Below are 72,089 nucleotides of genomic sequence, written 5' to 3'. Positions count from 1 at the left end.
CTTCTCTATACAAGCTCCAACCTGCCTGATTCTCCTAGAGTTTAAGGCTCTCCCAGCTAGCGGTTCCTTCAGTGGGGAAGGGAAGGCTCACAGATTCTACTCTGCCATTTGTAGAGCCATTTTCCTCACATGCTTCCCCTAGTGAACCTGGGGTCACGGCCTGTACCACGGAGAAGCCAAGTTCAACTATGCATCCTTACAACCACCAGTCTTCAAGAAGACAATGCAAATACTGAAGTTAATAGTAAGAAGCAAGAAAAGAAGTTTAATGTGCCGACATTGGGAAGAAGAGACATCCAGTTCCCTCCACTCCCCACGTATGTATGTGTTGCCCCCCCCCATGTGTGTGTGTGTTCCTCTCTGTGTGTTTCTCTGTCTCTGCCTCTCTCTGTCTCTCTGTCTCTCTATCTCTCTGTGTCTTTGTCTCTGTCTCTCTTTCTCTCTCTCTCTCTCTCTCTCTCACACACACACACACACACACAAACACACACACACACACACACAGCCCCCATCCATCTTTGAGGTCCTGAGGTGAGATTCAATTTTAAACAGAGAACCCAGGATATGAACATCTACGCAGTCCCAGTCAAGAGTGTGGTCCCACACACCACTGACCCATCGATCTCTGGGCTTCAGTCTCCCTGTAAGATGGTCTGACAAACTGTGAGTCCATTTGTGGGAGACCAGTTCCCCAGCTGGCTGGCTGGTTGGCTTGTTTTCCTTCTCTGGGCATGAGATTCCTGTGGGCATCCCCATCTCTTTGGAATCCATTGCTTCTGCAGTCTGAGGGTCATATTGAGAGACACAGTGTCCCTTTTGAATATGTCTACTTCCACCAAGTTGCTTGCACTTTTATCATGTTTCTCTAGGCTTAGGCCCTCGGGGTCTTTCTTCCACATATATCTTTATCCAAGAGTCTGCTCTATGCATGGCTTCCCATACCAGAGTAAGAAAACTGCAAGTTCTTTTTGTGATTCTGCTGCTTCAGAATGTTGTATGCTGTCCATCATGGATTGTCCTGACAACTTATTTTCCTTTAATGGCAAGCATGATGGGCATCTGATTCCACAGCATGTCTGCAAGGCAGGAAAACAATGTGAATTCCTACAGCCTGAAAGTTAATTCCTGGTAGGAAGGTACCATCTGCTGGATGTTTTTGAAATTGCTACACATGCTTTGTGTTGGGAAATCAACAGTTGGGGACAGCTTGCTTGTCAAAATACCACTGGAACAAGCAAGTTTTGTCTTTGTGTCTGGGTTGCCTCACTTTATATTTTATTTTCCATCCATTTCCCTGCAAAATTTCATGATTTCAATTTTCCTTACTGTTGTGTTTTATAAAAAGGATAAAGAAGCCAGGGGTATGTTTGGTGGAGGTGCGATATGATGTGGGGTAAGGGGTGCCTCTGTGGGTCCATTCTGAGGCATCCCTTCCCCCTGAGGTATCAGCCATAGGACGGTATAGTACAGAAAAGAGTTTATTTAGGGTATGGGGAGGGCAGTTGAGGAAGTAGAGACAGAGAAAGGCAGAGAGGGAGGTGGGGGCTGGCCATGAACATGTGGAGAGAGACGGGGAAGGGGAATGGGGAACAGAAGTGACAGGGAAGACGGGGAGGGAGTAGGAAGAGCAAGAGCAAGAGAGTGAGGAGGGAGCAAGCAGCCCCTTTTTTAGTGAGTCAGGCATACCTGGCTGTTGCCAGGTAACTGGGGTGGAGCCTAGACAAAATGCCAACAGTTAGAGCTAGATGAAGTTCCTTTGGTTGTATGTTCAACATCTTCACTATCCATTTATTGCTGATGGGCATCTAGGCTGGGTGAATTTCTTTGCTATTGTGCACACAATGAAGAAGAATATATAAGGATGGGCTGGAGAGATGGCTCAGCGGTTAAGAGCACTGGCTGCTCTTCCAGAGGTCCTGAGTTCAATTCCCAGCAACCACATGGTAGCTCACAGCCATCTGTAATGGGATCCGATGCCCTCTTCTGGTGTGTCTGAAGACAGCTACAGTGTATTCATATAAATAAAAGAATAAACAAAACTTTTTTTAAAGAAAGAATATATAAGGTTCTCATACAGGAGGATATGGAGTCTCATGATATATACCCCAGAGTGGTACAACTGAAACCTATCAAAGTTTTATTTTGTAGCTCTTGTTTCAAAATGCCACAATGAAGCCTAGCAGTGTGTATGCTAATTTAATTTTTCTAAGATGTGTTTTCTCTGTGTATGCATATATGTGTAACTGTGCATGGATATGCCACATATGTTCAGGGTACCTACAGAAGCCAGAAGAGAGTATTAGATCCCTCTGTAAGTCTGTAATGCAGGCTACAGGTGGCTGTGAGCCTCAGGATGAGTGCTGGAAACAGAATCCTGATTCTCTAAAAGTGCATTGAGCTTTCTTAACTATTCACTCTCCTTCACCGCCCCTACCCACCTCCAACACACATTTGTAAAAAATTTATTTCAAGAAATAAACAACCACTTTCAAATTGTAAATTTATTTTGACAAGATAAGGTTTTATCATGGAGCCCTTACAAGCCCGGAACCCACTACGTAGACTAGGCTGCCCTTGAACTCGTAGAGATTCACTTGGCTTCTGGCTTGTAAGTGCTGAGGCTAAAGGTGTGCTCCACCCGCATGTACCACCACACTTGCCTCTCATTTTTTTTAAATAAAAGAAGAAGAGTGACAACAAAAATGTCACTTACCACTACAGAAGAGCTCAGTCCTCAGGGCCAGGCAGATTCCCTATTTCCTCCCTCATTTAATTTGTTTGTGCTTTTTTTCAATCAAATCTTTTTGATCAAGTGACTGTTAATAATTACTTTCTCACTGCTGTGTTGAAATTCTTGACAAAACCAACTTAAGAGAGGAATTATTCTGGTTTAAAGAGTTTAAGATACAGTTCACCATGAGAATGGGGGCTGAAGGTCATGGTAGCAGGAGCCCAAGGCAGCTGGTAGCATTGTGTCGAGTCAGGAACCAGAGAGAGATGACTGCTGGGGCTAGGCTGGCTTTCTCCAGTTGATTCTTTCCAGTAGTCCAGTCCATGGCACAGTGCAGCTGTGGAGGCTGGGTCTACCTGAAAATCCTAAAGGGTTCTCTTATGCTGATAACATTGGGACTCCAGGTTAATGCCCAATGCCTCCCTAATAAGTCACGGTTCCTGCAGGGCTCTAACTCCTGTCCACTGCTATTTGTCCTTGAATTGGGCAGCAAGGGAGCAAGGAGATACTTCACTTTCTTAACAAAGGGACTTGCATGAATTAGACGATATGTTTGGTATGTCTTCCGTGTCCAGGACAGACCAGAGGAGAAATGAAGCGAAGATCCCTGACAGAACGCCATCTAAATTCAGCTGTGACAAGCATCTGGGGCTAAGCTGGGATGAAGATGAGTCAGTAGCACTGGACTGGAATAATTAGATAATAATCATTTATTGTAAAATATGAATTACTGTTTTCTGTAATTAAGCAGCGTTTATCTGTTTCTCGTTGTTGAAGAATAGGAATGCTTGATTTGAACAAAAAGGGACTAGAAAGAGGGTTCGAATAAGAAAAACGAGGGAGAGGAAATAAAGGTGTACCCAGGGAGGTGTTCCCATCTCTGGATTTTCAGTCTCATTAAGTAGGGAGTTTAAGAGCAGACTAAACTCAGGGATAGTTTTGTTAAGAGTTTGAGAGAAAAACACCAGGCTAGCTGAAAATCCTGGTGGTGCCAGGCAGAGGGAGATGAAGATGAAAGAGGGAAATTCATGTCTTCGGAGTCCAGCAAGCTGTCATGAAAGTGCATGAGTGTGTACTTGAGTGTGTGTGTGCTTGTGTATGTGCGTGTGCACCCGAGCATGCATGTTCATGTGTGTGTGTGTGTGTGCGTGTGCGCGCGCGCGTGCGCATGTATGCATGTGTGCACATGCGCCCCTGTAGAAGAAGGGATGTCATTCAGAGAAACGGTGAAGAAGCACCCCACACTGTTAAGGAAGAGATGAGGGTTTGAATTAAAACACCCCCCATAGGCCCATATGTTTGAGTATTTGGCCCCCAAAAAGGGGAACTGCTTGAGAATGATTAGAAGGTGTGGCCTTGTTGGAGGAAATGTGTCATGGGGAAGGGCTTTGAGGTTTTAAAGGATTTACACCATTCTCACTGGCTAGGGCTCTCCCTATGTTCTCTCTCTCTCTCTCTCTCTCTCTCTCTCTCTCTCTCTCTCTCTCTCTCTGTGTGTGTGTGTGTGTGTGTGTGTGTGTCTGTCTGTCTCTCTGTCTCTGTCTCTGTCTGTCTCTGTCTCTGTCTCTCTCTCTGTCTCTCTCTCTCTCTCTCTCTCTCTCTCTCTCTCTTCCCCCCTCCTTCCTGCAATATGATCAGTCAGCTTCCTACTCCTGCTGCCATGTCTTCTCTTCCAGTTGCCATATTTCTCACCCACGATGGACTCTTTTCCTCTGAAACTGCAAGCTAAAGTAAACTTTTACTTCCTTAAGTTGTGTGGTGGTTTGAATTAGAATGGCCGCCAGAGGCTCATATTTGAATGCTTGGTTATCAGGGAGTTGAACTACTTGAGAAGGATTAGGAAGTGTGGCCTTCTTGAAGTAGGGGTGGTCTTGTTGGAGGAAATAATACACCTCCACAAAGGGAGTAGGCTTCTGGTTTCAAACTCTCAAGCCAGGCCCGGTGTCTGTTTCTCTCTCTCTCTCTTCCCACTGCTTGCAGATCTGAATGTAGAGCTCCCAGCTACTTCTCCAGTACCATGTCTCTCTGTGTGCTGCCATGCTTCCTGTCATGGTGAATGAAAAGGGACTAAACCTCAGAAACATGGAGTCTCTCCAAAGAAGTAGGACAGTGACTAAGACGACCTCCTTCTGGTCATGGTGATTTGTCCACAGCCATGCAAAAGTGACTGTCATGGGACACCTTGAACAAAGCCTTGCCCACCAAACTCTACTTTGAGTCTTCTGCCTCAGCTTCCCCATTTGTCAGATGGAATGAAAACACCATGCTGTGAACATGGGACTGTGGGAAGTGAACACTCCTAGTGTCTCAGCAGCGAGCCGAATAAGGGCTGGATCTTCTCTCCTCCTAGGAACTATTCATCCTAGTACCTGCCTGACACCTGGATAAGCTTCACCATAGACAACATGGGCTTCAGTCTCAGCTTGTTATCTTTGCTTTTTGTTTCCTTAATCATTTTGAGACAGGCTCTCTTGTATCTCAGGAGAGTCTTGAACTCACTATGCAGCCAAGGATGACCTTGATTAATTGAATTTATTTATTATTATTATTAGTGCGTGTGTTTGTAGGTTGAGAGAATGTACACATGCCACAGAGCACAAAAAAGTCAGAAGACACTTTATGGGAATCTGTTCTCTCCTTCTGCTGTGTCCCAGAGAGCAAACTCAGGCATGCACAGAAAGTGCCTTTATCTGCTGAGCCATCTTGCCAGCCTAAGGATAAGGTCTAACCCCTGGTCCTCCTGCCTCCACCCATCAAGTGATGGACTTACAGGTACATACCATCACGTCCAGTTGATGAGGCACAAGAGATGAAATCCATGGCTTCATGTATGCTAGGAAAGCAAATTTCATCTTCACATGAAGGGACTGGGCAGTAAAAGACACTTGTCACCAAGCCTAGAAAACTGAATTCAGTTCCTGGGGATCCACATGCTAAAGGGAGAGAACTGACTCCCATGAGTTGTCTTCTAACTTCCACATGTGTGTTGTGGTATGCACATACCTAACACACATGCACACACACACACACATACACATACACACCACCACACCATAAACACACATACACCACACACAAACAAATACATAAATATAAATAAATAAATATTCTTAATTGGGTGACACATATCTTTAATCCCAATACGCTGAAGGCAAAAGCAAGCAGATCTATGAGATTTCTACGATAGTCTTGTCTACAAAGCAAAGTTTCAGGCTAGCCAGGGCTTCACATTGAGACTCTCTCTCAAAACTTTTTACAACAGAGCATGGGCAGTTAAATGGCACCATGGATAAAGGTACCTGTCGCTAAGCCTGGTGACTTGAGTTCAATCCCTGAGACCCACTCGATGGAAGGAAGAACTAACTCCTCAAGTCATCTTCTGACCTTATACACACAGACACACACACACACACACACACACACATCATATAAAAATAAAGGTTCAGTAATGTGAATGGGTAACCCAAAGCAGCCCCAGGGTCCTCACCCATCCCGGGTTTCTGCCCCCCTATCTATATCATGCCACTTAAGGCCATTCATTCCCACACATCCCAACACCATGGAAAGACAGTATAACTAGGAGATCATCCTCAGATAAGCCTTTGTCCCACTCCTGCCCAGCCTAAAGCTGACCCTGGCCACCCTCACACTATTAGTCTCCTTGATATAAGATAGGTCACCTTTCTTTAAATGTCACCTTCAGGGTCTGGAGGTTCTTCTACATAGGTGTTCTGGAAGTGTTTGCTGGTGTGTGGAGGGCTACCTTCCACCTCCCTATCTTCCTCTCTGAAGGAACTCCTGTAGCACAGGTCCTGGAAACCCTCTGATTTTTTCAATTGCCAGTTTAATTTGCCACCATCTGTCATTCTGTTTGCAGTTCTTAGAGACTCGGCATGTGACTCCTCCCAAGAGCTCAGCAATGGACCGGTCCAACTGTAGCCAGATGCAATCACATATTAGCGCCCGCAAGGAAAAGGAAGGCTGAAGGTGGGAGGCCAGCAGAGGACCTCCAGTATGCTCCATTTGTACTGATGAAATTTCAGAAACATATCTGTGAACATTTAGAAAAATTAGTAGCTTCCAGTGCAGCAAGCTCCTGGGAAGAAAATAGTCTCTAAGACAGGCAAGACAGCTAAGAGCTAAAGATGCTTGCTGACAAACTTGAGAGCCTGAGTTAGATCCCTGGGTCCCACCATGGAAAGGAAGAACTGATCCCTAAAAGTTGTCTGTTGACCTTCATACCTATGCCAACAAACACACACACACACACGCACACGCACACGCACACGCACACGCACACACACGAGTGTGCACATGCAATAAAGCTTCCTAAATACTCTGTGTATTCTTTTGTATGATAATATGTAGTACACCCACAAGTGTCTTTTGTTTTGCTAAAAGAAGAAGCAAGCACTAAAATCCTTAAGATCAGCTCTGGAGAGATGGTTCAGTAGTTAAGAGGCTGGCTGCTCTTCTAGGGGAGCTGGGTTTGCTTCCTAACATCCACATGGCAACTCACAACCGTCCATAACTCCAATTCCAGGGGATCCAGTACCAGGAAATCCTATGCTCTCTTCTAACATCCACAGGAGCTAGGCATGCACATGGCACACAGACATGCATTCAGGTAAAACAATCATACACATAAACAACTATTTTTTTATTCTTAAGACCTACAGAATTGTGGGAGGTGCTAAGTGCTTCCCTTTTCCCTAAAAACATCAATGATTAAGTCAGTAAAATCATGTAAAGAAACTACCACATTGGGCTCAGAGTTGAGTTGGCAGAGTTCAGTGGGTAGAGTACAAGCTTAGCATGCTGGAAGCCCTGGGTTCTATTCCCAGCACCACATGGTGATACACACCTGTAAAGCTAGCACACGGGAAATAAAGACAGAAAGATAGAGAGTTCAAGGCCACCCCCACTACACAATGATTTCAAAGCCAGTTTGAGATACATGAGGCTCCATCCAAAAGAAAACCCCAAATCTAAGCCAAAACAACAACAAAAACTACTTGCCTCTACCACATTGTGAGGGAGTAGAGAAGTCTCAGACCAATGCATTCTGCCTAAAGCATCAACAAACACATTCAGGTATCTATATTCCATATGCATAGATCTAGGTCTGTTGCACTAAGAATAGCGAGAACAGCTGCGAATGTTTTCAAGGACTGCATTGTCTCTTTAAGAGCTATGCAGACATCCATGTCTAGTTGTTAATTACCAGCACAAGACTAAGCCAACAAGACCGGTCATTATTCCATCAGGCAGTACTTACGTGGATTCAGGGATTATCAGAAAATTTAAAAAGGAGTGGACACAGAGGTGAGGATGGGGGTGCTTTTCGGGGAGGAATACCAGAATGGTAGAGGGAGCTGAAGACGTATATGTTTAAAATAACTTGTATATTGACATGAAATTGCCAAAAATAAATAAAAGATAAAAGAGACACAGAGAGAGAGACAGAGGGAGAGGGAGTAGGGATTTATTTCTAGTAATTCCAACCATCCTGAACACCACTAGATCCTTGGAATACAGGCAATAAAAACACCCCAGTTCCAGTGCCTCCCAGCTGTTATGCCTCCAAAAGTCATGGCCTAATTCTAGCATGGTATGCTTGCAAGCATCCCGCTGACCGTGAAGCCAATGTGATCTGCTGGGAGCTCCTTCTGCACTAAAGATTAATTCTGAAAATGAATGCGAACAAGAACACGGCTGGATTCAAAGCCTGGCATTTCCCAGTCTCTCCTTCCCAAGCAACCCAGCCAATGCTGGTCTTAATTGTTAATGCCTTGTTCGGTCCCAAATTAATCTGATCAAAGGACATGTTCCCAGTGTCTCTTATTAGCATGGCTTAGTTTGCTTCCTAACCGGGGGCTTGCTGCCAGTTGCTACAAAAGCAGTGTCATGGTTACAGGTTGACTTCTGGATTCAAGATAGCCTTTGGTTGGGGGTGGGAGGGACAGAAGCACAACCTCATGCTGTCACCCACAGTAGCTTAAGGGATTCCTTCATCATTTTTAAAGTATATTTTTGTTTATTTTTATGTGCATGTGTATCTCAGGGAGTGAGTAGGGGCCAGAGGATAACTTTGCAGGAGTCAGTTCACTCCTTCTGCCTGGGTCTCAGGAATAGGAAACAGGTGGTCAGTCGTTGTGTTAGTTGGGGTTCTCTAGAGTGACAAAAGTTATAAAATATATATGTATATTTATGGAATATGTTATTATATCAGGCAGAACTTAATTGTATATAACACTTATATATAATTATATATCATATATTGATATATATATGAGAGATGATATACATTATATATGTGACACATTATAGATGGATGGATAGATAGATAGATGATAGATAGATAGATAGATAGATAGATAGATGATAGATAGACTATCTCTCCATCTTTCTTTGGATCTTTAGTTTTGACAGAAAAACAAATTACATTACACACACACACACACACATAGAGCTTTATTAGAATGACTTACAGGCTATGGTCCAGCTAGTCCAACAATAACTATCTATGAATGGCAAGTCCAAGAATCTAGTAGTTGTTCAGTCTATGAGGCTGGATGTCTCAGTTGGTATTCAGTATATGCTGGAATCTCAAAGAAGCAGGCTCTAATGTCGGGAGAGTAATGAACTTGCTAGTGAGGGCAAGCAGACAAAGAACTAGGCTTCCTTCTTCTCCATCTTTATATAGGTCCATCAGAAGGTATGGCCCAGGTTGAATGTCTGTCTTCCAGTCTCGAAAGATTTGGACTAAAGGTGTGTCTTCTCACTACAAAAATCCAGGTTAGAGGTGGGTCTTCCCACTTCAAATGATTTAATTAAGCAAAAATCCCTCAAAGGTGTGCCCAACTATTTTGGGGCTTTCCTTCCCTCCAGATGTATTCAAGTTGACAGCTAAAATAGCGATCACAGGCTTAGTAGCAAGCACCCTTACCCACTGAGCCATCCCACGAGCCAATTTTTTTTAACAGTTATTATTATTGCAGAGGAGCATCAGGACCTACGCTACAGTGTGCGTGTGGAATTAGAGGACATCTTTATGGAGTCAGTTATCTCCTTCCACCTTTACATAGGTTCCAGGGGTCAAACTGAAAGGCTTGTGAGGCATGGTGGTTTGAATGAATACCCCCACAGTCATAGGAACTTAAATATTTGATCTCCAGTTCTCCAGTTGGTGGCGCTGTTTGAGAAGGCTTTAGGGCGTGGCCTTGATGGAGAAATTACATCACCGAGGGCAATCTTTTTTTTTTATTTTATTTATTTATTTACTTTATATCCCAATACCCTCCTCCCAAGACCCCCTCACGCAAATTCTCTTCCCCAATCTCTTGAGGAGGGAAAGCGACCCTCTGGGTATTACCTCCACCCCACTAACATCCCCTTCCCGCAATCCAGTCCCTGAGGGAATAAAGGCATCCTCTACTGAGAGCCATTTCTAGTTCACTTTCTGTGGTTAGGATATGAACTCTTAGCTACCTGCTCCTGCCACCATGCCTTCACCTTCCCCCCACCCCCATCACGGACTCTAAGGCTCTGGAACAGTAAATACAAAATAAACTTTTTCTTCTATAAGCTGCTTTGGTCACAGTGTTTTATCACAGGAACAGGAAGTAACTAATACCATGAGGACTGAGAAGGCAGCTGGGGGCTTGGCTGGCCTACTATTCTAGCCAAAATGGTGAGCCCTGGTACAAGAGCCTCTACCTCAAAAATTATGGTGGACTTACTTGTGATGGTGCTGGTAGAGTATGCTGAAGAGGTGGAGGCAGGGGGATCACAAGTTTAAGGCCAGCCTGGGGTACATTTTTACTAAGCATTGGTATGCAAGTCTTTAATCCTAACACTCAAGAGACAGAAGTAAGAGGCCAGCCTGGTTAACATAACAAGTTTCAGGCCAGCTACATAGGCTACATAGGGAGACCCTGGCTTTGAAAATAATTCAAGGTAGAGAGCAGAGTTACTTTAATTGGCTCTTGACCTCCACATTCAAGCACAGGTAAACACACACACACACACACACACACACACATATATATATATATCATGCACAAAACTTTTAAAACGGTACAGCCTCAGCAGAATTTCTTCCAGGTTGGGCTGGAGTATTTCTTCCTTGGATGTCATTTTTAGGCATGTCTGCAGGTTGGGGATGGGCTGCCAGCCTTAGTAATTCAAACAAGTACAAAGTATGTATGTCCTTCCTACTGAAGGGGGTTTCCGCATGGGCCTCTACTTTATAATAATATTATCATTTATTTATGTATTTACATAACCAATTATAAAATAAGTGTCAATAGTTATTGTTATCATTATTATTACATTTACTTTGCTTACTGGGAGAGGGGTGCATCGGTGGAGATCAGAGGACAACTTGTAGGAATCAGTATTTGCCTTCCACCCTGTGGATCCCAGGGATTGAATTTAGGTTGCCAACTTTGGTCATCAGGTTTGATGGTAAGCACCTTTGCAGGCTGAGCCATCTCACTGGCCCTGGGTGGGATCCACTTTCTAGTGGAATCCCCCAATCAGGCACTGACTGCCACCCAGTTAACATTTGTCTCTTATGTTTTGTGTATTGGGCTTTTTGTAGGTCCTGATCTCTTTGTGCCCCAGAGTATGGACGGCCTGCTTACTTGTGTTCACCTTTGCCCTAGGCAGCCTTTCTGCTGCTGCTGAATTGGTGATGTTTCTGTTCTGTTTTGTTTTGTCACTAATTTTTTGCTCACAGTTCTGTCCACAGTCCCTCACCCAGGCAGCAGTGGGTGGCTGTTTCCCTGGCTGTTCTCTCCAGGATGCTGGTGACTATTCAAACCTTATTCCTGGTTCATCTGCATAGCCTGCCCTGGTCCACCTGTCTCTCCAACCACAGTGCAAGTGGAAAATTTTAAATGTTTCCCTTGGGCTAAGCTCAGTGGGTAAAGACATTTGCCCCAAAGCCTGGTAACCTGCTATGCTAGAGTTGGGACATGTATGCCACAGTGCACATGTGGAGGTCATGTGGAGGTCAGAGGGCAGCCTTTTTGTGGGTTTAAAGATTAAATATAAGTCTTCAAGCTTGTTCAGAATGGAACTTTACCTGCTGAGACATCTTGCCGGTACTTTTTTTTTTTTTGGTTTTTCAAGACAGGGTTTCTCTGTATAGCCCTGGCTGTCCTGGAACTCACTCTGTAGACCAGGCTGGCCTGGAACTCAGAAATCTGCTTGCCTCTGCCTCCCAAGTGCTGTGATTAAAGGCGTGTGCCACCACTGCCTGGCTTTTTTTTTTTTTTAAACAAGATCTCTCATTGAATCTGAAGTTCACTGGCTACACTAGCTGACCAGCAAACCCTTGGAGTCATCCTGTCTCTGCCTCCCCCAAGCTGGGGTTACAAGCATGTATTGCAGTGCCCAGCTTTAACCTGTGTACTGAGGATCAAAGTTGGGTCTTCAGACTTGCATGGCAAGGACTTTACCTACCTACTGAGCCCGCCCCCGAAACCTTGTTAATTGATAATCAATGGGTTTGTTTGTTTTTTTTTTCACACTGAAAACCAAATGTAAACATGCAGAAGTTTGGAAAACAAATTGAGATAAATGATGGCTTATTCACTTCTGTACATTTTCAACTGGCGATGACACCCTGTGTTTCCTTGGGGTGTAAGCTGATAGTTTACAGCCTCCTGTAACTCAAATTCATCTATGAGGATGCTACCCATGGTGACTCGTAAGCGCTTAGCACATATTGGGATGAATGTATCTATCCATCGACATTCTGGTGACTGCAGACAGCGGGGCTATAAAATGCTTGGAATTGTACAGGGCCTCGTTGACTAAAGGTGATGTGTGCTTTAGCAGAGATGGGATTTCAATCAAAAGGGTACTTACCACACAGCATCTGTTACCATCCAAGCTTGGAGACAGTGCCATGGAAATAACTAAAGCAAATGCTTCTTGGGGCCAAATAGGAAGTATTTATTCAACCTCTGCCTGCCCTACGGCCAATGCTGGCCAAGACCAAGACAAAATTAAGAGGCAGGTATTCTTTTGCAGGAAAAAAGTGCCTACACACAAAACCAATCAAAGTGGAAAATTATAGGATAGGGAAAGCAAACGTGTGTGTGTGTGTGTGTGTGTGTGATGAGATGCTACATATATATACACACCAGTATATTTAACGTTAAATTCAGAAGTACCAAAATAGGGGGGAAAACATGTTTATTGATCTCACATGTGCAATTATTAAATATTTTTTAAAAATAGTGGCTATTAATGCGAATGACTCTTTGAAGTATCTCTGCAGGTTTAGTTAAGGGACTGGAAAGATGACTCAGCAATGAAGAGCTCCTTCTGCTCTTTTAGTGGGACTGAGAGCCTGAACCTAATTACAAGAAAGAAGTAACAATGTTTCAATGGCTTCAAAGCAAGTACATCACACCCAGGAAACTCAAGGTTAGAGAGCTGCCACAAGGCCTCCCTATGCCAGATGAAGGCAGAGTTGTTTCCCCAGCTGAAACTACCGTTCACCAGGCTTACATTAGGAATTCATTCAGCAGAGTCATTCCTCATACAAAGGTGAATTTTCTTTTTATTTTTTTAAAAATTACGTATTGCATATGTAGAGAACTCTAGGGGCTTAGTTCTTGCCTTCTGCCTGGTTATGAGGGAGGGTGTCTCTTGCTAACGTACCTTTGCCACGTCCTCCAGGCTGGTTGACCTATGCTCTGCTCCTGTCTTGATTCGGGGAGCTGAGTGGACAGACACACCCCACAAGCAGCTGCTTCTTGTTAATTTGGGTTCTGGAGATCAAATTAAGATCATCACGCCTTCACACACACAACCACTGAGCCTTTTCAGCCCTGACAAGGGTGATTTTTTTAAACCTCCCCCTCCCCAAAGAAAACAGAGAGCTACACATGTGGCTTTCTCTGTAAATCCCATTTATGGAAAAGAACACTTTCAAACCAGCATCCTTCCGATTTTGTCTCTGTGTGTATGAGGATAATGAGGGCCTTTTCTGTCTCGTTCTATTATAAGCATATTTTTTTATTTCCTACTCAATATTTTTTATTGCTTAAATGTGTATTCAGACATTTCAGCTCTAATATGTCAGCATTAAACAATCACAGTCACTATAGAAAACAAAAAGAAAGTGTTGTGAGGGAGCGCTGTGCTTAACCCCACAGTGCCCCCTTAAGCAAAGGCCCTTTGTATCTCTGAACAAACAAAACGTTTTAATATTAACACACTGCAAGGGGTTGTTTGTGTTGGTCTGGAGGGGTCTAAACCAGAACAGAGAGCACAAGAGACAGCTATTCACACAACTCAGGCACAACACTGTAATGTGTACTTCATAATTCTGGGTACGATAGGATTTTGTGAGCAGAGTATATAGTACTTATCAAACGTTAGATGAAAACATTCTTCTAAAAATTATGTGTATGTTTGAGCCACAGTGTACATGAAGTCAGAGGACCACTTACACAAGTTGGTTGTCTTCTTCAAACTAGGGCCTAAAATTTAGGTCACCAGGCTTGACACCAAAACCCTTTAATAGCTGAGCCATCTTGATAGTCACAAGTAGAAAATGTGTTTGGCCTGGAGAGATGGCTCAGCAGTTAAAATGCACAGGTCTTACAGAGAAGCAGTCTGGTTCCTAGCACTATGTCATACAACTTAAAAGCCACCTTTAACACCAGCCACAGGGGCTTTGACACCTCTTCTGGCTTTCATAGGCACACACACACAAATAAAGTATATATACATACACACACACACACAATCACACACACAACCATACTCACATACACACACACACACACAAAAGGGAGAACATTCTTAACAGTCTTTAAATTGCAGATGGAAATTTTAAATTGCAGATGGACATTGCTTTGTTCACTGTTGTGTGTCCAGCATCTGGAAAAGTGTTTATCACCTTAGACATTCCAAATGCCAACCAATAAATCTCACTGCGTATGATAAGAGCCTAAGGAACACTTCCATTTTCCCTGAAGTTATATATTCTTCAGATAAGAAGAGGTATTATTCTGGTAACTGTGATTTCACTTGCTTTGGGTTTGCAGCATAGGGAACAGCAGCAGCTGGCAGACGGGAGGACTAAGCCCAGCAGCTGGCAGGACTAAGCTCAGCAGCTGGCAGAGGGAGGGGCTAAGCTCAGCAGCTGGCAGAGGGAGGGACTAAGCCCAACAGCTGGAAGATGGGAGGACTAAGCCCAGCAGCTGGCAGAGGGAGGGACTAAGCTCAGCAGCTGGCAGATGGGAGGACTAAGCCCAGCAGTTGGCAGATGGGAGGACTAAGCTCAGCAGCTGGCAGAGGGAGGGACTAAGCTCAGCAGTTGGCAGAGGGAGGGACTAAGCCCAGCAGCTGGCAGATGGGAGGACTAAGCCCAGCAGCTGGCAGAGGGAGGGACTAAGCTCAGCAGCTGGGAGGACTAAGCTCAACAGCTGGCTGAGGGAGGGGTTAAGCTCAGCAGCTGGCAGAGGGAGGGACTAAGCTCAGCAGCTGGCAGAGGGAGGGACTAAGCCCAGCAGCTGGCAGAGGGAGGGACTAAGCTCAGCAGCTGGCAGGGGAAAGGACTAAGCCCAGCTGCTGGCAGATGGGAGGACTAAGCTTAGTAGCTGGCAGAGGGAGGGACTAAGCTCAGCAGCTGGCAGATGGGAGGACTAAGCCCAGCAGCTGGCAGATGGGAGGACTAAATCCAGCAGCTGGCAGATGGGAGGACTAAGCTCAGCAGCTATAGCTGCCAGTCCTACCTCCTGGCACACATTGTGGAAAAAGTAATTTCTTGTGAAATGGGTTGAAGACAAGTACCTACCCCATTGTGAAAAACAAAATCCAAGCCACAGAGACAATGCAGTAGGTAAGGGTGTTTGCCATCAAACTCAAGGACAAGTTTGAATCCCTAGAGCACATAAAGCCAGATGCAGTAATATCAGTACCATTAACACTCATTTGGAGTGGTGAGAAACAAGAAACAGAAGAGTCCCTGGAAAAAGCTCTTGAACTAGCCCGGAGTGGCAAGCATAAAACCGTCTCAAACAAGGTGAAGTGTGAGGACTAACATCTGAGGTTGTTCCCTGACCTCCATGATGCACACACACAGACCCTTCCTTGCACAGGCACCCCCAGACTCATGTACACACACAAGCATGTATACATTATATATATACACAAAGACGAAAAATAGAGTGCCAGAATCCTAACGGTTGGATGAAAAAGCAATGGGCTTACCAAGTAATTTCCTATATAGGTAAGACAAAAGCATTTAAATACATTTACTCATGCTTCCAGTGCCTCCAAGCAAGACCATCTTCTATTTTGTGGGAAGTAAGTACAGAAAGAGAGTGCTGCTCAGACCAAATGTAAACGAAAGAGCTGTGGTGGTTCAGTGTTCGCCACCATGATACAATTCAGAATCGCCGGCGCTACAACCTATGAAGCACGCATGCGTGAGCACATGCCTTCAGTTCTCCTGACTGGACAGGATGTGGCCAACTTCTTCAGGTTCCTGCCTTCCACCTTGACATCCCTGCAACAGAGCCATGGAACTGTGAGCCAAACACACCCTCCTTCTATTTTCCAGGGTATTTTATGACTGTAACAGGAAATGGAATGAAGACAAGAGCTGATCTGTTTTCACCTGATAGTCTTGAAAAGGGATAAATTTTATGGGGGATTTTTAAGTATATAAAGTACCAAATACGTGACCTATTTAAGAACAGATATAACCTAGAGAATTTAAAAAAAAAAAGCTCAAAAGTGATACATCAGAGATAACTTTTGAACAGGACTGTTCTACTATAGCCTCTCAACAGAAGTCAAAATGCTTCCTAGTATTCATGCACAAAGCTTGGACCAAAGTAGGGAGTCAAAATACATCTGTGGGAGCTGGTAAGAAGATTTGGAAGTAAAAGCACCCATGGAAATGCTGGTACATCTGTAACCCCACCTTCAAAAAGGCAAAGTGGAAGGAGAACTGTTAAGGCTTATTGGCTTCTAGCCTAGTTAGAAAGAGAACCTGGGTCCCAGATTCAGGGAGAGAACCTGCTCAAAAAGAAGTGGTGCCAAGTCCTCAGAGGGTACCTGAGCCTCCTGGCATTCCTGCATGCACACAGGTACAGGTGCTCATACAGACAAACATCAACCATGGTACAGCTTATTCCTCCAGACACAGACCAAATTGCATCCTGGGAAACACAGCAGAGCCTAGGTCTTCCTGTGTACTCCAACAATCCATGTCCAAAAGTTTGACACATTTTTCTCAGAGTTAGAGGACATGATTCTTTAAAATTGCCATTCTAGATTACCATTCCTTCTCCCACCCCCCAAAGAGAGTAATTGTAAAGGGTTTTTTTTTTTTTTAAATATGTGTTTAGTTTCTCTGGAAGTATTATATGTTTATCACTGCATGTGTTCTGCCTGTTCCCTAGAACTGGGGTTGCAGGCTGTTGCCACCCAGCATGGGTGCTGGGAACTAAAGGAGTGGCTTCTGCAAGAAGACAAGTGCTCAGGGCACCGAGGCTCCTCTGCAGCCTTGCAGCTCACTCTTCTACATTGACCACATCTTATTGGGCCCGAAATGACCACACCAGAGGCCAAGGGTGAGGGAGAAACCCACTCTAATGCTTCTGGAACAAGCTCATCAAACTCATGATTCAACTGCTTACAATAAAATTATAAGTATCCTGTTATGCTCCACATAAGAATCAAGGTTCAGTCCCCAAGTTTGTCTCTGTAGATTTAACAGACCACAAAAGCGGGCATGTAATGAAGGCATACCTAATTCTATTGTGTTTTGTATATTATGGTGTTATTCCCAACAGTGCTGTTTTAAGTGTTTCAAGATTAAAAAACACATCCCATTTGCTGTCCTATAAATAACTGGAAAATCTTATGTTCACAAGAAATTCTCTACCACACACATGCCAGAGACTTAAACAAATGCCACTGTCTCTTCAGAAACAGAAATCTCATCAAACAATAGCCAGCCAGTTGAACTCCACTGCATGAAGAAAAACCATCAGGAAGGATAATTCAATTTTAATTTATTGTCATCACGTTTCTTCATGATCCAGATATTTGAAAATGCAAAGAAAACCAACTTTTCATGATATGTCAGGGACTGGCACTAAAAAAAATCCAGACTGCAAATGAGTTATACAAATGAAATATCAAATGGAGATCCAGTTATCAAAATGAAAGCACTCAACATATTAAAAGTTCACAATTATTTGTACAGAGCACATAAAAAAGTCAGCTTGCTATCCAACCGCTGTGCTTTTTAAAGAGCTACTGCAGATTTTGAAGAAAATAGACGTATTAGTTAACTTATAAAGAGATCAAAGAGCCTGAAACAAGTAGTAAAAAGAAATTTTTGCCTTTATTAGAATGGCATTAGGCCTTAAATATGCCAATTTTGGTAATCACATTATTGTTTTAATAAGAAATGACTCTACAGAATTGCAATACTGGTCCAACAGTCTTATCTTTCTTTTAAAGCAAGAAACAGAATGTAAGTAACCAGAAAGCAGGGCAGGCATCAGCTAACCCAGGAGACTAGCTTCTTAGATCCAAGCGTTTGCAGAGAGAACCGCTGGGCTGGGGAGGGGTGGAGCAGCTCGAGATAACTGGAACCCAGAGTGTGCGCCAAGTCCCATGAGGCTGCTTGTTGAATTCATCTTTTCCTTGGTCACATTGTTTCCCTCCAATACTACAGTTTTTCTTTGACTTTTTTTCCTCAAAGTATAAAAAAGTATGAAATATAAACAAGCTTCGGCACTGCTCCCTCAGCAGTGCCCAATCAGGCATTACAGAGCTCTCTACACACCCACAGAGCCCAGCACACTGGCGAAGTCAATAATATACAAAATATCAGGGCACAGAAAGAACTAAAACCCATTTCTTTTTTGATACACATAAGATTCAAATATTCAACCTAAAGGAAAACAATCATCTTGGCTCTCTTCTACATCTGCATGTTGACACACTCATTAAATATTCCTGTACGATCATGTTTGGGTAAAAACCTCAGAACCATCCATTCAGACAAAAAACAGGTCATCAGAAAGATTATCTCATTTCCATCTCCCTAACCCCAATAAACAAGGAGTCAATTTTAGGACATGACTCCAAACACTGGATTGTGACGACAAATGCTAGGTCCAATTTCTTCATAATCCTTTTTGGTGTGGCATACTTGGTAGAACTCAGGCTGAAAACAAAACAGAACAATGCACTTTAGAGTTCAAATTCTATTTTCCAATAGTCTGTAAAATAGAGACTTTAAAATGGGTGTTAAATATACAATATGTATGAGTCGATTCATGGCTTTAGGACAAAGCTCAGAACTCTAGAAACCAAGATTAAAATCTACAATAGATATATCTTCAGGAACTCTAGCGTCATTAATTCATATCCCACCGTTCAACACCTGTCTCTGCAGGGTTCTAACATGTAGTCTGTTGGGCTGGGCTTCTCCACTTAGGAAATCTAGATTTAGATTGGAACAAGAATCTGAAGTACAGCAAGAGCCTAAGGAAGCAGAAGCAAGGTGACACTGTAAGCACATCTGTGCCTACTCTTTTCTCCTGGTGCATGACTACATTCTAAAGGGCAAACACAGCACAGCTGCTGATGACTAAATTAAGACAGAGAACAATCTTTACTTGTTTTAAATGGTTTTATATACAACATTACAAATCTAGTAACTCATATAAGAAATTCTTTATTTTAATAGCCCATGCCCTAATACAATAGCAAGATATTTATTATACTAATTATATTAGAACATGTTCTAAGGGAGCATGTTTTGGTCTGGAGAGAGGATTCTAGAATAATTCTCTTTATTCTGTTTCAAACACTATACTTACTATGCAATGAAACCTAACATTTTCCTTCATATTTTTAGATATTTAAAAAGAAATACCAATAACTTTCTGGTGAATATTATTTCTACACATTTAAAAGAATTTTCCCTATAATAAATTTTAAAATATAGTATAATAAGCTCACTCTGAAGTATAGAATGTCTAGTAAGGAAAAGGTAGAAAGAACAATAAAGTGAAATGACTTCCAAACATAAATATGTGTGTGTGTGTGTGTGTGTATATGTACACACACACACACACACACACACCACACACATTTTTAAGTTCCTCATTCTTCTATCAAAACATAAAAGTTTACAGGTAAATTTACGCACCGTGGAAGCCAGCATTGACCCTCCAAACCAGACTGCATACCGCTGCATGTGGTGTGTAATAACTTGTACATCAATAGGCTTGGGCTAAAAAGTGACACGATAACATCATTTCAACAGTAAATTCAAGTACCAATTTCTCTATCAATTAAGCTTAAATGCATATACACAAAAAGTGCAAGAGACATGACTCAGAAACTGAGATTATCTAGAGTGGACATGGACCATGGAGGAAGCAGGATAGAACAGGATGGAGATGACCACACTTCTCAGCATACACAGCTTAGCAGTTATCTGCACTACTACACAGGACTTGAAAGGCTGCAGACATAATGATACGTGTTTAAAGATCAGAAATGCTATTACCTTGCTTTGATCTTACAACTTGCACACATGTATCGATTATCACACTGTACCCCATAACCACGCATAATTAAATACTAAACATACTAATCAAATACATTAAAGGAGGCATGCATGGGGCAAAACCAGGGCAGACAGAAACTAACTATACTTCTGGCAACTACCTCAGCCCCAGCTATTTCCAGAAAACGACAATGAGTGCTAAAACTGCTGGTTGAAAAAAGTGTGATGAAGAAAGTGAGACGAAGAGCAGAACAGCTACACGGCCTGACAGGTCTCCTCTAAGTTCCTACACATGGAAATGCAAAGTTAACAGCTACACACAGGAGAAAGCTGGCAGGAAGCACTCTACCAAGTGGTTAAAGTTAATAGGTGGGAGAGTCCATATCATGTATCCTCTGATCAAATGCAACAAATACTGCTTCTGTGATGTGACCACCAAAGCACAAACTACACTCACCCACAAGGAACACCAAACAGACCCACACCAAAAAAAAAGTACAGAAAATAAACAGCCTGTATTCTTCAAAAATGTTCAGGTTAGGAGATACTGACCAAACCAAAGATTCCTAGAGTTCCTTAACTGGAACATGGGAAGCTATCAAGACAGCTCAGTGGTAAAAGGCATCTGTTATCAATCTGAGTTTGCCCAAAGGATCAACATGGTAAGAGGATCAAACCAACTCACTCAAGTTATCCTTTGATCGAAACATGTGTGAATGCATGCACACAGGTGCATGTATGCACACACACACACACACACACACACACACACACACACACACCCCATCCCAAATTATTAAGAGGAGGAAAAAGAGGAGGAAGAGGAGTGTATGTTCTTTGACTGAATATACCATTGTTTTTGTTTTCTTTTGTTTTTAATTTTACTATTTTCCTTTAGCTTGACGGATCTTTCTTAAATCAACTGGTGAAATGTATCTCAGGTTAACAGGCACATCGTATGTGTATAATCAATGTGTGAATTCCCCCAAACACAGAATTTAAACTTTTCTTTAGAAGATACTTATTTTGTGTGTTTGTGTGGCTAGTGTGTGTGTGTGTGTGTGTGTCATGGTGTGCTTGAGGAGGTCAGAGGATAACACTGAGAGTTAATTCTCTCCTTTAACCTTTCCATGGATTCCAGGGATCAAACTCAAGTCACTGGGTGTGTACTAGGCCCCGCTATACAGATTTAAAACTATGTCTGTGAAACACAAGTCAGCCTTTCACACAGTGGAGAGATATGTGTATGTCAGGAGAACTGGGTGGTTGAGGAGGAAAGCAAACATAAAAACCTATTGCATAAGCAGTCTGCCTAAGCTGTAAAGTTTTGTCATTACTCAACAGAGCTCAAAACAGATCAAAGTACCAAACAACAGACTGCATCCATGATTCTAGGGACAGTAGCCACCTTCCATCAGAATATCTGGTATGGTTGTCTTAATGCTCCTAAGTGAGAAGTTGGCAAACATTCCTGTCCAGACTTCAATAACAATTCTCTGTCAAATGGTTGAGAAAACCAACCTTCAATCTACCACCGCTCAGCTCCTCGCTTAACTTCAGCCTGGCATCTACAGTTCTCTTCAAATCTCTTTGCAAACGACGTCCAAAGTCCCTGAACATGGTTGAACCACCAGAGAGGACAATGTTCTGTGTTGGTAGAAAAAGAAAAAACCAAAAATTATGACCTTTATTTTAAAAGAGAAACAATCTAGAGACAAATACACAAGAATTCATTGTGTCCTTTCTAAGACACAATTTTCTAATATTCAACAATGAACAAGAATAAAGGCTTTTAAAATATGCTATTAAATATTATGAAAAGAAAACTTAAAACTCCAGTTTTTGCTGTAAACACTAACCTTGTAAAGAGGACGCCGGACATCAATGGGGCAATTCTGAATGACTTCATCTACAACTTCTGAGATAGGTTGTGTAAAATCTGGATTAGCAAACTGAAAAATAAGAAATTTTATACATGAGATGTAGGATTGTTATGTTAACATTGTTAGGTTCAGGTCAGTAACAATCCAGCTCAGGAGTGAAAGGATCCTGTGGTCAACATACTAAAGCTACTGAGGATGCAAGTGAGATTCAATTACAATAAGAAAGCTATGCCTGTACTATGAGACAGTAGTCATCGTAGTAACAACTTCTGTACACAGCGAAGAGAATACCTGAACATCAAAATTACCATTTGGAAAACAATCTAGCAACTGCTAACGAAGATTCAAAGAGCCACACACCACTGGCTCTTCTTCAAAAGTTCCCAAAGGGAACTCTGATCAATATACTTTTTGTAAAACTTCACCACAGTGAAAATATGCTAGAGAGATGGCTCAACAATATAAAGCACTTGTTGCTCTTGCAGAGGACCTGTGTCTGTTTCCAAAACATACACGCTGGCTCCCTCCTTTACTTCTAGTTCTAGGGGATCCAATGACCCTCTTCTGACCTCCACAGGCAACAGGCACATCCATATACATAGATATGCATGCTTACAAAACACACACATAAAATAAAATCTATAAAAAGGTGAAAATAACCACCAACGGTCCAGCAGTAAGGTGCCATACACCCTGTCATTAGATTCTGTATTAGATTCTGTATCTGGAAACTAACTTACAACCCTCATGTGAACAGGTAACACTTATTTCCACATACACAGGGCAGCAGCACTTTCAAGTGTGTACGTGCCTGGTTGAAGCTAAACAGGTGGTACTATGTCTTCTTAGCTGTCACACTATAAACACTTGTCCTTTTTGGTCATTTAAGGTTAGTATTTTTCCTACTATGACTGGTAATCCTGATGTTTAGACCACCATCTAAGGCACAAAACTGATGTGTAGTCCACATGTGTCTGGGGTGTGTGTCTTAACAACGAAGTGCCAGTTAGGCAGCGGTATGGATGTCAATTAGTTCAAACAGATGAACACGTAGACCAGAAGTATGCAGATAGGATGATGAAAACATGACGAGGGACTGACAGAAACATAACCTTTTTCTTCCCTTAGGAGCAATGGTTCAGTATTCAGTACTTTATAATATTCTCAAGAACTTTATCAACAGATGAAGATAAAGAGTCAGTGATGTATTTAATATGATACATCACAGCCAAAATAAAGCCATTTCTATCTAACATGTGATGCTCAAAAGCAAACACACAGGCCACATGTTTTACCTGGAAAGTAGATCTCAACACTGCATTATAGGGAAACAGAAAACAGAGCTCAGCTTGGCTAGCTCTGGATGTCATTTAAAGACAAGCTAACATGCAGTCAGAGGCAAGCAGGCTGACTGTGACAGAAACCAAAACAGAACTTGAGACCTTACTGTCCATGATGGCATTTGTGACTGCATACAATCTTTGTTGGCTTTAGACTGCAAACACTGAAGATTCCTTAGTTCTCAAAGCACTGTGCTTTAATAAGCCCATGGTAATACTTTAACTTCAGAACCTGGCAGTGGTTTTAGGGTTTTTTTTTTGTTGTTATTTTGTTTCTTGTTTTTTTTTTCTTTTTTAAAGCAAAGTTTAATTTTCCCAAATCTAGAAAGAATGTAACAATTTGACAGAAAAGTCTTTTTTATTGCATTGATTTCTACAAAACTTTTCCACTGTTAAGGCAGATTAGTAAAGTCTCTTCATTGCCCTTTGTCCTCTCTAATATTTACCTAAAACAGCCACACACACATACTCCTATGCATATATGGTTAATTGTTCCCATAATCTTGCTCATGTTATCTGCCATACTGTGAGCAACAAGCCAGAGCAGGGTCGTGCATGCCAAAGCTGAGCCTGCATCCTCTGCACAACACACGCTCTCCTCACATCTTATTTTATTGACCCACACTCTTGCTTAGGCTGGCCCAGAATTTTCAGTAATCCTTCTACCTTAACCTACTGAGTGTTGGGATTGTAGGTGCAGATACAACTTCTATTTTTTAGTTTTTAATCAGGAACACACAAAAACAGAACTTTACAAAGCTCTCCATGTTCCTATATTCTATATAGGAAGTAGTAAACTTAGCTGTTCAAAAATAAACTTTTCTACAGGATGTCTGAATCATACCCTAACCTCAAGGCTCAGGGAATTATGGGAAAAAGAGGAGGCTAAAAGAGTAGGAACCAGAGGTGCTGACTGACTCCAAGGAAACAGTGTCTTCCAGACACAATAGGAATGACACACAGAAAACCTAGAGAGACTGTGCAGAATACAGTATGTTCACAGACTCAAGCTAGACAAACTGCAACACTGAGAAGGACACATAAATTTCCACCCCTTAGTAAGAAACTCTTGTCTTAACTGCTATCTACTGGGAAAATCAGCTAGGCCACTGGGTAGAGGGCAGGATCCATGTCCAGGAGGCCAACACAAAACTGACTTTGACTTTAGACTTCACGTACTATTATACACTTTTTGTCTTACTGGTTTTGCTTTTTTTTTTTTGAGAGAAGAAACACAGAGACAGAGACAGTTGGGCTGGTAGGAAGCTGGGGAAAAGAGCTGTGAAGTTAGGAGAGGATAAAGAATCATGATCAAAATATGTTGTAAAAAAAAAATCTTTTAATAAAAAAAAGTAAATCCTCTCATCTTTCATATATCTTATCATCAGTATTGTATTCAAATCTTGGATAGGTTAAACATTCAATCATTCATCTAGTCCAAATTAGAAAAAATGAATGAATACTTCAATTAACAGGAAAACTAGAACACAGAAGGAATCTCAAATATTCACTTGGGAAGTAACACACTTTCTACATCACACATACATACAAGGAAGCTCTATTCTGGGAAACTACAGTGAACTAACTACATTCATCTAATTTTCTCTCATCAAATTAAAACCACTGGTAAAGAGAGTTTTTAATTGAAAAAATCTAAAACACAGAAACAACCAAAGATAAGGCTGTTGAGAATGTGCAGACCCTCCTTATACTTAAATCACCAGTGACTTCAAACAAGAATGACATTGTTCTATAATAATGGACCTTTCCCACAAAGAACTAACTACATCTGGGAGCTTAGAAATCGAGGCAGGAGGAGATAAGGACACACAGTCCCATAGTCAACCCCAATTCTCCATAGGAGCCCATCAAATGCTTTCTCCTCATCAAGACTTCTGCTTAATGAATTCTTAAGAATAGACTATCCTTCAGAAAACAGCTTTCTGAGTTATTTTTATCCTCCTTTAAAGTAATGAAAGCACACAGAAGGTGTCAGAAGTCTTCTAAATGAACTGTAGGTAGGTACACAGCTCACGCAGACAGAAGGACTGACAGACTTTGACTGACATGCTGAAAAGGTTATCAGGGTACAAAGGGAACACATGGGGACAAGAGCAGAAGAGAAGAGGAAGTTACCTTCTATAGCTCAAAGTCAATTAAAAATACCTAAAACTCGGTGTGAGGTGGGGGGTGGGGTGGGGGGGTGGGAGTGGAGGAAGGGCGTGAATCAAGGCTGCAAATTCCTAGAACTCCAGTTCCGCTGTTGGTGGTTTGGTTTTGGAGAGACAGAAGGTCACACCATGGAGCCCAAGAAGGCCTCAAACTCTAGATTCTTGTGTCTTAGTTTCTAGAGTGACGAGGTTACTGAACTGCAGCATCATGCACAGCCGAGTTGAAGTTTCCAGGGACTCATTTGCTCTGATCTCATTACTCACTCTGACTGCTATACCACATTTCCTTTGACAGAATCTAAGTTACTCAAGTTACAGATCCCTCATATTCTTAGCCCTCTCACATCTAAATATTTACTAAACCATAAAACCCCAATTTTGTTTCTCCTCCTTTCTCCATGACAGATATTTATTCACCTGAAAAACTACAACAAACTCATCTACTTCCAACCCAATCTAAATCACTGTTCTGATACAAAACCATGTATCATATCATATACATTTCCATGTTACATTTCCACACAGTATGAATTCTCCAGCAGGTAAGAGTTACCCACCCAACTGTTGGGCTGACTTCATTTGTTAATTCCTCTGAGAAGTTTCCTGGTTCTCCCAAGCAGACTTGGGCTGTTTCTATAAACTCAACAGATATGTCCATCTGTTAAAGCAACTAAACTACTTTTCTTATAATCTTTCAGCTTTCGATAGTCAGTACTCAATCTGAGACCATGAAAGTCATAGCCAATACTAAGTGTCTAAAAAAAGAAAAAAGAAAAAAAAAGAAAGAAAAGAAAAAGCATTTACCGAAAATAACTGTTCTTGATGCTGAATAAGCACAGCAGGTACTGAATATTAAAATTCTAGTAAAGTTAAATTCCTAATATCAATTTACCTGAAGAATTCATTATTGCCAGGCGGTGGTGGCGCATGCCTTTTAATCCCAGCACTTGGGAGGCAGAGACAGGCAGATTTCTTAGTTCAAGGCCAGCCTGGGTCTACAGAGCAAGTTCCAGGACAGCCAGAGCTACACAGAGAAACCTTGTCTCAAAAAAACCACAAAAAACAAAAAACAACAAAAACAAACAAAACAAAGAATTCATTATTAAGGATTACCAAAAGCATCTATTTTACTATTTTATGACAGTTTTTATGTTCCTTCAATTCCACAGACTATTCTACTAGATACAACAGTCATTTTACAGTAGAGACAGGGGCTTTCTGGAATCTTTCCCAGGATTTAAGCTGTTACAAACCTGAAAGGCTACCTTCTGCCTTGCTCTTCAGGACCTCAGCTCTCCCTAAGTGCATAAAGATTAAACAGGTAGGATACAGGACTGTGAAAGGATGATTTGGTCTCCAGTAGAGCACTGGTTTTGAGATAGCCGGAGACCCAACAGGTATCCATTGCCTGTGTAGGGACAGCACATATCTCACCACGCCCCTGGACTCCAGACTCCTGACACGAGGTCTACATCTCCATTAACCTGCGACACACACAGGTAGAGGGCGTGACTACAGGCTTCAGCCTCCAGAGATTTCCATATTCATGAGTTATCTAAAGGCCAGAGGGTATAGCTAAATTAAGTGACCCTCCTCTTTTCCCCCTCCCTAAGTCAGGCCCACTCTGGGTTAAATGAGGGGGTTGGGGGGAACATCCAGAGTCAACTATTATCTGTCATGCCAATAAAGCCGTTTTGGAAACCCACGGACTTTCTCGGGTTATTGGAGCCTGCCGTACTGTGGCCATCATTCCGGCCACCGGTTCCCACAGTAGGATATGTACAGATAAGGATGCTTTAACAGAAACCTCTTCTCGGGTGGGGGTGGGGGTAGGCAGGGGTTGGGTGGAGGATAGAAATCATTCACTCTGGTGCTTTAGGACACTAAAGAAAGTTTCTGGGAGTGATTCTCTCCAAATTTCTTCTGATTTTCTGTTGCATATTTCAAAGTGATCCATTTAAAATAAAATAAAACAAACAAAAATACCAACTACCAAGCATTACCTCTGGATGGAAAAAGATCTCGGGTCCCAGGAATCGCTCATAGCCAACGTCAATGGAGAACTCTTTCTTTGAGATGGCGTTGACTCCGGTGTACTGTTTGATCCACTTTGACCCATCTGTGTCATACTTGTTAAACTCTTTTACTAAATCTGGACAGACATAACTGTAGCGTTCCTTAAAGGCAAATAAATAAAAGTATTTTTTTCTCTTATCTTAGGTAAAGTTAAAGATAGTGCATAGTGTATCAGTCAAACAATGAAATGAAAAAGATAAAATTAAGTAATTGTGATAGGTGAAATTTTACTACTAAAATATCATATTGTGTAGTACAAATAAATGGTTCATCCATACATATTTCTGATCCCATCTATCAACACAACTAAAATCTGAAAGACTAGACTTGGCCCTAACTATTTTAATGTTACTTTATAAAAACATGCACTAAAGTCTTCAACATCTACCAATATCTCCTATCTCAATAACACAATAGAATGTTCTAGAAAGGAAAAAAAATCAAAAAGCACAAATCCAGAAAGAATACCTATAGCAACACAAACTAACACAGATCCTTTATACCCATTTAGAACAAAACTAATTCTGATCAAGGCAATGAGTAAAGAAATACAGAAACGTAAGCTACTCTGCTCTTGCCTGAAAGACTGAATTAATACCCATGATTACCTGACTTGTGTCCCACTGCTTCTATCCCTCTATCAATTTTTGAGGAACATACACAATGTCCTATAATTCTGAACACCAAAGACTCCTTTCAATGTAGCCACAATTATTAGCACAGATAACAAAAAAAATATATATATATATAAAGGCTGTCATGATGTGGCATTACAGTGTTGCACACCTTTAATCCAGAGCACTGAAGAGGCAGAGGCAGGAGGATCTTCTGTGATTTGGAGGCCATCCAGGGCTACATAGTGACACCCTGTTTCAATCCTTCTGCCAAAAGGAAGGCTTCTATGATAAAAGGACAATCTCATTATCTCACACACAGTCTTTAGTCAGGGTTTTACTGCTGTGAACGAACACCATGAGCAAGGCAAGTCTTTATAAAGGATAACATTTAATTGGGGCTGGCTTCCAGGTTCAGAGGTTCAGTCCATTATTACCAAAGCAGGAGCATGGCAGCATCCAGGCAGGTATGGTGCACGAGGAGATGAGAGTTCTAAGTCTTCATCTGAAGGCTGCTAGCAGAATACTCACTTCCAGGAAGATAGAATGAGAGTCTTAAAGCCCACACCCACAGTGACACACTTACTCCAACAAGGCTACACCTCCTAATAGTGCCACTCCCGGGGCCAAGCATATACAAACCACATTCCACTCCCTGGCCCCCAAAGGGCTGTTCAAACACATGAGTCTATGGGAGCCACACCTACCCATAGCATAATAAAAAATACATTTACCAAAGCCCCCAAAGTCTGTAGCAGTCTCAACAATGCTAAAAGTCCAAAGTTCAAGGTCTTTTCTGAGATTCATCCAGTCACTTTACTATAATCCCCAAAACAAGACAGGAAACCAGCTGGGCAAACTCCAAACTCTGTATCTCCATGTCTGATGTCAAAGCAGTCTTCAAATCTCCAACACCTTTTTCATCTTTGTTGACTGCAACAGATGTCTTCCTCCTGGGCTGGTTCCACTACCAGTTAGCAGTTTTCCTCAGCAGACAGCCCACAGCTCTAGTATCTTGAACTTCTTGGGGTCTCCAAGGTAACTTCAATGTTACAGATTGTTTCAATGTCTGGGATCCACATATGATCTCCTAAACTACTCCAAAAGGCTAGCATCACTTCTCCAGCTCTGTCCTCTGTAGCACTCTAAGCTCAGGTTGATCCACTTCACTGCTGCTGCTGTTCTTCATGATCATTCCATGTTACTGGCATCTCTAATACACTGGGATCTTCCACTGCAACTAGGCTTCACCAATGGGCTCTCTTCATGATGCCAGGCCTCAAATCCTTTGCATGACCCCTTCAGTCTTGGACTGTCAACTGCAACTGAGGCTGCACCTTCACCAATGGCCTTCCATGGCCTCTCACAGTGCCAAGCCTCAACTCCTCTTCATGACCCTTTCATAAGTTCAAAACCAGTACCACCTGGGTGACTCTTACACATCACCAAGTACAGCTGCAGCACGAGGTACAATCTTGGCTATCTCTGGAACACAGCTTCTTTGTGCTCTCAGAAAACACTTCCCAGAAGATTTAACCTCAGTAATGCTGGTCTCTTCTTAACCACCACTAATTTCTTAGCTCCAGCTAATCAGCATCAATTGTCCCAGTAGTCCCTTCTATTTTTCACTTGAAAGCCTGAGCCACACAGCTGAAGCTGCTGTGTTCTGCTGCTTTCTGGGGCTGGAACATGGCTCCCCTTATTCTACTATTACCAGCTTTCTGTTTCCCAACTCTCTCTCTGCCTAATCTTGGCTTTCCTGGAACTTGTTCTGTAGATTGACCTTAATCTCAGAGATCTGCATGGCTCTGTCTCCTGTAATGCTGGAATTAAAGGCATGTACCATCATGTCAAGATTTAAGCTTTTCTTCACCTAGAACCTGCTTTGTCCCAGGCTGGCCTTGCACTCAGAGATCTCTTTGTCTTTGTCTTCTGGAATTAAAGATGTGTACAACCATGTCTAGATCTAAATTTAGCTGGGTGGGATCTTGCCTCCGTGTCCCTTAATCTATTATGTCCAAGAACACAGGATTCAGCTCCATTTCACTTCCTGGTGCCCCTTTAATACTTGAGCCATATATTTTATATTTCCCCTTCCAACGCTTGGTACCCCTGTTCAAAATGCACTTCAGGAGATTTAACCAGAGAACAAAGTCTCTGCTGGGCTTTTTTGAGATTTCCTTTGTTGATGGAATTAATATCTCTTCACTTTGGCCTCAGGTAGACTCTTCAGACAAGGGCCAAACGCAGTCACATTCTTCACCAAATTACCACAAAAATAGTCTCTAGGCCACATATTGAAATTTTTCTCCAGTGATATCTCTTGGGCTAGGTCTGCACAATTCAAATCACTCTAAGTAACAAAGTGTTCCATATTCCTACTAGGATAGCCCATTAAGCCCCATTTAAAGCGTTCCACTGTTTTCCACTGTCCCAAAGTCCACGTTCTTCCAAACAAAAGCATAGTCAGGCCTATCACAGCAATAACCCAGTCCCTAGTTCCAATTTCTGTCTTAGTTAACAGTTTTACTGCTGTGAACAGACACCATGAGCAAGGCAAGTCTTATAAAGACAACATTTAATTGGATCTGGCTTACAGGTTCAGAGGTTCAGAACATTAACATCAAGGAGGGAACATACAGGCATCCAGGCAGGCATGGTACAGGAGGAAATGAATGTTCTACATCTTCATCTTGAAGGCTTCTAGCAGAAGACTGGCTTCTAGTCAGCTAGGATCAGGGTCTTAAAGCCCACATCCACAGTGACACACCTACTCCAACAAGGCTATACCTAATAGTGCCATTCCCTGGGCCAAGCATACACAAACCATCACACACATCTATCTCCAAATCTTGGAGGTGGAAATTTCATTGAGAAGGGTTTGGTTTTTTTTAAAGATCTTCAGCCTGAGCAGTCTTCCTTGCAATAAATCTAAATTCTCAGTGGTCTTTTGCTTGCTTTCTTTGTTTTACTGCCATAGATTTCCCAAATAAATTAAAAAAATAAGTGTTAATATAAATTTTTACATTTTTAGAAGTTTGGAGGGTTTTTTTGTTGGTCTTTTTTTTTTTTTTGGGGGGGGGGTTGTTTTTATGAGAGAGAGACTCTCTCTATAGTGTTGGGTATCCTAGAACTTGCTATGTAAACTAAGCTGTCCTCAAATTCCGAGCTCTACCTGTCTTTCCTCCCAAGTGCCTGGATTGAAGGTATGAGCCTGGCTCCATATGTTTAGTTTTCAGGTTACCAACTTGAGGTAAAGTTCGGAAACCATTTAGTAGTTTCTTTAATATACAGGAAGCAGTCAAGGCATCTTCATGCCTAAGCTTGAAAGAAAAAGACATCTCAGCCGGGCGGTGGTGGCACACGCCTTATAATCCCAGCACTTGGGAGGCAGAGGCAGGCGGATTTCTGAGTTCGAGAGTTCGAGGCTAGCCTGGTCTACAGAATGAGTTCCAGGACAGCCAGGGCTACACAGAGAAACCCTGTCAGGAAAAAAACAAAACAAAACAAAACAAAAACAAAAAAAACAAAAAACAAAAAGAGACATCTCCACAAATATCATAAAAAGAGATGCAAATAAATGAGTTATTTTTGCAAAGGCACTTTTACATATTCAAAACATGAGAAATACCAAAATTTTTCAGCTTTGTTGATAAATAACAAATTCTAAAAGCAATACAAAAAGAATAAGTAAAATATTTTGTCTGCATGCATGACAAAAAATGATATAAAAAAGAGCATATATTGTCAAAACCTAATCAAATACCTCATATACCCATCAGTTTCTGTCATGTTCCACATCACTTAAGTAATATCCTGCATCTATACTGCAGAGCTCAATAAGCCAATTACAGCAAAACAATTTTAGTAACAGAAAACTATTAGGAGTAAAATAAGAACTTCAGAGTACACTGAGATGTAATAATTTCTGGGTAAAATAAATCTTTACTTGTAATAAAAGGAGTAATCACAAAAGTGATTTAAACACTCTTATGCTAGCCCTCTCAACTTGAGAGAATTGATAAACTATGCAAAGAGCAAATGATCATCAACCATTTATTTGTGAGGAACACAGAGAAAACAACTTAGAGGAACTGCTTCGATGAGAGCATTTAGGTAAGGAGCATTCCTTGCCATCCCAGTCAAGCATGTGACTAATCCCCAGCTGACCCACAATGTGTGCAGCTTACCTTCACTGCTTTCGCAGTTTCCAAGGACTGTTCAGGAGGAATTCCTACTTCTCGGTCTCGCAGCAGTTGCTGAATAAAATATGTTATATCTCTTCCTGCGATTGGAATGTGTTTAATACAGCTGCCGATAACATATCCTTCAGCCTACATACAAGGGGAAAGGTGTCAAATTTACTTTATATTCCCAAGATGGTAAGATGCTTAGTGTGGAAAGCACTTGCTTTGAATCCTGAAAACCAGAGTTTAATCCCTACAACCTACATAAAGGTGGAATGAGAAAACCAACTCCACTCATATGCCCAGGCGCAAGCATTCTCTCCACCTAATTACTGAATAAAATTTTGTTTAATTGTATTTCTAAAAATTAATTGATAAAAAAAATTAAGATCCATTTCTTAGCAAGATGTGACAAGATAGCTAAAATCCCAGCATCTAAAAGGGTGTTGCCTGGAGACAGTGCCTCTGACTAAACCAGAAACTTGCTGTTTTTATCTATGCCACTGAGTTCTTGAATCTACACTGTCTCTGCTTCCCACTGTTGTGCTTAGGCATGCACAGCTATGACCTGCTTTTCATGTGGGTACTAGAGATCTGAACACTGGTCTTCACACTTAACAAACTCTCTTATCTACCAATTCTTCATCAATCCCATAACAATTATTTTAGATACCACAAAGGAAAAAGAAAGAAAGAGCTATCAAGTACATTACCCAAAGCTATTAAATGCTAGGCACATCCTAATAAGATATTAAAGACACCCAAAGGCTAAACAAAAAGGGGATATATCCACACAGTAAACTAGGATTTGGCAATATAAAGAAGCATATATGCTATAATAAGAACAATTTCAAAAACTTAAGTCTAAGTGAACACAGCCTGTCACAAAACCAGAGAGTATATAATTCCATTTCTATGAAGTTGGTGAACAGGCAACATTCATACAGAAAGCCTGTAGCTGACAGATATAATGTATACCATACTTGGAAGCTGTCATGTGCTACTTGAGCTCACTAAAAACTTTCCCTCCTTTGTGTTCTCATTTTCCTCCTACATGACCCATGATGTCAGCTGAGGCCATCAGCACAGATTATTCTGCCACTTTCCTAGGTCTTTAAGCGAAGTCAAATCTGGGGTTGATCATGCCTTATGTACTATGTGAGGTCCACAACACTGTTCTCACACTTAACAAACATAACTATGATCTGGGGGCATCGCATAAGGGAGCTGTAATTTGCCTCCTTTCAGCACTGTTGATGCTCTTAAGATCTTCACGCTCCTCCTGCAGCCCATGATGGTAGTCCAGGAAGAGCTTCGAGTCTTGTAAAGATCTCATCAGTTCCTACCATTTACCTCCAGGTGTACTATTTCACATTCTCTTCAACGATTTTCTGTACTTACCACAGGAATGACATGAGTGACTCCATCTCCACTGTCTATTACTGTACCCGTCAGCGTCCGCTCTCCTACTTGTCTTGAGGTCCAGGATGCAGCTAAGGCAAGAACAGCCTAAAAGGTAAAACAGACAAAAATAAACTGTTGAAGAGTTCCTAGGGTGGAAGTCTATAGAAACAACCTGTACTGACACTACATACTTTTTACAGTTCATGGGCCTCTTATTGCATCAGGATACTTAGAAAGTTCAGAGTTGAAAAGGAACACTCTCTTCCTAGAGACACAAGCAAGAGTGACACAACATGTACATAACATGCACAGCACTACCTTGTCAAACTTACCCAGACAACCACAGAATACCACAGAGGATAGCCTATCAGCAACGTGAGCAGTACCCAGACTACCACCTACGAGGATAGCTCATCATCCACATGAGCAGCAAGTGTTACTCTTAAAACCTCAAACTCCAAAGTTCCTAAATGCAATCTGCAGTTAGCATTGTATACAATACCCTAACTGAAAAGGTCATACACACTTCCAGACACTGTGAATTAACTAGAAACCAGTGACACACAATAGCATTTTTCCTACCAAGAATCTCATCATGCCTAATGCAAAACAACTCTTTCCAGAGAGTAACTTTTGTAAACCGAATAAATTTTTTAAAAAAGCTAATTTCTTAAAATCAAAATATACAAGTAGTAACTAAAAAGATGAGAAAACTGACTTTGCCCACTTGCAATGTAATACTAAAAGGAACCAAGAGGTCTTTAGTCCACCATCCTCCTTTAAAGAAAAACAAAACACAAAAAGTCTCCCAACAATCATTTAGCTTCAGACTCCTGAGATGGCAGCCATGGCTCATCACCTTATTTTAACAACAACAAAAAAACCCCCAGCATTTCAATAATACAATGACTGCTTACCACCACACAGTATTTTTTAAAGGTTTTACAAAGAAGACTTTCACGTAATATTAAAAGAAGAAAATTTGAGATTTCATTTAGAAACATACTTTTTTGGCAAAAACTGTCTTGTGATCATTTTCTACACATCTTTTATAAACAATTAGGATCCCAAACTAGAATATGTATATACTAATATACCAGGTTACAAAAATCTTACCGATCACTGCACATCAAAGAAAGGAACAGAACTAAAGGAGCGAATGAGAAGCACTGAGGAAGTCAGGCAAAGCACAGCACTACTGGGTCTAAGTTATCACCTCAGAAGAGTATGGTATGATTTGAATTATGTTAAAGCTTTCTGGGAAGAGATATGCATGGTTTAGGAGAAAATAAAGCCTGGACAAAATGTAAAAGTCAAGCTTAAGTAAGCATAAGTCACGTACCTGCACAGCAATGTACAAGCCTGGAACATTGAAGGACTCAAACATTATTTCAGCAGTATATTCCCTGTTTTCTGGGGTATTCAGTGGAGGTTCAGTCTATTGAATTGAATGAAATTTTAAATAGACAATATTAGATCATTTTGTACTTTATAGGGAATTTCTAAAGAGGAGGTAATTTGTAAAATAATTTAAAAGGCACTAAATTTATAGGTAGAAAAACTAGAAAGAGTAAAAACAGACCTACACATATACGAAAATAATATGTTCTTGTGTCTACATGCTCCTGCTTTTGCTCTTTTTGTTTCCTGTTTGTTTTGTCCCATGCTGGCTTTTTTTTTTAAAGATGCTTGTTTATATTCTAATGAGATAGAAATTAAAGGGTATGGATTTGGGTGGGAAAGTCAGGAAGATCTGCAAGGCACTGGGGGAAGGGAATTGTAATCAGAACATATTTATTATAATTGTAAATTTTATTTTCAATTAAAAAAACTGAAGTGTTCAATATCATTACAAGTCACCGGAAAATGCAAATTAGGACCAAATCAAGAACCATAATGAGTAAAATTAAAAAAGACCAACAGGCTAGAATGCAGGAGCAATTCGATTACAATGGTGGATGAAGAGTCACCCTAGGCCAGAGTTCTATACCAGTTAAGTGACTGCCCTGCAGCGGAGTAAGTCCACAAAAGAGATATTAAGTGTCTATAAGGACAAGAATGTTCAAAGAGCCAAAATGTCATACATAACTGCATGACGTAAGTTTTACTATAGCACATCTTGTATGAATTCATCTATGTAAAACCAACTATAGGCAAGATTAATTTCACTTGAAAAAAAATTAAAATAGAATGAAACACTGGTTACCTCTAAGGAATGAGGAGCATAAATTAACTAGAAAAGGTATTGATAATGTGTTATTTACACAACTACAATTATTAAAACTAAAGGTGGGCCAATCATCTAATTCTGAAAAGCTACTTTACAGGAACACACCTATACTCATTCACTACATTAATATGGTCTATGGCTATTTCCACTCTACAGTAGAGCTGGATAGCTATAATAGAACTTGCTAAGCTTTAATCTGGCTTCTTCAGTACCCATCCATTTGTCTGTCCGTCTGTCTGTCTGTCTACCTAGCTAGCTAGCTAGCTAGCTAAACTATCACATCAACCTACCTACCTAGCTACCTATCACTATCTGCTCCCCCCCCCCCTTTTTTTTGGTCACATCTGGTCAAAATCCATAGAATGATTTAGCTTTGAGATTTTTATAATAAACAAACTTTACATGAAAAAAATATAAACAAATAATGAACTGTTTAATGATGGACAAACTAGGTGTTTCAGCATGAATTGATCCTCATCTGTATATAGCTCATTTTGATGTGATTCAAAAGCAACAGATTAATAGATGGATAAACCAATGCATGTCAAAACAATTATGCTAAATATAATTATACTGAAATGTTAATTGTTACACTTAGGTTGTATGCATATAGGTGTTCAAAGTAATGTTCTTTTCACTTTAGAGTCCAGCTACAAAGCACCACAATGAAATACTCAACACTGGATTAGCAAAATTCATACTCAAGTTAAAAAGAAGACACAAAAGACAGTCATTTTGTGTTTTGAGAAGATAAAAGGGGGAAAAAGGAAATGATCATTTATTCTACTAGAAAGTTAGCAGTCCTTATCAAATAGTTTTAAAAACAACTAAGAGAAGCTGCTTCCCACGGAGATGCTCTATCTCACCAGGCACAGGCTCAGAAGAAAGAGAGACAAACAACTATGGATGTGAACCTCAGAAACTGAGCTGAAACAAAACCTTCTTCTCTCATATTATTTTATCAGTGAGAAAATAAAGCAATTATTTACAGGTTACATATTAATTATCAAAAGCATTTACAAGATTACACTTTAGTGCTTGGCCAAATTGCTACTCTACCTGCAGCCAGATGGTCTTAAGAATGACATAGTTTTATATAACTAAGTCTTTCATTTCAGACAAGACAACTTAAATGATAAAGTATGACTGCTAATTATACCAGAAACATTAAAATGTTGTTCAAAAATTTTCCTATTAGGCTAGGCATTAAGATACAGGCCTACTAATCCAGCATTTGGGAAGGTAAGGGAAAATGATGCTGACTTTAAAGCCATTCTGGGCTTACAAATCCCATCTAGAAAAAGGGGAGTCCCCATAATGTGTACTTACCAAAAGAAAGTAATGATCTTCAGGCTCTGCCCTTAAATATTTAAAAATCACTTGCTCCATGAACCTTTCCATTAAGTCCCAGTCTTCAACTATGCCATGGCGGATTGGCCACTATTCAAACAAAATTCACAAATTAAGTCTTTTTAATGTCAAAAAATTGAACCAGAGACAAAACCAGACTATTAGCTCATTAGTAGATACTAGAAAAAGATGTATTTCTTTATGTGTGGTAACACAAGGTCATTCTGAGGCTATACATACTTAAGTAAAAATATACATACTCAGTGAAATGAAATAATTTTTACAATGTACATCCAGGTGGTTGAAACATGAGTATGTCAAAAATGTTAAACTTAATCTAATTTCCTTAATCTTTAATTATTAGCTCATATACTGTTGTATATCTAATGTATAACACACACTTGGTATCTGGGTATGGTGGACACACTCACTGTTTTAGTTACTGAGGAGGCAGAAGCAGGAGGACTGCTTGAGCTTGCAACTTTGAGAGTACTCTGGGCAACAGTGAAATGTCACTTCAAAATAATAATAGTAACAACAGTAAATAAAACACTGTTGGAGCCGGGCAGTGGTGGCGCATGCCTTTAATCCCAGGACTTGGGAGGCAGAGGCAGGCGGATTTCTGAGTTCGAGGCCAGCCTGGTCTACAGAGTGAGTTCCAGGACAGCCAGGGCTACACAGAGAAACCCTGTCACAAAAAAACAAAGAAAAAGGAAAAAAAAAAAAAACATTGTTAAATATACAATATTTATTATTTGATAGCTAGAATGATAATTAAGGATTTAGGATTTAATTTAGAAGGCTATATAGGTTTGTGTTGAATCAAGGAATCCTAGGTTACTAGTAAATCCACAAGAATGTCTGTGAGGCTTAAAATTCACAAGGATACACAGGATACACACCACACCATGTGCTAGCCTAGATCTTTTAACATCAGAGTGTGCTGCCTTCCTTCATGACAATGTTTCTTTGAAAAATTGGATTGCCAGCTGTTGCTACGTAAAAACCAAATACTGTACACACACACCCAAATCCACTTTTAAAGAAAAAAAACAAAAAAAAAAACAAAAAAAAACAAAAACAAAAAACCAACTTTATCAGGCAAAGCACATCAATGAGAACTATTAACCATGAAGGAAAAGTAATTTCCTTCAACTTAAGTTGCCTTTTTCATGTGGCTACTATGGTGCTTGAACCTTGCTAGCTTCCTTCTTAATAAACAACTATCATATACATTCTTTTTCAAAATCTAAGTGTCACTATGAAAATGTTACTGAAATTTTATAAAAGGCATCAAGAAAGCTCCCAAATCTCTGTGACAAGATTACCTTTCACACATTCAACACCTAAGCAGCAATAAAGGGATAACTTATCCACAGTGTTGTTCTCAGTATCCTTGGCCACAATACTTTAGAAGACATGTGTGGTGGTTTCAATATGCTTGACCCATGGGAAGTGGCACTATTAGGACACGTGGGCTTTTTGGAATAGGTGTGGCCTTGTTGGAGGATGTCTGTTACATAGTGACACATGCTGAGGAGCTTGGAGGGCTTCTAGTGCTCAAGCTCTACCCATTGTGCAATGACTGGGTGCCTCCTCCTAGATACCTGTGGAAGACAGTCTCCTCCTGGTTCCCTTCGGATCAAGATATAGAACTCTTGGCTCCTCCAGCACCATGTCTACCTGCACGCTGCCATGCTTTCCACCATGATGATAATGGACTGAACCTCTGAAACTGTAAGTCAGTTAAATGTTTGTCTTTGTAAGATTTGCCTTGGTCATTGAGTCTCTTCATAGCAACAGAAACCCAACCTAAGGCAGCATGTTTTTGCTTCATCTTGTCTAGGCCATCTACACTAACCACTCTGCTCATATAACACTTCATAGTGTTGATTCTTCAATGTTCTGATCACATCAATCTCAGCTTTCCCTAGGCACCCTTATCTTGAACAGCAGGTAATGACTAGTATTTTTTTTTTTAAATAAAGGAGAACTAAAGAAAGGAATTGAATCTACTTCACCAAATCTATAACCTTCTACTATAATGTTAGGAATACTTCCTATATTTATGTATACATAGTTATTTCTGTGTGTGTTATGTACATGTGAATGCTGGGTGAAAAAAAGTGTCTTAGCCCCTGGGGCTGGAGTGCCAAGTGGTTATAAGCAGTGGGTCCTATAATAGAACTGTGCACACTTGTGCCACTGACCCATTTCTCTAGCTCCCACCCCATCCAATTTGCCATCTACAATGCACTCCTCCAGCTTTCTCCGTGTTGTGTGCCCCTTTCAGTTTTCTAAGCAGGATTTAGCAATAAATGTCTCTTCTCTTACTTCTGCCCCTTATCCTTTCATCTCTCCCTCCCCAAGTCACAGCCTAACCTCAAGAAATACTATCCCGTCTGTTACTCTTTCCTGAACTACCATTCACAAAGCTACATTCATCCAACTCCATTATACTTCAAAAATGGTCCCTCAGCATACATCTTATTGGATAGTCCATGCTCTGATCCTCTCCACTCAAGCCTAATTAGTGCACCTCCTAGGCTTCTCTCCTGTTGTAGACTCCTCTAGGTGACAGCATTCACTGCCCAAAAGTAACTGATACCTCCCTTATCTCTTCCTTATCCATCTTGTTTCTGAGTTCCAAAGCCTGCACACTAGACTGTTTGGCAACATGTGAGCTGCCTCATAGGTTCTTCAAATACACTATATATATTCTCAAAAAATAAACTTTAGAATACTTCTGACTTTCAATATCAATAATAAAAGAATAAACAAGAAATTGTGGATCATGGCAAATGTACAATAAAATGCAATCAATAGATCACAATAAGAAATTTAATAGCTGATTTTTCCCCATGAGTAAATAACCAAGAAACAAGGATACATACACAGAAAGAGAAGTTATAGGGCAGAAGACTCATGAGACTTTACTACTAAATCCAGTGTAAAGTCCTTATTTTAACCATGACCCAAACATTTACCAATTAGGAAACACTCAGAGAATGTAATGAACTCTGACTAAAACCACAAGATGTTGTTAACAGGCAAGTACTTTTAAATGAATGACTAGAAAATAATTGGGGAATGAAACTGCTGCAAAGTAAAGTTAGTTACATGTTTGTAATTGCCAAAGCTGAGTGACAAGCATGTGTGGGGTCAATATATTTTCCCTCTATTTTTATTGATTTACTTTATTGTTGTTTTGAGACAAAGACTCACTGTGCAGCTCTGACTGGCCTAGTACTTGCTAGATATACCAGGATGGCCTCAAACTCACAAAGATCCTGTCTCTGCCTCTGGCTCTCAAGGGCTGGGGTGAAAGGTGTGCATCACACCCAGCCCTTTATTCTACTTTTAGCTTTGAATTTTTCTGTAACATTTTAATGTACACATGTGAATGAACACACACACACACACACACACACACACACACACATGCACGCACACACCTTTCAATTCTCTTTATCCTTACTAACATTTACCTTAGTCCAGCAATTCTCAGTCTGTAAATCATGAATCCTTTGGGGGTTGAGTATCAGATACCCTATATATCAGGTATTTATATTACAATTCATAACTGTAGCAACAAAATATACGGTTGGGAATTGTCACAACATGAGAAACTGTGTTAAAGGGTCTTAGCATTAGGAAGGTTGAGAACGCCGGGTGGTGGTGGCACACGCCTTTAATCCCAGCACTTGGGGAGGCAGAGGCAGGCAAATTTCTGAGTTCCAGGACAGCCTGGACTATAAAGAGAAACCCTGTCTCGAAAAACCAAAAAAAAAAGGAAGGTTGAGAACTTCTGCCTTGGACCAAGTCATAAACATCCCTTGCCATATATCATTATTTCAGAAATATATATGCCTCCCTCAAATAATTTCTCTTCAGTATTTGATCACTACAACAATTTCTTTATACCCATCCTCTATACAATGTCCACAACAATCCTCAAGTATTACTAGCTCCATTGTATAGATAAATAACTAGATTACAGAAAGTTACACCATTTAATGATACCACAGAGCTAGAAAGAAAAACAACCAAAATTAAAGTCCAAACAGAACTTATTAACACTGTTGATCCAGTATACCCATGAATGTTACCTGTGGGTGGAACTGGCTCTCATGAAGTTTCTGGACTTCAGGCATATAAGCTATGCTGCTCCCTGTCTTCCTCATAGGCCTTCTTATATACTGGCTTCTGCCAAATGACTGTCCGAACATCTTGCCTAACTCCAGACTCAGCTCAGTAATTTATCCCTCAAGGACAGCTAAATCCCCAACTAGACTAACAACTTCTGTGGCACGCACCTACAACCTCCTATCCTGCTTTCTTTTCCTTTTACTCACTTCATAATATATCTCTGGAAGAGAAGTTGTTTCTTACTACTTTCTTTTCAGCACAAAGCAAAATTGCAACGTTTTATTTTTACATATGGTAGGATAGTTATTCATTTAAAATTACAAAGGAAGAAAAGCACGAAGGAGAAAATGAATACTTGGAAATGTTTACCTTCCAAGAAGGCTAGAGCATGGCTATGAACAAAGACAAAGGAAGACCTGTGTTACAAGATTTGCTCTTACCTGGTACAATCAGCCACATAAATTCTCTAGGCTGCACAATGAAGACTACTTGCTTTACTGTATAAGCTCTATTTCAATACAGAGACAGAAAGGGCAGGGAAGCAAAGAGGAGGAACAATAGTCCCACGTGGTTTAGAAGAAATGAATACCTGATCAAAGAAGGAAATCTCTCTTGATATAGCAATGTAGAGAGAAAACAACACTCAATTCTTACTTAAGGCCCTGAGAGGCAATGGGAATGGATAAGTAAATCTACCCACTTCACTATATTAAAGCTTAAGGGAAAGGAGAAATGTTTATGGTTAGGAAGCTAAAAGCAGAGCCAGGTGTGGTTTTAATCCTGGCTTTAAGCACCTTTAATCCTAACACTCAAAAGGCTGAAGCAGGCAAATCTCTGAGTTCAAGACCAGCCTGGTCTACACAGACAGTTCCAGGTGAATCCCTGTCTCGAAAATTTTAAAGCAAAAAAACAGAAAACCCAACTTGAGAGAGCACCAAGTCCACAACAGAGTGAACCAGGTCACCAGCTGACTGGAGCCCCCTTAGAAACATACCTTTGTTGCATATGTGGGCTTTTCTATTGCTTCATCACCAATGAAGAAGTCTAGGTCATCCACACCTTTCATCACCCTCCTCTGGGCTTGATCACCCACTTTTGCCGACTCTTTAATGGCAATACCTTTGAAATAAGTTAATTATACATTTTAAAATTTTCATCTCTTCAAATGAAACAACTTTTAACTTGCCTTCTTCAATTGTAAAGTGTTAATAAAAACAAACAAATAAACATGATCCAGAGTACTTAAAACTGTCAACTAACGAACAAAAACCAGAAGACAAAATGCCTTCCATACACCAACACCTCAGCTTCATCTCAGAGACAAGGCCTCAAGTACAAATCCCAAAAAGGTATTAGTATGGGATTGTTTCAGCTCTATCTCCAAAAACTATTAAATCCATTTTGATTCTAATTATGTGAATGTGTGTGTGTTACTAGGGTCTCATGCATAACAGGTGTATACTTCCACCAAGCTATATACCCAGCCTTTTTAAATTTTTTTACTTTTGAAATTCAACTCACTAAGTTATCCAGTCAGTCTTAAACTTAGAACCTGCCTCCCTTAGCTTCCCAAGTAATAAGAATTGCAGTCCTTTGCTACCAACCCTAGCTTAGCTCTGAGCCCTGTATTGCCAGAATGATGGCTCAGTGGCTAAAAGTGCTTGTTCCACCAAGTCTCATGACCTAAGCTCAATCCCCAGAACCCACATGATGGAAGGAGAGAACCGACTTGTAAGAAAGTCATTCTGACCTCTACATGCTTTTTATGACAACTGTGCAACCATACTCAATATATGCACAGTAAGTTACAAATAAAATTGTAATCTTATAAAGTCAATATAAAGCTTGATGAATAATCAAGAAATTAAAGAGGAATAACACTAACCAATAAAAGGAGAAAATTTACAAAAAGAACTTTTAAAAACAAGCTTTCTTTACATCTCTACTTAATTTTATCCAGTAGAGATCTACTAAATTTTAATCTTAAATACAAAAAGTAATCCCTTTAAATAATTTCAGAATTCTGTGTCTATTCTCAGAGGTAAAATCTATTATGTACTTTTCAGAGCTAGATATGGCTTGGTGATTAAGAGAGCATACAGTTCACCCAGAGAACTTACATTTAGTTCTCAGCCCACTGATTAATTCACAACTGCCATAACTCCAGCTCTAGGAGACTGGATAATCTCCTGTGTCTCATACACACATATTGTACCCATATACACACATGGCAGATACCCGCATATATACACATGAATAAAAATAAAAACACTGTTTAAAAAAAAACCCTGCTATGTAATCTAATTAGGTTTTAATTTTGTGAATTCAAGTTAAGCATCTTCACTCATTATAATTATGCAAACAGCCTTAAGATGATGAAAATAAGAAACACAAAAATAATACTGATAATATACATCTTTACTAATAAAAATACCTCTAACAATCTAAATCTACTAAAACTGTTACAACCAGCAGGTTAACAGAAGCAGAAAAGAACAAAAGTTCCCAAAGACAATGTTACACGCACAGTATGTTTATAGGATATCAGAAAACACTGAGGCTACTTACTGAGTCAAGGATCACTAGCTCTTCACTGTGAAATATTGGAGTTTGCATCAGATGTCTATAGGATAGGTCTTGCAAACAGTAATGGTATCCTCCAGCCAAAGTTACTTTAGCTGAATTACAGGTACTAGGGTTGTGCTACTTAATAACCAGTTATAGCCACACACAGGTAGCAGCGATAGCCTCAAAGCAGAAGCTACTTAATTATCAATTCACTACTGGGTTTTGTTTTGTTTTCCTTAAAGAGATACTTATCAGATGGTAAAGACCTGAAATGAAGAGTTAAAAGGGTTGGAAATAAGGTTCCATTTACAGGCAATCATGTTTCTAAATGCCTGATTCTGATATAAGAGCATGCCTGATGACTTATTTTACTTTGATAATGAAATGGGGAAGATCTTTAAATCAGCTCATCCATGGAGTAAAAGAAATACTTACATGATGGGATGATAAACTGTGGTTCTGTATTTCCAGCATATCCTAGTTTTGTATATCTGCAAAATAAAAATTTCATAAAATTTCACTAATCTCAATATGTATTCTGCAATTTTTGTTAAAAAGTGAGAGTTCGTTGTACGTACATACTCAAAAGTTTAGTTCATTCAGCATCTCTGCCTTGAAAACTATCAAAACCAGTTGCTGGGCAACGGTGGTATATACCTTTAGTCCCAACACTCAAGAGGCAGAGGCAGGCAGATCTCTCTGAGTTTGAGGCCAGCCTGACAAAGCAAGTTGCAGGAAGGCCAGGACTGTAACACAGAGAAACTATCATGATCACACGTCTACAGTTCTGTTTCTTTCTGCTATATTGTGGATCAAACCATGGGGCTCGCCACAAGCTAGGCAAGTGCTCTACTACTAAGCTACAAACTCAAATGCCCACAGCTTTTTAAAAAAATGTAATTATGTATGCATGAATGCATATATGTATGCATAGACGTGCACCATAATGCAGGTATGGAAGTCAAGTCAGGGGATAACTTTCAAGAGTCGAGTCTCTTTTCCAACATGTAGTCCCAAAGACTAAAAGTAGACCATGATGCTTGACAACAAGAACCTTTACTCACACACTCTGCCTTTGTAAGTTGACTCATTCACTGTGTGTACACAAGTCACTGTATGCATGTGGAGGTCAGAGAATAACCTTCAGAGATAAGCTCTCTCTCTTTCACCATAAGGATTCAGAGATAGAAGTCTACAGGTAATCAGAGTTGGCAGCAAGCACCTGTACTCACTGAGCCACCCCACTAATCACTACCACTTCAATCAACAGGCAAGAAAACCTTCTCTATAACGTTGTTTGTAATGGTAAGAGACTGGAAATGTCCAAAGAGAAACTAGCAAAATACATTCAGTTTGTACTGTGACTATTTATGTACTTATTGGAACACTTTCAGATATACCGGGGTAGCTGAACAAAGCAAGGTACAGAACAACAAGCAAAGTGTGCTATATCTACATAAAAGTAAAATAAACACAAAGGAGAAGAATAAGAACATATGAAATACATTTGATAATCTAAACACAAAGTATTTCCAAAATATATGACGTAAGAAATTTTGATTGCACCTATAGGAGCAAACAAGTAGGACATAGAAGTGGGATGATTTTTTTAAATTGTATGTCATTTCATATCATTTGAGTATTATGCTAAAGTTTAATGTTTTGATTCAGTATATTCACCTACACTATTAAAACAATAAAAACTATTAAAATATTAATAAAAATTATAATAGTTAGAAATTGTAATGGAGCTTGGACAACATGCCAAGAGCTACTTACAAGACAGATGTGTTACTGTTAACTACAAAACTAAGTTTAAAAAAAACTGAGTATGCCAAACACATTCAACCCATAAATCTTAGGAGAAACACAAATTGTCTAAAACATATTTTGCTTTGTCATCTAAAATATTTCCCACTCTCTATACTTTTTTTTTTTTAAGCAAAACTTTCAAACATGATACTGTTCTTTTAATGTGATGCCTAAGAGCCCCTCCCAGCTGCTCTGATGCTGTGTTAGCCTCTGGAGCCATAGAACTGCTGACAGCTTCTGAAGAGCTCGGCTCATCTCATGCCACTAGCCTCTATTAACCCTGTTCTGAGCACATCTGATGACTGCCCTCCAGCACTCAACACAACCACTACAGCCCTGCTCATCTTGCAAAACTCAGGTTATGCACCAACTGCCTCTATATTTTTAATAATTTCTGACTGTAAAAAAGTTAACTGGGCTCTCGAAAGGATTAAACAAGATAGCACGGTAAAGTATTTATTTACACAGCACACACAAGTATCTGTGCTAATTCTACTTTCCACATATTCTTTCCACTCTGCCCACTCCTTACACTATCTTAAATCACATACATACCGTAAGTTTTAAATGTATACAATTATGTCAAACTTACCATTTTACAAGCCAATTGAGACTCTTATACTGCAGTTTATATCTGATACCCTTTCACAACTAAGTAGTATTTTATTCTTCCAATCCAAACTATTATATGGGGCGGGGGGAACCAGGGGTACAACAAAACTCCCATAACAGCTGGAAGCGAACATTTCTGAACTGTCCACAGGTCTGCAGACAGTAATCAGAAGTGCTCGCATGCATAAAAACCATCATAAACTGACAAGCATGTTCCTCCCATGAGGATCCTGTCAGAAATAAGATTACAATGTTAAATTTGAACATTACCTTAAGAGTCCAGGTTATTATTAAGTTGCCTAATGCAATGGATCCTTTAATACAGTTTCTCAAGTTGTGCTGACCCCAACCAAAAAATTATCTTTGCTGAGATTCATAAGTGTAATCTTGCTACTGTTATGAATCGTAATTAATATCTGACGTGCAGGATATCTGGTTTTTGATCCTGTGAGGGTCACGACCCACAGGTTGAGAAGCATTACACTAATGGAAGAGGGCCTACGGTACACTTCTCCTCTGCTGGGTAAGTGGAATGAAGTACATCATATGACCTCGAGGACTTGTCTAATACAAGATAACCTCAAACTGTAGGAGCCCAAAACCCTCAAACAGGATGTCCTGTCTTCAAGTCTAGAACTCCTATAAAGCAGAAGAGTATAATCTCTACAAATCACTGCCTAACCCCAAAATCTGAAGATGATAATCTGCTGCCTACAAGATAAGAATATGAATTTGTTTCGATTTCTCTAAGATTAGTCAATTGTAAGATAGTTAATAAAGTCCCCACCAAATTAAAACAAAAAAATAAGATGCTGAAGAGATGAGTCAACAGTTAAGAGCACAGGCTGTTCTTCCAGTGACCTGGGTTTGCTTCTTAGCACCCATGTGGCAACTTACAGGCATTCCTAATTCAAGTACCAGATGATCCAACTTCTCTTTGGACCTCAGAGGGCACTGGGCTCACATGTGGTGTATAGACATACACGCAGACAAAATGCCCATAATATACTAAATAAATAAATAAATAAATAAATAAATAAATAAGTTTTTTTAAAAATTGGATTGGATCCTCTCATTCCTTGAGCTGAGCAGTATATATAATCAGCCATACATTCAGTCCCATGTAAACGCCTCATATGAAACACAGAAGACAATCCCAAAATGTGTGAGCCTTCATATAAAGACTGGCCACTAGACTTGCTTTTATGAAGTAAAGAATACTCTTATATCTTATAACAAGGAAGAATCACGAGAAACATGAAAATTCCAAGGACATGTAGAAACAGGTTAGGTTTTTTTTTTTTTTAAAGTATCCTATCTATAAAAAAGACCACTGAAGAAACATAACAGCACAATGACAGTGATAAAGAATCAGGAAACCTGAATGCATTCAGGAAGCAGGGGGTAAGAGAAAGAGAAAGACTAGACAGAGCCCAGTTGACCAAGTTATTTTACTTAATACAGTAGTTTGTGCCTTTTTGCTTTCAAAAGCATCTCTTAACAAATAACATACTTGAAAATACCAACAGATTATAAATATGAAACCTCTTAAAGGAATATGAATCACACTTTATGAACCACACCTTGGGTTCAATCCTTGGTATTACAGAGAGTTAGGAAGGGAGTCTAAGATGACACTAGTTTTCTTTCAGCATTTTACAACTTTAAAGCAGATAGCACAACTCAACAAACACAAGGTCATAGCACATTAGAATGGAAGGTCTTCACCCCACTGAATCTGTGAAACCCATTTTCTAAAATTTCTTAGCAGCTAACAGCCTATGAAAAACCTGCTTCTATCCTTACATAGCATGATATATTGTATACAGTTTTACGATATGATTAATCCCAATATACTCTGCTGTTAAAAGCTTAGCTTTAACTCTGCCACTGCTTTCTCTTTATTCTATAAACAAACTCAAAAAGTAGAATCCACAATTAAGAACTTTAGAGTAAGAACGCCATAGCTAATTCACAGGAGAACTCGGAGCAAATATTAGCTGGAAAAATAAATAACTGCTTAGCAAGCTTTTCTAACTCCAAGCTTTTTCGCTCTACCTCCAAGTAAATGTTCAACCTTACACAAAACGCCTGGTAGAATATTGAGAGCAAATCTGAACCCTCAGTCAACAGAGACAACACTATTCAAGTTCCTTCAAGTTCAATTCTTGGAGTCTGGGAGGAACTTAGGATCAAAAGGACACAGGTAAGACAAGAACAATGGCTCATCCTGGCAGCTTAGTATGGGAGAGCTGGAGCAGAAGGTTCTTGAATTTGAGGCCAACTTGATGATCAGAGCTAGTCTCAGGCTAACTTATACTACCCTAGCAAGGACCCCACCACCAAATTAAATAAACAAACAAATAGATAGGAGATGCTTCTACTATTTGAATTCTAGATCCTGATCCTACACATATCAATAATGATAGGCTATAAGATCACAGAAATTGACTTCTAATATTTAAGTTCACAAGGCTCTCATAAAATTAAAAGTATCAATAGAGAGCACTTCACTTTCTATGAATCAATGAGCTTTTCCTTCCCAAATGACTTGTCCCCCATAGACCTCCTTACATGCTATTAGGATCTAGGGCTTAATATTTTACCCACATGCCTCTATCTATTCCTGGAGTAATCTCTTCCAAAATTTCCAATCTACAAAGCAATACTTGTCCATCAACACAAACATCACAGATCACAGCAGTAAATACTTCCCCCATGAAAGCCAATCACAAAAGGCCACAAATTATATGCTTCTATCTTTTGTGAAATCCCAAAAGTTGACAAGTCCATAAAGACAGAAAGTAAATAAAAAAGAATATGGAAGTATTGAGGGCAGAAGAAATGAATTGCTAGTGCGCCCAGAGTGAGGAAAATGCCCCCAACTGACTGATGATTGTATTATCTAGGGAACATGCTAAAAACTACTCGAGTGTAAGCCTTTACACATCATCTAACATGTCTGATCTCTGCCAGAAGGTTTTACTGGAGAAGAGCCTAGGTATATGATAAGTTAACATATGGAAAGCAACTAGAACAGTGCCTGGCATACAGAATGCACTGTATATTACTCTTATTTCCATATCATTTCCACTGTAGGGAGCACTAGATTTTTTTCCCCTTCCAGAATCTAATTTCCAATCCCAACTGACAGAAGGCACTTGTGAGAATTAACTCTTGGTAGGAGGTAAAACCTCAGTCTTGTGTGGGAGGAAAGGGACATTAACTCATCACACAACAGGGGCAAACTCTCCAATACATGCTCTAACTCCAGCTAGTCTGATCAGAACTTGGATTCCTGAGTGCAGCAAAGGTGCAGCTTAGGTCCCATGCTGTTTCTGCAGCACATCTTTGTCTGGATTCTCCTCCTTTGTTCCTGCACTCAATAATTTCTTTTCTTTTACAGTCCCTGAGTAATTTTGTTAATGTTACTGTATCCAAAATGTCTACAGCAAAACTAAGGTATATTTCTTTTGATTTTTCTCAGTTTTCCTAATAACTTTAAAACTCATCTCCTTTTAAAAGCTCAATCTTCTTTTGTTTTACAAATGACTTTCAGTATTGCAATAGAACCTGAAACAAGGTGAGCAGAGTCACTCACACATACTGACGAGGACAGCCACAGGATAAAAGAATTCAGCTTTAAAAGACAATTTTCCAAAATCTATACAGCAGATTAGATTGTCTTTTAAAGGTGTTCTAGAGGCAATAAAACTTGCTGTTGCCACTACCCTTTCATTATAAAGCAAAATTGCAAAGACTTTTGAACAGTAAACGTTCATGTCTTTATTAGAACTTTGTGTGCTTTTTAGATAAAATGGCCCCAAATACATCATGTGCTCCAGATATAGCCATCTATCTAACCCTACTACTCAGTAACAGTTTCATTTCAATTACACAATCATTATTTCAGAGCCACAGAACAAAGCCTCATAGTCTAGTTAACTTAGTTAACTTTTCTTTTTCCAAAGAAATTTATTTTTCTTAAATTCGATAATTTATGTTACTATATTTTGTATGATTACTAACAATAATGGATTGATAGGGTCTCAGGTGTCCCAGGCAAGCCTTAAACTCATATGTAGCCAAGGATGACCTAGTACTCCTAACCCTCCTGCCTCCCCCAGTGCTGGGGTTATAAGTGTGCTCCACCACACACTCACCACCCGATGAGTTCCTTTTCAATGCACAGTATATACTTGCTTTCAAACTCAAAATGAAAAAATTGTCTCTTTCCTTTTGAAATTTAACTACTAATAGAAATTGTTTTCCTAACTGAGCTATCTAAAATTAACCTGCAATTGTCAACATGTCCATTAGATACAATATTTATTTTCAGAATACTGAAGTGAACCACACACAATTTTTCATTTAACTTTAATTGTAATAGGTCACTATAACCTTTTTATACGTTCTACGTTTATACTTGTAGGCATAATGTTATTGTGCACTGTGTAAAGATTATCCTTGCATTATTCAAATGCTGATTTCTCTGCCCTCATATCTTGTTGCAACCAGGACAAGGCATTGTAATGCTTATTCAAAGTATCTGTTGTTTTAAAGTTTGTATAAACATTGCTGCCCATTTATTCTCTGATTTGTCAATAAAAGCTGATCAGCCAATGACTGGGCAAGGAGAGAATGGGACTGGACTTCTGCCAGCCAGGAGGAAAGAGACAGGGAGAGGATGAGAGGATTCACCACAAGCAAGGGGTTCTCAAAAAACACCTAAATACCTGAAACCCAGAGAGCCAGACCAATACTAAAATGCAAGTATCTTGGGGACTTTGGCTAGGAGGTAGCCAGATTAGTTTAGATTAGAATAGATTATTAACTGGTCAGTTATGCCAGTTGCCATAAAAGCTTGATTAAATAAATCTTATATAGTCTCAGTCTCATTCCTTTGAGTTAGCAGGGACAGAGAAAAATCATCAACATTAAAATGCTTTTAGGATACTAAATTTAGTAGTTCTAAACTTAGGTAATTATTTTTAAAGGGTGGATGCTTAAGAATAATTCTCTTTAAAACTGGATTAAAAATTTAATCACTTATTGAATACAGTATATTCCTGAACAGTTTCTGGAAGGACTGCACCTTGGGGCTCAAACTCTAGATCAGTGGTTCTCAATATATGGGTCACAACCCCTTTAGAGGCCAAAGGACCCTTTCACAGGTCACCACCACATTGAGGAGAACTGTTTTAAAGAGAGGCTGAATTAGAAAAGTTAAGAACCACTGTTCTAGATCTACTCAGTACCTCAGGATCCTTACCTTTAAAATGTAAATACACCAAATGTATCTACTTCTGTAAAGTTTCTGAACAGGAATAGCTATCTCAAAAACAAACTTACAAACGACCTTAGAATGGCTGATTTCCACAACCCATTCAACATCTGTGGGTCACTGGGGCAGGTCTAAGGCTTCATCACACTCACTCACAGGTAATGCATGCTTGCTCTCCCCGCTACATATACCTCTCTCCAGTGGGGTGCTCAACTCTAAAATTAATTCTATGTGAATTATTAGGTACTTCACTTAAATCTTAAAAAAAAAATTCATTACAATTTGTCTTAGTTAGGGTTTCTATCCCTGCACAAAACATCACGACCAAGAAGGAATTGGGGAGGAAAGTTTATACTTCCACACTACTGTTCATCACCAAAGGAAGTCAGGACTGGAACTCACACAGGGCAGGAACTTGGAAGTAGGAGCTGATGCAGACCGAGGCCATGGAGGGGTACTGCTTACTGGCTTGCTTCCCATGACTTGCTCAGCCTGCTTTCTTATGGAACCCAGGACCACCAGCCCAAGGATGGCACCACCCACAATGGTCACTTCCCCCCTTGATCACTAATTGAGAAAATGCCTTACAGCTGGATCACACAGAGGCATTTCCTCAAGGGAGGCTCTTTTCTCTGTGATAACTCCAGCTTGTGTCAAGTTGACACACAAAACCAGCCAGTACACAATTTCACTTAATTTATGAAAATAACACAAAGTAAATGAATTCTTTAAAAAAAAAAATTCTAACTAGCCAGGCAGTGGTGGCACACGCCTTGAATCCCAGCACTTGGGAGGCAGAGGCAGGCGGATTTCTGAGTTCCAGGCCAGCCTGGTCTACAGAGTGAGTTCCAGGACAGCCAGGGCTACACAGAGAAACCCTGTCTCAACCCCCCTGCCCCCCAAAAAAAGACACACAGTACACACACTCGTTGCCACTCCTTTACTGGTTTCAAGGAACTGGTATGAAAAAGCTAATAAGCTGAAATTAAGGCAATGGATCGAGAATGATTTAGGAGAAAAACTCTGCAACAACAAAAAAATCATTAAAATTTCACAAAACACCTCTTGAGAACATAAGAATGTCATCTGTCTTTTTTTGCTCCGGTAATTATTACGAAATGTCTTTTTTGTGTCTTAGGATGTAAAGGCCCACATAGTTACACAACAAACAAATACGAAGTATATTCAACACTTTTATTCTAAAGAACCAAATTTCTAACAGTAACATCACCTATCTTACACTGCCTAACTCATGAATATTTACGGGCCTGGTGAGTGAGAGTGCATTTTGCAGTGTTCTTAGAGCATTTAACTGTTTGTTCTTGCTTCTTTATGCATATGGCTATTATAGACAGGTAGTGCCATTAAAACCCTAACAAGTTCCCATAGAATTACACACACTGAATGCTTTTATTAACTAGAGGAATTCTGTTGCAGGAAATGTTGCTGGAAGCTACCTTTTACCCATTCCACATTTCTGCCTCCAGGCTAACATTTTAGCCATTGTCACTTGTTGGGGAGTGGGATTTAGCAAAACTGTAAAGATATCCCCCTCCTGTTAGAAAACAGGACTAAATAGAATGATGACTCATGAGCCACATGTGCTGGCTCCCTCACTCCCATCATGACATTCCAGAAGCCATTTCACACTGTGTTCAAAGAAGCACGGATACTCAGTCTCCCTGTTCTTTTCTCTTTCAATTCTCATTTCATTAGCTTCAGTCTACAAACTGCTATCATACCTTCTGAACGTCTCTCTGACTTAAGGAAACGCCTATATTTCCTCAATCCTCAAGGACATGTCTAGCTACAGATACCATTACAAATACAACTATTCCAATTTTACTGTTTTTTTTCAACATTTATTTATTTAGTGTGTGCTTTCAGGCTCGATACAAGTGCCTTCACCTACAGAACCATCTCTGTCTCCAAATTTAAAGATTCTTAAAATAAATTCCTAGGCAGAAAAGACTGTCCAGTAGGTAGAGGTTCTTGCCAAGTCTAGGCACCTGTGCTGTCAAGCAAGCCTAGGTACTTGTATTTCATCTCTAGGGTCCACATGGTAGGAGGAGAAAACCCAACTCTTCAAAGTTGTTCTCTGATATCTACACCCACACCTCCCAAAAAATAAATGTTAAAACAAACAAAAGCTGAACTCCTATATTGTCCTAATCACTCAAGGTCACAATCTTGGAATCCTCACTCTTCTATCTACAAGCCTAAATCCAAACCCTAGCAGTATACCCTTCCATCCTCTTAAAGAAGCAAAAACCACTCTGACTTCACACAGAACTACAGCAGGCAGGCCAAGGTCTGTGTGAGATAAGAAAATAAGCACAAAACACGATGTTCTTTTTCTTTAAAACCCTTTAATTCAAAAAAAAAAAAGACAGGGAGCTAACTGATGATTATAATTGCAACAAGCCATGATAAAAATAAATAAGGTAGGCAATTACAACTGCTAAATCATAAGTGAGAAAAATAAAGCCTCTTGGACTCCAAGTGTCCAAAGCACTTCTATGTCAAAGGTCCTTCTATGGAAGAACCTGAATTAAATTCCAAACACTTGACCAGAGTCCTTACAAGTCATACAGAAACAACATGCAACTGTGAAAGGGAAGGTACAGATAAAAGCAGCAGTGCTTTAAACTTCTACCTTCCACTCCATCCCTATCACCAGAAGCCAACTCAAAATTCTACACTATTATATAGTATCCACCAACAAAGCTGGTGTTGAGGAGGCTGCTTAAGAACCATCTAGGAAATAGGGCATACTGGCTCATACTTGCAATCCTCACTCTTAGGAGACTGAGATAGGAAGACTGCTCTGAGTTGGGACACATAGTAAGCTCCTGCCTAGACGAGCTTTAATGAGACTTGGTCTCAACAAACAGAAATACAATCATCTAAGAAGCCCAGTGGAACACATAGTGGTAAAGACCCAATCCTTAAGACTCCACGAACTGTGTACAGAGTATCTCTGATGCAGTTTTTAAAAACCATACTAACTAGGCGTGGCAGTCCCAGCCCAGCACGTTAGTTTGTTCAAGAGGTGGAGACAGAAGTGCAAGGCCACCCTGGGCTACATAAAACTCAGTATCAAAAAAATAAAGAACAAAACAAAGCCGCATTCCTAATTCCTGTTCACGTTCATTCACTGTTAAAAACAGGATAATCAATACAGATCAGAGTTGCTGCTATACACTACGTCCTGTTCCTCTACCTCTCCTACGTGCAGTCCCACTGCATTCCACTCAGTAAATGATCTTAAAGCTGTGCGTTATTCTTCTTCAGAATTTGGATTCCCTATAAAGTAGAATTCTTTTGCAACCAAAATTTTGCTATATAAAACCTGATATACGGTAGGTATTGGATAAACGTTAGTTCACGGTGTGAAATATAAACACACATTTTGTTATCAAACAGCCCAAAACTCATAAAGGAGGCAAGCAGTCACCATTCCCATCAGCACTATGCACACACTTTTCCTTCCTTTCTTTTGTAAAATACTCTCCTATGCAGCTATCCAGCTTCTTGAAAAGAAGGCTCAAATCTGACATTCATTACAGTTTGCTTGATTTCCTGACCACAACCATTACTTTCCTTAAAACCTGGAAAACAGCTATTACTATCTGAAAAGCACCCATTTAACATTTGATTAACTGAGGTATTAGCTGGTTATGGTGACTCACAACAGTAAACTCAGTACTCAAGAAACTGAATGAGGAGAGTCACTGTAAGTTCAAGGGCGGCCTGAGTTGCATAGTGATTTCCACTCCTCATCACTACAATGAACATTCGCCAAGCGAAGATGTGTGGACAGAGGAGTATATTGTGGGACACACTGTGACACACTAAAGCTTTTACTACAAGATGTTTTCTATGCTTTGTTTTGTTTGTTTGTGGGTTTGTTTGTTTAATTTTTGAGGGGAGGCTATAAGGGTGGAGAGCAGACACAAGGGGACCAGAGATGAGTGGGACTAGGTTGCAGGATGTGAAACTCATACCCTTAAATTTTTTAAAATTAGGATTAAAATTCATGAAGGCAGAATGTATTAAACACTTTTACTATAATTCAAAGAGTGGCTGGCCTACTGGTAAGTATAAAGTAAACCTCAACCATCCTCAAGTAACTATCAAATTAATCCTTCTTCAATCCAAACTACTGAAACTATCAAAAACTTCAGTGGTAGGTCCTCCAGGCTACATGTTACTGAAACCCAGGTAAGTGGCTTAACCTGGAACTTAAGTTTCTGTCTACATTACAGAAACAACAATGCTCAAGGAGAGGGGACTGCGAGGAGCTGACACACAGCACTTGCCACATGGCTCTTACAAAATGCTGTTTCCTGAAAAACCTGAGTCTTTTTTATTATTATTTAAGGAACAAGGAAATAATATAAAAACTCAAATCTTCGGAAAATAAAAAACTCAAGAAAGACAAAAAAATTCTTCACTAGTTAACTGAATCAAATCCGTAAGGTAGGATTCTTTTTTCAATATTACTGTAAGCAAGAACTAAGTTGGACTAATTTAACTGAGTGATGTACACAGTTTTCTAAGAGGCAGCTCAAGGAACCTCACAGGCCTAAATACAGAACTTAGTTCAAGCACCTACTCCACCACTTACAAAAAAAAAAAAAAAAAAAAAAGCTGTCACAAGTTAAATAAGATAGCACAAGTTAAAATCCTAGCCATCTCACCAGTAGCCAGCCTTTCCCCTATGATCTTGAAAATAAAAATTCTAAACTGTGTTTAACAATAAACCTGGAAGGTCACTATTAGACACAATTCACTGCAAAGTCAGTATACATTTCAACTTGAACCTGGCAGGAGTCTTAAGAATCTGACTTCTCAACAGCAGCATGTCTGTTACTCCTCCAAACACACACAAGTTATCAATAATAAGAATGTTTGTTATCAAGATAATATGAATGTTCCCGCCTTTTAGACTTCATTAACACATTATGAAGACAGTCCAAGCAAGAAGGTCAAACTTCCCAAGTATGCCTTCATTCATCCATGGCTTCCCATTGCCCTCAAATGCATCCTTGTCCTTAACTTCTAGGACCTGCCCACAGGATGAATAATAAAGATCTACTTTCACCAAAGCCAACAAAATTATTTGTGCTTACAGATGAAAGACTGCTTTTAAAAAACAAGTTTGATCTGAGAAATTCTGTAATTTATTTAAATATATCCAAGACTTGTAAAATAAGGCTGTATACTAACCTGTTATTTCATCAGTGGAAATAAGCCACCAAAGCAGTTTATGAGTAAAAAACAAAATACATAAAGAGAGAAAAAATTCATAATACACTGTTGGAGAAAAGGGCAAAACAAGCAAAATGAAACTCTCTTACGATAACTTTACTTACAGAAGCATTACATCCTTTTAAAGCTTTAAAACTTGCTTTTCTCATGGCTATTCTGCAGCCTGTTTGACTGGGGTCTGAAGCAGGGCCTTGTGCATGCTAATGAGGGACTTTTCCCTTAGTTACAGTCCCAAGCTCTACGTTTTAAAGCAACCAGCTCTCTGAGCAGGAATTTTATTCTACAATACTCTGCCAATACAGACCAAAGAGGTATGCTGACCTGACAGATATGAAGGAAGAACTTCTTTAATTCATTGGGTATTTGAAAAATACTTCATAACCTGAACCTAGGTCACAATGATGAATTGTGCTGTAGGATTCTTAATTTAAAGTTTTGGAATTAAATCAATCAATCAATCAATCTCTCTCTCTCTCTCTCTTTTTTTTTTTTTTTTTTTTTGGTTTTCCGAGACAGGGTTTCTCTGTGTAGCCCTGACTGTCCTGGAACTCACTCTGTAGACCAGGCTGGCCTGGAACTCAGAAATAAGCCTGCCTCTGCCTCCCAAGTGCTGGGATTAAAGACGAGTGCCACCACCGCCCGGCAGAATTAAATCTCTTGCGTTGTAACATTTACAGCTTGTAAGACCACCATCAAGTTTAACACACTACCACTTTTTGCCTAAATTCTTAAGTGAAATGAGATGGGCAACCTGTAAATGTTTACTTTCTCTAGAAGAGTAATCGTAGAGAGATCTAAGAGGTAAGTGCATTGGCGGGCGGGGGGGGGCACACAAACTAAAGGGGCACCTTTTGGATTTGGGAAACAGTTATTTCAGATATAAAACTCCCTGCTAGTCATTCTTGGACACGCTATTTATCTTGGGCACAGAGAGAAGACTTTCCTAATAAAGCTCAAGGTGTGACTTTCTAAACTGCTATCTTGAATATCCAACTGGGGAACACAAACACACACACACACACACACAAACCTTCAGAAGCAAAATAAAGAAACTCCAAATTGGGAAATTCAGACTGTAAGCAAAGGTAAACAGACTGAGTAGAGAAGGTGACTTTAAGGCGTCTCATCCGTATAAGTGGACGTCCGTCCCGCTAACCTCTCCGTGTAAGAAGAGATCACTATACTAATGTAATGACTTAGTAACTGAGATATAGACAGAAGTAGCCTAGGTATAAGCTGTACCACTTCTCCTGGTCACTCTGAATGTGTTTTTAATTCAAGGTTGCCCTTTCAGAAAAAAGGGTCACTTAAGGACAGCTAATTTCAATGAGATATCCAATATTACTCATTCAAAAATAACCAAAACTGCATTTCAAAAGAGGAAAATAGATACATAAAAAGAGTAAGAAGACACATCCTACTTAAGCTGCTATGGCATTATTTATAAGGTGATCAATGACTATATGGTTTTACTGACAGTGATTTCTAAAGCATGAAGTATTACATAGCACTATCTGTCACTTCAATATATTACACTTAAAAAGTCCTATTCACTCTGGCCAATTCTAATTTTTAAAATAGCTCTAACATCCCACTCTCATCAATTAAACAATGAAAGGATAAACTTAAACATACATATTAAACACTTCAGAAGGGTGAGACTGGGTTGAAAGAAAACCTAACTTTAGTAATATGTAAACTAAGAAAATACATAGACATTCCAAGACTAAACTAGTGTTTCCCAAGAAAAAAATTAAGTTTTCTGTTGTTTCTGGCTGCCTGACAGAATTAGAAATGAAGACAGGAGAGTTAAGATTGGAGGGATTTACACAGACTAACTAGTGTCAAGGAAAAGGCATCGATTAAATAACTGTGGTAGGGTGAATAAGGAAAAAGGTTGGCAACTGCCCTCAAAATCACTGATGTGTTTGGGGAATTCGAGATCAGACAGGCCTCTTCCTCCACCAAGTATTCAACGTAGAATATAAAAAATGTAGTCTTCTCTCTAGGTCACTACACAGAGCAAGCTGTAACTCTTAAGGGTCATTAATACCAAACCTACTACTTTAAAGTCATTTTAGTCAACCACACTACTATCAGGAACAACTACTTTAAATCAAACACATTCCTTTATACCTTTCAGTTTTCAAGACATAGTCACAAAATGAGCATGAACGTTTAGGTTCCAGGGTGCGTCCCTTCTCCTCCCTCTATCTCCCTCCGTGGACACAGGAACATTTTTTTTTTAGTTCAAACATACTGATACCTAGCGCTCATAATCTACTCTTTATGCAACCTGCTTAATTTTGAAAGTTCTAATAAGACGTGTTAACGTTGGAGACGAAAAACTACCTTATAAGGCTATAAAAGACGGAAAGCAGGAAGCGGCTTTGACAAAACTAAGGAAGTTGCAGCGCGCTTGCTCACTAAGGGACTTTTTTTGAGGCAAGAGCAATAAGCCCGTGAGATCCTCCTCGCTGGAACGGACTTGGTTCAATGGGTAGTGGGAGACGGCTAAGAATGGGTGTGGGCGGAAAACAGGCGGCGCGTGGGTCCTCTTTAAAAGCCCCCATGCTAGCTTCCCATTTCCACAGCCTGGTTCTTCGCTCTCCCCACCCACACGCCCTAGAGATTGAGGGTTGTCACCGCGATCTTGCAAAACCCGCAAGGAGCGCTTCTCTTTTTTCCTTGATCCTATGTCAGGAGGTCCCCTGTGAGTCCCCTAGCTCACAGCCAGGGAGAGGAGAGAAGGGAAAGGAAAGCCAGGTGGGCCAGACGGCCTTCTCAGAAGGGAAGGGCCCGAAAAGATCTTCGTCCCAGGAGGCTGAGGCGACCGAACCAGGGAGGCTCCCGGCACCACCCCTCACCAGTCTGGCCGGCTCACCCCATTCATCTCCCTCCTCCGGTTGTCCCCAGGCTCAGTTTCCCCACCCAGAAGACCCGCCGTACCCCGTGCCACAGTCCACCACACAGGCCGGCAGCCGTCCCGCCATCTTCCTCCTCGCCCGCCGCTGCCGTCCGTTCCGTGCTGCTAAGAGGCCGGGGATAGAGATGTGAGCTAGCTGACCATGCACTGGCCTGGGCCGCCCTCGGTCCTGAGGGAGGAAGGGAGGGAGCTGTGGGAAGCCCGAGCAGTAGCGAGTGAGCAGTAGGCTAGTACTTCCGCAAGCCCAGCAGGCTGGCCGGCCGGCAGGCTGTCCCCGCCCTGCCCCGCCGCGGCCTCCTCCTCCACCCCTCCGCTCTCGGCCCTCCTCCTCCTCCTCACTCCCGCCCCCACCCTACAACTTCTTCCCCTCACACTGCCTTTCCGCGGGTAGCCAAGATGGCCGCCGCTGCCGACGCCCCGGCCAGGCCAGGCCCCAGGCCGTGATCGCTCTCACTTCCGGTTCCGGGTGGGAGGGGCGAGTGTGCGTGTGCGCGCGCACGCGCGCGCTCTGTAGTGTGCGGCCGCCCGGCCTCGGCTCCCTTCCGGATATCCAGAAACTCCACCTTGGGTTTTCAGCTAACTAGGAACCCAGAAGCCAAGCTGAGCTTGAAGGGTGGCTGAAGCGGCTGCACATGCGCAGCGGCGTGCAGCTGTGGGTCGCGGCTCCGGTTCCGGCTTGCGAAAATTCCACTTCGCACTTTCTGGCCGGTGAAAGCCCAAAAGTCAGGCAGTTATTTAGTAACGGAGCTGGCTTTTGGTGGTGGTGGGTGTGAGTGTGTTTCTTCTCTGCTAACTTGAGGACTGAACAGAAGGCTTCTCTACTGCGGGCTGAAGGGCTCATTGGAAAGGTGGTCAGCGGCATGCCCCCATTATCGCTCTAGGTGAGCAGTCAGAAAAGGGATGAACAAAGATTTGTGTCCTGAGATTTATGTCAGTTAGTTATACTATTACGTTGTAGTTTGCATGCTCTCCCAAAATAGTGGGCCCCTGCTTTTAAAAAGGCAAGAATCTAAGACATTAGATTAAACAGTAACAACAGTAACAACAGTAACAACAGTAACAACAAACCCACCTTCTTCAGGGTTTTGCGATTCCTGTTGTGCCTTCAAGAAAGGCAAGTGTTGGATCGGTGACATGGCTTAGGAAGTAAAGGTGCTTGCACTCACTAACCTGAGTTTGATCCCTGGAGATCCACATGCTAGAAGGAATGAAGAGACCCCACAGTTGTTCTTTGATTTTGCACACGTCCTCCCCCCATTAAAAAAATGTAAAACAATAAAATAAAAAAGCAAGCTTCCCAGAGCTACACAGCCCACACAAGTGGCCTTTATTTGGGTTTTGGGGTGATGATAAACTTCCTCCAAGAGTAGTGAGATTGTCTCAGGCCTTTAAGAAAGGCCAGTGTCCCAGAGGTTGTGTTCTACATAATACACTGTGCAGGTGGCCTCTATTCAGGTTGGAGTGATAATGGATTTCCTTCTGTGTAGTACTGTTAGCTTGATACCAACTTTTTCTAGTGGAAAAAAACTATAGAAAAAGAGATGTGTTTTTTTACATTGCAGACTTAAAAAGCAATACTTTTTAAAACTTGAATAGATCAGAGTGACATAGAAAGCTTAAAGTACATTGCTAGGTCATCTCTCAGGGGATACTGCAAAATCAATGTGCTGTAGAACCTGAGAATTTACTTTCTCATCAGCAAGAACCTGGAAAGTTAATAACTTTCCTCCCCAACAGACTGGTCTTTTATTTATTTATTCTTTAGAAATTCCATAATGTAAGCACTATATCTTGATTGAATTTACCCATAACCCTCTCTCTAGCTTCCCTGTATATCCCAATATATTCCTCCTCCTTCTCCTCATCCTCCCTTCATGTCCCCTCTGTTTTTCTTTTTCATTTATTTATTTTTTTTGTAATCCAGTGAATCCAATCAGTTTGGCCTGTTGAAATGCTTACTGATCTTGGCTTGATCTTCAGGTAACCATAGCTGCAATGTCATAACTGCAAAATCTGTGTTGTGTCCAGAAGACAGCATTTTCTGGTTCTTCTGTTCTCCCTACCCCCTCCTCCATGATGCTCCCTGAGCTTTGTGAAGTGGTGAAAGTCGATTTAGATGAACCATCTAAGGCTGAGAATTCAGTAGTCACTTCTCCACAGCACTCTGACCAGGTTTGTGTCTGCTTTAGCTGCTAACCAGTGCAGAGAGAAACTTCTCTAGCCAAGGCTAAGGGCAGCACCAGTCTGTATAGAAATATCAATGTTTAGAAGGTAGTATTATAACAGGTCCATTGAGTAGGGCAACAGGTTTCCCTATACAGCCTGTGACCTCCTAAGCCATGGAGCTTTTGGACAAGTTCAGCATACTAGGCATAAATTTCCTTCTGAAGAGCAGGCCTCAGATCTCATCCAGAAGTGTTTGGTCACGCCCATAACCTCTGTGCCATACTACACTATTTTGAACAGGCTTTGCTTATATGAGAACATAATAATACATTAAGAAAGGATATGTCATTCAAGGCAGAATATTACATTATCAGGTGATTAGCTGACCTGAGGGGTAAAATATAGATTTTTCTCTTATCATTATTAGTCATTTGACTGAAAAGTATTTCTCACCTGCTCTGTATGGCAGAGACTATACTGACCCTTAATATAGTGGCGCAGAGACTAGATAAGAGGTGTGATCTCAGAGTTCTGCCCATGAGTAGAAAAACAGATTGTATCGAGAGCCACAGAGAAGTGCTAAGAACTGTGAGAACTGAGTGAAGAGCTGGAAAACAGCAGGGCAGTCACACTTGGACAAAATAATTTGTTCAGCCATGGAGAGTAAGAAACAGAGGAAGGAAGGGAGGGAGGCCCCCAAGAAGAGAAGGTGCCAGTATCTAGGACCTGACCTGAGGCAGCCCTGGGGAAGAGGAGTCTGACTTCTTCCCTTCAGTGGTTAAAATGAAGACGCCAAAGAGGATGTGATGAAAGATGAACCCTGAGAAAGAGGGTGGCCCACAAGTCTGTAGAGACCTCTACACATACTCAAGTTTGTCCCAAAGCAACTGGGAACTTACTTACCAAAAGAACTAGGAAAAAAAAAGTTTTGGCTGTGAGTACTGAACTTTCTGGAAAGAGTAGTATCTGACATGGAACCTTCTGGAAGACTGGTCAACTAATTAGAAGTTCACTGACTGTGAGAAGTTGGAATGTAATGTGTCCAGAGCCTAACTACAATTTACTTGGGGCTATCTTTAGCCCCCTATATAGCCATTCCTTTGCCCATGCCTGGTGTGTCCTAACGTGCTGTAACTAACAGGTGAAACCTTTTACATTATATTAACTTAATAGATCACTGGTTTCCATCAACCAAATAGGCTATGGGTGTCACTGAAATGTTATCCGAGGCCTAACATATTTCCTCCACTTTGCTGTAAGCCACATCTCTCATGTTTCCTCCAGTATGTATGTATGTATGTATGTATGTATGTATGTATGTATGTATAAATCTTAATTCATGACTTACTTTGTTCTGTTACTATAAAAACATCCTGAGACTGTTACTACCTTGCAACACAAATTTAATGATAATTGAAGCCTGTATTCCTGGGCCAAAGTTACTCATATTTGACTCCAAAATAAACTCTCTTTTATGCCTTCTGAGGTGACAGTTGTATTCTTTGACTTGACATCTGCTTTGTTCAGAGCTGATACAGCGGGATCCATGGTGGATACACCATGTTCTATAATTCACAGGTAGAGAGCAGTGGAGGAGAAGCCCTCTTCTGGGACCTGATAAGTACAGGAGGACAGCAGCAGCAGTGAGTGTGGAGCATAGTCACAGCTGCTCATCCTAAGCAGCCCTAAGGGAAGGGTGCGAGATGTTGCCTTCACAGCAGTCAATCAAGAAGAGTGGGTCTTCTTTCAGATGCCTTGGTGCTGGTTTCCCCCATACATTTTAAAAGGTGCTAACCACTTTTCCCATGACCACGTTATATCAAGTAGTTAGGGTCACCAAGCAGGGAATGGGCAGAGAGACCACTTAGGACAGAACAACAAGCTGTGGCTAGGCGCAAGCAGATAAGTTCTTTCAGCAGTTAAGGGTAGCTAAGTCTGACTGAAAAAAAAAATCCTACCAAAGTTCTAAACGTGGCATAAAGAAAGGGACTTCAAAATGTCACCTAATGGAGCTCAGACTGGGAGTCCCCAAAAATACTTTCCAATATTCTGATTTTAGGCAATTGTCAGGAAGTAGTTATAGGAAAGGCAAGAAGCTTTTAGTGTTTGTTTGTTTGTTTGTTTGTTTGTTTATGCAGTGTCTAATGGAGACCACGTTGTATAGCCAAGGATTACCTTGAATCTGTGATCTTCCTCGTCTCCACTACTGCTATGATGATAGGTTTGTGCCACGATGCCCTGTTTATGTGATGGTGAGGATTAAATCCAGGCTTCATGCCTATTTGACAAGCACTCTGCCAACTGGACTACATCCCAAGCCAACGATAAGAAACTTCTAGTTCTGGTTTGGTTTGTGATGGTGGGCCACCAGGAAGATGTGGCAACACCCAGCGCCCACACCCAACAGAAGGCAGTAACTAACCGTTGCTATGTGGGAATGCAAGCCTGATGTTACCAGATCCTTCCTCCCAAGAGAAATTTGAAATCTGTGTTTCTTTGTTAAGTGCTATTGTTTGAGTATATCCTCCAAAGTGGATCTGTTGGAAGCTCACCCCCCAGGTAGGATGGAGAGGCAGAACTATTAAAGTGTGCGTTGAGGGCTTGGCCCTCATGAATGATTAATACTGTTGTCTTCAAGTGGATTTCTGAATTTCATTTTAAAGGTTTATCTATTCATTCATTTTTTATTCATTTTAGGTGTATGTGTCTCAATGTATATGTACCACATGAGGTACCCACAGAGGCCAGAAGAGGTTGGTAGATTCCCTGGAACTAGAATTACAGGCAATTGTGAACTATCCAGTATGAGTGCTGGGTCCTCTGCAAGAGCAGCACATGCTTTCAACCACTCAGCCATGTCTCTAGCCCTCTTTGTTCAATACAATTTATTTGATTATATCTACCCCCAATTCTTCACACCTCTCCTCCTCGACACCTTCAAATAGTCCCTCACTGTCTTCCTTTCCTTTTTCATTTATTTGATTTTTGTAACCTTCTGAGTTTAATTAATGCTGCCTGGTAGAATGTTGACGTATCTTGTTGGTTTGATCTTGTGCATATAACCATAGTGCTGGTGAGTTCGTGTGATGTCTGGAAGATGCTATTTCCCTGCCTTCTATTCCATCATCCAAAATGTTCCCTGAGCCTTAGAGAAGGGACAGAGTTGATACAGCTATCCAAATTAAGGTAAGCACTCAACAGTCACGGATTCTCAATACTTGACCCATTAGGGGTCTCTGCATTAACTAGCTAACCCCTCCTCCCATGCTATACCAAATAAACAGGCTAAGTGCGGTTCCCAGTTGTGGCCATAGCAGTTAGGGAAGCCTACCTGATCCCTGCTTCATTGTATTTATGTCTGTCCTTTGCTCATTTCCTCAACTCCTCTAGCTAGAGTGCTGAGACCCAAGCCTTGTAGGACAAAGCAGATAATTTTCTGCTCTTAAAAAATGATTGGGTTTAAACAGGAAGGATGGGATAGGAGATTAATGGGGAAATGGGAAAGGGGAATAGCATCTGAAATGTAAATAAATAAAACATCGAATAAAAAATAAAATAAATAATAAAAAATGATTGTGTATTCTAGTATAGCTATTTTAAAAAGTAGACAAATACAGTGTTCTGTTTTTCTTTCTGGAATGTGATAAAACAGTCTATCCAAAAGCAAGTTGGAGAGGAAAGGGTATGTATGACTTATACTTCCAAGTCACAGTCCATTTCTGAGGGTAGTCAGGGCAGGAATTCAAGGCAAAAACTTTGAGACGGAAACCACAGAGCAAGTTTGCTGGCTTGCTTTCTGGCTCATGCTCAGTTACCTTTCACAGCCTAGGAATGGTGCCTCTCACAGTGGACCCACTTGCATAAATTAACAACCAAGACACTAACCCATAGATAGACATGCTTGAAGGACAGTCAGATGTAGGCAGTTCTTACAACAAGGCTTTCCTTTTTGAAGATTTTAGGCTGTGTAGAATGACAGATTGTCAATAAATCTTTCCTGGAGGCCCTAGAGCTGACCTGTGTGCTACCATTTTGTACTTTCCACTTCAGAGGCCTCTGTGGTTTAGTTGTATGTGGCCTCCACATATGAAAAGGCATTGGCAGGAAGAGGGGAAGGGCAGCAAGATGCTTCAGCAAGCACAGGCACATCTGAGACAAGCCTGATCCCTGGAATCCACACAGTCTAAGGAGATAAGTGATTTCCACATATATGTTTTGGCACATACACGGGGGAGGGGGGGAGGAGACAGAGAGAGAGAGAGGGAGAGGGGGAGAGAGAGAGAGAGAGAGAGAGAATGAATGAATGAATGAAATAAAAGTAAACACTTTTTAAAACATGAGGAAACTGCTAACGTTCTGTTTTATATAGCTAAGCTTGTCTTGTGCCTGCAAAGGCAGTAACTGTTGGAAACATTTGGAAGCTCGGAGTGCTTGCTAGAGATGTTATTTATGCTTGTTTTTCATGGTCTGTCTACCCAAACATTTTGCTTGCTTAGGATCTCCTTTACTTCCTGTTTGCTGCTAGCAAAGTTGGTCAGCCTCCCTCAGCTGCACAGAGAACTTCCCATACACTTCCTGCCAAAGCATTTCTGACCACCCTGTTTACATATGCACCCCTTCTACCCACGCTTTTCCAAAGATAGAGGCAGAGGGTATCAGTCAAAAGAGCTTGCAAAGACAACCCGCTAGAAGCAGAACGAAAACAAAGGTGGGCTGATGGGGTTCACTTGATAACTCGGGGTTCATTGCTCACTTGAGACACCCCAATTTCCTGTTAGCTCAGATCAACCAAATGCTTAGCTCTTAGTAATTTCCAAGTCTGCTTGCTTCCCCACATTTCAAGGATCTGCAATTCTTGTGCCCCCACTAAGTCCTCTCTGATATAAATTAACTGCAGCTGGTTTGCACAATCTGCACCAATTTAAGAACTGTAAGTGATACAGAAGTCCGATGAAAGATTTGATTATGTAAACAGTTAAATTTCACTGACTAGAAATCTTTTTAAGTTAAAGAATAGAAAAAAAAATGTGTGTGTGTGTGTACTGGTCTCTCTCTCTCTCTCTCTCTCTCTCTCTCTCTCTCTCTCTCTCTGTGTGTGTGTGTGTGTGTGTGTGTGTGTGTGTGTGTACCAGAGATTGACTCTGGGTGTTTTCTACCACTCTCATTTTTTTGAGACAGTATCTCACTGAGCCTCTATCTCACAGATTCTGTTACATTGGCTAATGAGCTCCAAGGATTCCCCCCACCTCCTTTCACTCCTCCAATGCTGGAATAAGGGGATTATGGATGTGAGCCACTACACTCAGTCTTTTATTGTGGATGCTGGGGAATCAGGCTACCATCATGCTCATGCAACCAGCACTCTACTGACAGCGCCTCTCCCTAGCCCAGAAAACCATGTTTTAAAGAAAACATAGCTGAAGTCACAAGAAAGTGGACACATTAAATGCTGTGGAGAGTACTCACATTTTTCTGAGAAATTACTGAAAGCCATTAAAACTTAGAATTGGGGGGAGGGGGGCTGGAGAGATGGCTCAGCAGTTAAGTGTGCTAGCTGTTCCTCCAGAGGACCCAGGTTGGGTTCCTAACACCCACATGGCGACATGTGACAGCCTGCAGCTCCAGTTCTAGGGGACCTGATACTCTCTTCTGGCATTGTATACACCACACCTGCATGAGCTGCACAGCATACAAGCAGGCAAAACAGTCATATACTAAATCAAAGTAAAATGTAAAAAGTTATCCACTAAAAAACCCCCAAGTACTTAAAACTGTGGCTGGAGACATGTCTATGTCCATCCTGGAGTATATGAGAGCTTGCCTCATACTCTTAGGGTATGGTATTTAGAAATCCCATTTTGGTGAATCTGGAAGCGTTGAAAATGCTGGTAAAGGGAGTGGCTGTGTGGCTTCGCTGGTAATGTGCTCACCTAGTATCTATGAGGCCCTGAGTTCCGTGTCCCATGCTACATAAAACTGGGTGTGATGTCACACATTGGAATTCGAACACTTGAGAGGTAGAGGTAGAATGATAAGAGTTCAAGGTCATCCTCAGCTACTAAAAGGAAAAATGAGGAAAAAAATAATGAGAAAGACAATAAATTTTGAGTTTAGCAAATTAAAAAAAAATCAGAAAATATCAAAAGTCTAACATCTGTTCCAAGTACCTCTGTGAGAAGGTGCCTTAGTTAGGATTCCTGTAGCTGTGAATAGACACCATGACCACAGCAACTCTTATAAAGGAAACCATTTAGTTCAGCCTGTCTTACAGTTCAGAGGTTTAGTCCATCATCATCATGATGACAGGTAGCATGGCAGCATGCAGGCAGACATGGTGCTGGAGAAAGGAGCCGAATGTTCAACAACTGGATCAGCAGGCAGCAAAAAGAGAATGCCACCCTTGAGGGTGGCTTGAGCATTTGAAACCTCAAAACCTGCCCCCCCCCAGCACATTTCCTCCAACAAGGCCACACCTACTCCAGCAAGGCCACACTGTGTAATAGTGCCATTCACTATAGGCCATTCAAACACATGTGTCTATGAGGGCCATTCCTATTAAACCACCACACCAGGTAAGCCTCAGGGGCTCTTTGAATCAGAAGAAAGCAAGGCTGGGGCTTGAGGGACAACTAGCCATCTCTTCCGTTTATTAACCCACAGGGATGAGACACTGAGGTTAATAGGCTTTGATAGATAGAATTTTTTCTGTTGCCAGTGAACCCAGAAACCCACCTCTTGCCTTACTGAACTAAACACAGCCTAGAGTCGTCCGAGAGGAAAGCCTTGATGGAAGAATTACATAGATAAATTAGCCTATATGGAGATTATCCTGATTGTTAGTTGATACAGAGGAGCCAAGCCCACTGTTGGTGGTACCATTCCATAGGCATATAGTCCTGGGAAGTATAAGACATTTGCTAAGCACAAGCCTGAGCAAGCCAGCAAGACTGTTCCTCTGTGGTTCCTGTTGTAATAACTTGTGAGTGGGTGATACTACATGGTCTAGCAAGCCTGCCTTTGAGTTCATGCCTTGAGTTTTTTACCCTGGCTTTCCTCAATGATAGACTCTGACCTGGGAGTGTAAGCTAAAACAAACCTTTCCTTTCCTCACTTGTTTTTGGTCAATGTTTTATCACAGCAATAGAAGGGAAACCAGGACACTGCCTTCTGCAAACTCCTCTACAGATGGGTGTAGCCAGTAAGCTGTAGCCAATGAGAGGTAAGTAAAGCCACTTGGATAGAAAAGTGTAGAGGAGTTACAGGTGAGCTGCCCAACTCTGGTCCTGGGAACTGAATTTGGGTCCTTTATGAGAGTAGTGAGTACTCTTAACTGCTGAGCCATCTCCCCTGCCCAGGCTATTAATATTAGTATGCAGAGTAGAAACTATAGATTTGAAAGAGAAAACACAAACATTGAGTTGTAATGACTTTCTTTAGTTGAAATGACTATATATATATATATATATATATATATATATATATATATCAATTTATATAAATTTTAATGACATTTGGGAGGCAAATATGCCCTAGAATACCTACAATAATTTTAATATATTTTATTTATTTATTTAATTTAAATAAAATGAGGGGCGGGGAGATGGCTCACTCAGCTGGCTTCTGTTCAGTACTGATGTTAGGTAGCTCATAATTACCTGTAACTCCAGCTCCAAGTACTTTGACATTTTCTTCTGGCCTCCACAGGTACCTGTATGCATGTGTACAGACACACATACACACACACCACACTGAAAGAAATTTAAATAAAGAACTATATCATTAGTTTTTTGAGATTCCACCATGGTCTAATTTTTTGACTTACTGAAGCCTAAAGCAACAGCCCCATACAGCAGAGAGGCCCTCCACCCCAAAAGTGGCTATCCCAACATTTTAATTCCATGTAACACTTTCTGCCATTCTTACCAAAACTACTCCTGGTTTTAAAATGGGTCAGATTTTTAAATTTCCATTGCTTTCCACCCACTACCTCTGTCTTAAGTCATTATCTTCAAAACACACTAGTGAAGAACATTCAGCTCAGCTGTGAACACCTTTCCTAGAATGCCCAGGGACTTGGGTTTCATCACACACTATAATATAAAAATGCTACAGCTTGAGGTGAACATGATCAAAGTGTGCTCCATAGTGTAAGAAACTGCCACCGTGGAGCTCACTGGGGCATTTAAAGTCAGTCGTACTAAGAATTAAAAAATGGAAGATATAGCATGTTCAGGCTTCTCCTCTTGGTTCCCGTATGACAAGCAGGACTAAATGTGAGTCCTTTATTTTTCTGGTACAGCTATTTTCATCTTTTGGTATTTGACATCTCGTAGCAATCCTAACATTTCAGGAACAAGTATCCCAATTAGAGATGAGGCTAATCATAGTAATATGATGAATTCAACTATCCTTTGGGATTTAACCAACATAAAATTTATCAAACTGTCTCCTACTTATTTTTAATTTCAATTTTTAATTTTTGCCTAGCCCAGCCTCTGATGCAGTCTACACCACGATAGTATTCATATTCAAGAAATGAAAATCCTTTTATGTCAGTTGATTGCTCTAACAGTATATCAGTTGGATATTCTAGAATATTCCGCACAGCAGTAGTTTTGTAGAAGGGACATGATATGTAAATGAGGAAATGAGTATCAAGAGGGTACTAGGAGTACTGAGTGACTTAAGCTCATGTAACGCACAAATGTTCTCTGACTTAACTTTACAACATCAAAAGCCACACTGGAATTTCCCATACTGCTTCTGGAAAACACCAAACTCAACAGTTATATAAAGTCTGGTATACTGTCTTAATGGACATGATATATTTAATAGTAAGTCAGCAAAAAATAAATAAATAAATAACCATAGAACATCTTAAGAATAAAAAAGGCTGAGGAGGTGGCTCAGCAGATAAAGACCTTGTTGTGCAAGCATGAGAACCTGAGTCTGGATTCCTAAGAACCAGGCAAGTGTGACAGCTGTCTGTCATCCCAGCACTTGGGAAGGAGAGGTGGGGCCCTCAGAGCAAGTCAGTTAGCTAGACAAGTTAGGTTCAATTCAAAGACCCTTCGTAAACAGAGAATGTGGAGTGGTCAAGAATGACACTCCACAGCCTCATGCACACCACTCAGATATAAACATGCCGAACTTAACTTTTTAAAATGGAACTATTTTCTTTTGAGGACATGGAGCTCAAGCAAGTATAAATTCTGGTAGAAACTCAGCATGCAGCACAGCTGGATGAAAAGCTTGTCTCCTAAGTAATTCTAGGTTCTGTCAAGTTGACAACACTTCAACCATTGAAAGAGTCCATAAACATTTCAAGGAGCTGGAGAGATGGATCTGTGGTTAAGAATAGCTCACAACTGAGTCCACCTGTAGCCCCAGCAGATCTTGTGTTCACTTTTGGATTCTGAGGACATCTGCACTCCTACAGTTCCATGCCCAAACACAAAATACATAATCAAAAATAAAAAACTAAATCTGTAACTAAAATTCCATTTCAGTTTATATGCTACAGTAAAATAGTACAATTAAATGTTGAGTTCTTGCTTAGTGGTTGGAGCTTCATAATATTTTTATTAGAAAAAACCATAAAACTAAAAAAGGTCTACTTTGGGGAAAAATAAAAATGTACTCTGTGTATATTTTATATGACTGATCCTTAAATGAATACCAAAGCAAATGAAAAATAAAAACATTGGCCATCTCCCAAACATTACATTAATCTAAAT

General features: G+C 40.6%; 1 protein-coding gene across 1 annotated transcript; it reads right to left on the bottom strand.

Annotated features, from left to right (window-relative positions):
- Positions 1-17,770: 17,770 nt before the first annotated feature.
- Actr3 (actin related protein 3) lies at positions 17,771-60,636 on the bottom strand. Its single transcript, XM_028771477.1, has 12 exons — positions 60,210-60,636; positions 44,714-44,769; positions 42,705-42,829; positions 37,541-37,651; positions 35,324-35,419; positions 33,979-34,086; positions 32,581-32,724; positions 27,704-27,877; positions 22,166-22,258; positions 21,828-21,953; positions 19,944-20,027; positions 17,771-18,953 (listed from the first exon to the last, which is right to left on the bottom strand). Exons 1-12 carry the CDS (start codon positions 60,251-60,253, stop codon positions 18,858-18,860), a joined length of 1,257 nt encoding a protein of 418 aa, XP_028627310.1. The 5' UTR covers positions 60,254-60,636; the 3' UTR covers positions 17,771-18,857.
- Between the last annotated feature and the right edge of the window lie 11,453 nt (positions 60,637-72,089).

The sequence above is a fragment of the Grammomys surdaster genome, unplaced genomic scaffold, assembly GCF_004785775.1.
Source record: "Grammomys surdaster isolate TR1022 unplaced genomic scaffold, NIH_TR_1.0 208, whole genome shotgun sequence".
In the NCBI taxonomy this organism is placed as follows: Eukaryota; Metazoa; Chordata; class Mammalia; order Rodentia; family Muridae; genus Grammomys; species Grammomys surdaster.
This window is presented reverse-complemented; position numbering and strand designations above follow the sequence as displayed.

What these genes read in the sequence shown, in the direction of transcription:
- Actr3 (XM_028771477.1), bottom strand. Translation starts at nt 60,253, where the DNA reads ATGGCGGGACGGCTGCCGGCCTGTGTGGTGGACTGTGGCACGGG. An exon ending in TCACTCATGTCATTCCTGTG is followed by an intron (nt 32,725 to 33,978) that starts GTAAGTACAGAA and finishes CCTTGTATGTAG; the next exon opens with GCTGAAGGATATGTTATCGG. An exon ending in TCCGGCGTCCTCTTTACAAG is followed by an intron (nt 21,954 to 22,165) that starts GTTAGTGTTTAC and finishes CTACCAACACAG; the next exon opens with AACATTGTCCTCTCTGGTGG.